At 37.8% G+C, this 72089-nt stretch overlaps 2 protein-coding genes and 1 pseudogene across 2 annotated transcripts; 1 reads left to right on the top strand and 2 right to left on the bottom strand.

Moving 5' to 3' along the window:
• Nucleotides 1-14082: 14082 nt before the first annotated feature.
• Nucleotides 14083-15475, top strand: LOC149847261 (putative pentatricopeptide repeat-containing protein At3g13770, mitochondrial). The gene is made up of 5 exons (XM_089993815.1): nucleotides 14083-14101; nucleotides 14235-14290; nucleotides 14630-14824; nucleotides 14912-15092; nucleotides 15246-15475. The coding sequence occupies exons 1-5, from the start codon at nucleotides 14083-14085 to the stop codon at nucleotides 15473-15475; spliced, it is 681 nt and encodes a 226-aa protein (XP_089849941.1).
• A 14342-nt stretch (nucleotides 15476-29817) lies between these two features.
• LOC149847260 (subtilisin-like protease SBT3) lies at nucleotides 29818-31974 on the bottom strand. The gene has a single exon (XM_089993803.1). It carries the CDS (start codon nucleotides 31972-31974, stop codon nucleotides 29818-29820), a length of 2157 nt encoding a protein of 718 aa, XP_089849929.1.
• A 21140-nt stretch (nucleotides 31975-53114) lies between these two features.
• Nucleotides 53115-55379, bottom strand: LOC149847259 (subtilisin-like protease SBT3 pseudogene; annotated as a pseudogene).
• Nucleotides 55380-72089: the final 16710 nt, after the last annotated feature.

Here is a 72089-nt window from a genome sequence, read left to right as displayed (position 1 = left end):
CACCCTGTGGTGGTCCTCATCGGAATGCTCTCTCCCTTTTCGTTCTCCACAACAGTGAGTCCAGATTTCTTCGACACGACCTGAATTGAACTGATCCACTGACTATCAGAAATGGGGTATATGATCCCAGAATCTAACCACTTGGCCACTTCAGTTTTCACCACTCCCTTCATATTGGAGTTTGATCTCCTCTGCATGTCTCGTACAAGTTTGGATTCGTCATTACAATGAATCCGGTGCATGCAGAATGAAGGGTCAATCCCTTTCAAATCTGCGACCTCCCAACCGATCGGTGTCTTGTGCTCTCGCAAGATGTCTATTAGTCTCTGCTCCTACTCCTCTATGAGCAGTGACGAGATGATCACAGACAAAGTCTCACCAACTCTGAGGTATGCATACTTGAGTGAATCTAGTAAGGGTTTCAACTTAAATTGCGAGGGAGACTCTATCGACAATTGGGCTGGGATCTCAACAAGTGGTGGGAGAGGCTCAATGCTCCTTCTCCAATGATGGGATCCTGACGATACTAATGACACATCTACACTATCTCTACAACTATCATCTACTGTATAATACATATCAAGGGACTCCTCTATCATGTACAACTCTGGATGTGCCTCAACTAAATCCTGAACGATGTCTACCTGGAAGCACTCCATATCTCCCACTGGACCCATTGCGGCATTGAAGATGTTCAGCCTGACCTTTCGGTTGCCAAACGACAAGTCCATGGCTCTGGTTCTATAATTGATGCAGGCATTGGCAGTCGCCAAAAATGGTCTGCCCAGAATGATCGGAGTCTGGTACTGGCTATCAATTCCCTCCATGTTAAGGATAATGAAATTGACTGAAAAGTAGAACTCATCCACTTTCACTAGCACATCTTCCAAGATACCTCTTGGCACTTTGACGAAGCGATCTGCTAACTTGAGTGTAATCGAGGTCGTTCTCATTTCTCTTAGCCCAAATGAATAATAGAAATATCCAGGCAGAATATTCATGCTTGCTCCAAGGTCGAGCAAAGCAGACTTGTTGGGCATTTGATATAATTGACCATTACTAGAAAGTATATTTTATTCCCTATTCATGTACTTAGTCAGTTAATGCAAAATCCTACTAAATCTCATATGGAGCATTGAGAGTACTTAGATATCTTAAGAAAAATCCTGGCTAGGGATTGTTCTTCTTATTTTCATCCTCTCTACAACTTAAAGTTTTTTGTGATGTAGACTGGGCTGCATGTCCTGATACAAGAAGATCTGTAGCATGATATTGTGTTTTCTTGAGAGGAAATCCTATTTCATGGAAAACAAAGAAACATAACACAGTGTCTAGATCTTCAATTGAAGTTGAATATCGATCAATGGCCAATGACGTATGTGAAGTAACCTGCATATAACTTTTACTTCATGATCTTCAAGTAATTCATCACCAACCGGCAGATTTGTTGTGTGATAACCAAGCCACTATTCGCATAGCATCCAATCCTATGTTTCATGAGCAAAAAAACATATAGATATTGATTGTCATATGGTTCGAGAAAAAATAAAGGAGGGTGTAATTCAAACTTCATATGTTCACACCAAAAACCAAATTGCTGATTTGTTTACCAAAGCCTTGGGAGAGAACAATTTACTTATCTCCTAAACAAGCTGGGTGTTTTAGATTTGCACGCTCTTGCATGAGGGGGAGTGTTGAAATCTATTCTTATCTGTAACCAGCATGGATAGGCTTATCTTCATACTCGGCATGGATAAGCTTATCTTCATACTCAGCATGAATATGCATGATATTCAGTTTTAAGTGCGTAGCTAGGATTCATGTGAGGGGGGGGGGGGCAAACAGGGGTGTAGCAAAAAAAGTTTTATTTGTGTGATAGTTGGGGGTTCGGGGGCAGCGCCCCCGGAAAAAAAAAATTTGAGATAAAATAAAAAATGGCTACAATTATTAATAAAAATCTATTTCATATGGACAAATCAAACTATTTGCTGCAGTCAGGGCTGGGCTGGGCTACAAAAATGGATAAAAATCTATTTCATATGGAATCAGGGCTGGGCTAGGACTGGGCTTTTAAATTTTATTTTTTTTTAACTGTTTCGGGAGGCAGGACTGGGCTACAGCCCAGTCCTACCCCCCCCTAGCTACGCCTTTGGTTTTAACGCAGATTGTGATCTTATCTATTATAAGTTCTAAATTAAAAAAATCCAAATCGAAAGTTATAAATTTTTATCTGTTTTCAATCTTGGCTTACATGAATTTTGGTAACAACATTTCCTCAAGATATGAGGCTGTAACTGTCAATAGTGGGATGTATCCTATTTATTTGTATTTTTTTCTATGAAATGAATGAATAACTTTTCCTCCTCAATTCAAATTTAACAACTCTAGTCAATTCAAAATTATACTATGCACAATAAGGAATCATATTCTATATATTGACTAAAGAAGGAAGTTTGGTCAGCATGTGTTGAGAATTTTTGAAAGATTAAGTGGCCATCAGCTCAAAGGTCAGTACTGAAATTATGGTCGTAAGCTGGTATTATGCCTGCTCAATGACCTCTACCGGATTGCAGAGCCTTTGCTTTTCAAGTGGCTTCTTTGAGACAGGGTGCTTGTACCAAGATTGCTTTTAGTTTGAGACCAAAGCAGGGTGTATTTTTTAAAGCAGGGGGTTTCTTGTCCTTAGAAACTCTTGCTTTGGAACGAACTTTGAGTTATTGTAGTGTAAATAGAGATCAAATTTTAATTGTGGCTTCCAAACAAGGTAAAACGAAAATGAAAAAAATCACTTAGGAGCATGATAATGTAAAGGGCACACAATTTAACATGTTTCGATTCCAGTAGGAATCTACGTTCACAATAATAGGGGATCCTCACTCACGTCTTGTGAGTCTCCTCCTCTCTCTCTTATTATCCTTTAAATGAACATCTTATCTCCTGCCACAAATGGCTACATTTGTTACCATCCAAAGCCTGAATTTTGTGACAATCTTATCCTCTTGATTAGAAAAGGTAACTAGATTTTTCCTTCCTTTTACACTCACTTTTATAGCTACCATAATCCTGAATTTTAGGATTGGTTTCATTTTCATCATTATCCTTAATTTGCCCCCTCAAGTTCAAGGTTCTATCACGAAGCTTGAGCTTATCTTGAAGAAGAAGAAATCGTGTCATCCCAAGAGCTTTAGTCATGATGTCAGTGACTTGATCCTGAGTGTTGATATAGCAAACTTGAAGTAGGTTCTTGCTGACACGATCTCTAACGAAATGAAGATCAATCTTAATTAGGGGTGGCAAAACCTGACACCACCCACCAACCCGCCTCTTAGGCAGGTTTGGGTTTGGCAAAAACAAACCCGTTTAATAAACGGGTCGACCCGCCTAACCCATTTATTAAACGGGTCAGGTTCGTATTAGGGGTATGCCAACCCACTGTGATCATTGCAAAATTTTTCCTCTTTCGTTGTTTCTCTCTCTTCCTTCTCTTTTCCTTTTCTAACCTCCATTCTCCTCCTTTTTGAAGGGAAAAGAACAAAAGAAAGAAAAGAAAGAGAGAAGAGAAGAGAAAAAGAAAGAAAGAAAGAGAGAAGAGGAAATGTTTTGCGCGGTCTCACTTGACCTTAATTTGAAAACATTTAGAAATTTAACTCGCCTCCGTTTTGAAAATTATTGCGGGAAAAAAATGGAGAGACAGGATTCGCTCGTCGGTACGAGGTTCGACCGTTCTTGGCGCCTTTACCAGGGGTAATCGAACCAAGGATCAAATCTATGCCTTTTGCTTTGCCTAAATATAATCTAAGAATTTATTCTAACTCTAAATGCACAAAGAATCATGCTTGTGCAATGCAAGAATGTATGCTCTTTTGAAAAGAATGTTTTGAAAAATTTCCAAGTTATTCTGAGATGAATTTGATAAGGAAGTGAAGAAAATGATTTGAATCTAACTTTAGAACTTGAGATAGATAAAAGAAATCCTAATTCTTTGAAGTAGATCAGAGTTGGAAGAATAAATCTTGATTTTGAGAAAGAATGATTTTGAAGCTTTGAAAGGAAATGAAGTTTCAAAGTCAGAAATGGACTTTGAATTTTGAATTTGAATTTAGGAAAGGAAATGAACACTTGAGATGGAATTTGAATTTGGATTTTTAATTTTGGAATGGATCTGAGATAATCAAATGGTATTTTAAGAATAGAAATGGATTTAGGGAGTTTTGGATGAGATCCGAAAATGGAGTTGGATTTGAAATATAGAATTGGGAATGGAATTGGATCTAGAGATGGATTTAAAATCTGAAATTTGAGATCCGATAAAAATTGGGTTCTGAATCCTAAGATGGATTTGGATCTGAAGTCTGAGATCCAATGTAGAGTTGGATTCTGGATCCTAAGATGGATTTGGGTCTGAAGTCTAGAATCCCATATGTGAGATGGATCTGGAGTCTAAGATGGATTTTGGATATGAAGTTTGAGATCCAAAAGTGGAACTGGATTCTGGATCCTAAGATGGATTTTGGATCTGAAATCTGAGATCCGATAAGAATGTTGAATCCAGGATCCTAAAATGGATTTGGAATTGTTGAATTTCCAAGTTTTGAATCAAACTTGGAAAATGAAATTTAAAATTTGAATCTTGAATATACGAATGAATTTCAAAGTCAAATTAGACCTTGAATTTTTGAAGTTTTGAATTTGAAATTTAGAAGATGAAGGGAATCTCAAAGTTAAATTGAACTTTGGATTTGATTTGGAGTATTTGAATTTGGAATTTAGAAGATGAATCAAGAGTCTCAAGGTTAAAATTGAACTTTGATTTTGATTGGAGTATTTGAATATAAATGAATTTTGGAATTTCAAAGTCAAATTGAACTTCGAAATCTGATTTGAATTTGAATATAAAATGAATTTGAAATCTCAAAGTTAAATTAAACTTTGAGATTGAAAATGAAATTGAATTTAAAAATGATAAGAATTGAAGATAGATTGAGGAAGATATTTACATCACTTGGAATTTTTGAAAAATGAATTTTGAAAATATGATGCAGTTCTATCCTAAATGATGAATGAATTTAAATTTTTGAAATTGGATTTTGAAAAGCTATTCTATTCTTTAAATGAATTAAAATAAGATTGAAGATATAATACATCCTTGACTATGGTCATTGAATGTATTATATAGTAATCTATATTTAAATTCAGGTGAAGAATAAAACACATTTGGTGCTTTTATAGGATTTAAAATGAAATGAACTCTCAATATACCCTGACTATGGCCATTGGTATATATTTTGAGTTAATTTTAAGTTAAATTCTGATAAAAGGAGAAAATATTTAAGAAAAATATGATGGATTTTGGAAACGGATCCAGTGTGGATCCAATGTTATTTTGTAAAAGATAAAAATACTAAGTTTTGTCCACACCCTGACTATGGCCATTGATGTGGATCATCAACTTAGGATTAATTTACCTCTTACGAAATGGTGCACGTGCCATTCGTGTTTCACCAATGTGAGATTTTGAGAAATAAAGGCAAAAAACATGAAAACAAGTAATTCATGGTATTTTATAATGCTCATTCATTCTAATCTAGAATAAGAAATGTAAATTCTCATTTTAAGATCTAACTATTACAATACATGAAATGAAATTTACAACTCCAAATAATGACCCTTTCCACATATTCCCTGCAAAACAACTGGGTTAATATGAAAAATGGAAGAAAAAGTGCACATATTATATAGATGTCAAGGGCAAAAATGCTCACATGTCAAGGTATTTAAGGTTCAAATTTGTGGGAGAGATGAAATTGATATATATATATATATATATATACATGCATATAAGTATATATATATACATAGGTGAAATGGTGAATGTGAGGGGACTATGTAGGTAAATAGTGGCAAATAGCTGGGAGTTGCGTGTGTGCTGGGAAGGTGATGACAGGTTACAATGATAAGTTTCTGCAAAATAGTGGCAGTGATCCTGCTGAAAAGAATGGAGATGGTGCTTTCAATGCTCAACAATAGTAATCCGACCTGCTGTCAATCAAATGTGTAAGTTAGCAGTTTATCCTCAATGGTAGCAAATGACTTTGCTGTAAATCACTCAATGAGTTTTGAACATGGGAATGCTAGCAATGTTAATTGATTTTCATGACAACATACACCAATGATTCCAGCACAACATTTATCAAGGTGGTCATTAAACAATATGACTATATTCAGATACTTTTCAAATTACATCCTTCATTAAAAAAAATATACCAAGTTCTCAGTAGCATTATAAAGATTAAGCTAGAATTTCTAATCAGATGGTGCATCTATTACAGTGGTGAAGGCAAACGGAAGAAGACAACAAATGGAACGTGAAAGATGCGGGAAAAGGGGCATACCTCTACTGGATTTGCAGCAAGTGCAATGGTGGGACAGCTGATGTGAAATTGCAGCACATAAGCATGTGACTGCAATAATATAACAGTGGATGTTAGGCCAGGAATGAGGTTGAATGCTGCAAGAGGCAATATTGCCAACAAGTTGCTGGCTTCCGTGTAAACAATGCAATGGGTGCTGCTGTAGTGTGAAGTTGCAGTGCATAAGCATGTGACTGCAATAATATAACAGTGAGGTGACTGTAAAGGGTAGAAATTGTGTGGTGGTGCTGTGAAGGAGGGTAAACAAATTGGGCAATGAATATGTGCTGCAGTAACTAAATAGTGAGGTGGATTGGTGTGTATATTGAAGTATCAATGAAGATTTAGCTATGAGGATGCTCTTGTGGTGGAGATGGCAACTGGTATTGCTGTTGTTGTTTGGCAGTAGGCATGTGTCTGGTAGTGAATCGCAACAGATGACATTCCTTGAAGTATCTCGACTGTCCTGTTGTGAACTAAAAAAAAAGCTCCAACAACATTATCACAAAGTATTGATATCTTGCTTAATATCAACTGTTAACTCCTGTATTTCCAGAGATGGGCCATTGTAATAGGATGTCTCCTTTGCCAACTGCATAGGCTTCTGAAAGTGTTTACGATACTTGATGAATTCAAAACCTGATTCTGGAAATTCCATTGTTGAACTATCTTCGAACATGAAGGGCAAGTCATGGCCCCTCTGGCTTTTAAATGCATCAAAACAGACATTGCCGTGTTAATCAGGGGAAGAAATTCTGATAGAGACCTTCAAAATATGCACGACTACTACTAAATTTTATGCAGTGGTAGCAGGTGCGACACAACTATATTCAAGACAGAAATATGATGGATTTAAAGCCATAGCCATGGCTAGCAGACGTATCCCGAGACATTGATATCATACAGAATAAAAAAAAAATAACACTTGAACTTACTGATTTTAATTTAATGAAATAGCTATTTGTAATCACTGGAATTTAAACAATCTAACCAGCAATGCAAGTCCCAGTCTAAAAACTAAAAAAAAAACTTATACAATTCCAGCAAGAACATCAATCCTATTTTTTTTTAGACAGATATCTTAAGGCACTTCAAACAAATGCACACCATCTTCTTCGCTATTTAGCTACTGCAGTTATTGTCAATAAAAGGAGAAGGAATATGCTTAAGGATTTGATCAGAGTTATCCAACAAGAACATCAACTCTTTTTTTTTTTTTTAACGCAGGAGCAATGCACAGAAAACCAGAGATCAAAAATTTATGTAAATCTAATTTTCCTGTCATAGATTAGCATTTTCGGGTTCTGGCATATCCCTGCGTATGACCCTTTGTTCCAAAAAAAAGAAAACTGATAAAACCTCATCTAAGAAAAGTTCTAGAATCTCTGATCGTGGTAGATAGCTCTTAAAACAGATAATGCCTATTTTCTCATGATTCGATTGGTTTACAGACCATACTCTTAAAGCAATCAGTCATACTGATAAGATTTTGTTTTTTTTTTACAGTCGAGTCATTTAGCACCACCTATTCATTCTTATTGTGAATATGAGACCCCTTTTTTTTTTTACAATACTTGACCATAGAATGATGTCGTGGCCTTACAATAGAACCCCAGATGGATATGGTGGAATTCAAATCAATCGACTGCATCACTACAATTGACATCTTGAGATGAAGCTGAGGTTTGTGTGTCGTTTCTCAATAGACGCCAGACACAGGCATTCCCAGGCATGATTGTAGCTATGGTCACTAGCGTAATCTTGATGGTGGGATGTAAGATTACAAGAGATTTATATAAGCAATGATCTTAAGGGAAGAATAACAGGGTTTTAGAGCGATGATGAAAGGGGTGCAGAGTATAATATATATTGAGAAAATTCAATATACAAACTTAGCAAACAAGATGACCATGATCAAAATAATAATAATAATAAAAATAAGTAGAAATTTTCCGCAAAAATGAATCTGATCTGATACCGGATCAGATCGGATATCATCATGGAAACCATCCCCCCCCAAAAAAAGTGATACCAAATTGAAATGGGTAGATAGAACTACGTGGATGAAGGGAGGGAAATGACAGCATATTGAAACGCATAGCATGAAAATACAGAAACATTGTAACAAATTACTAGGGATATTGGATTCAAACATCGTGAACAGAGGCTAGCATTTTACATAAGCAGAAGAAATTTGATAGAAATAAATGGATAAACTGCAGGCAAATGTAGGAATCGCTCATCCCGTTACTGTTGCACAGGGATGCGTTGAAATTTGCCATAAGCAATTCAACGCTACCTATGGTGCGTAGATGTGGCAAAAAAAAAAAACGAAAAAGAAAAGAAAGAAACAAAACAAAGGAAAATTAGATGAAGTAAATGGGAGAGGGGAGTTACTTACCTCGTCCGCCCAAGGAGAAGCTTCCGGGAGGGAGAAGGAGAAGTGAAGGAACGTAGAGAAGATCACATGGAAGGGTGAAGCGTCGATGGCGGGTGACCTTTAGGGTTTCTTGAAGGTGGTTTATGTAGAGGGTGGAGGATCCTTCTGGAAAAGGGGGAGCCTGCGGCTGATGGAGGCATGAAGGAGAATCGGTGGTTGAAGATGAGGGGTTGAGGGAAGAAGGAGTTGTTGAAGATGGGGGGTAGGCAAGAGAGAGGGAAAGTGCGCGGGAAGAAGCTGTTGGAAATTTTCTAAAATTCCCAGGGGGGCTCCTTTTCAGACCTTTTCTTGAAAAATGGTTAAGAAGGAGGTTTTTGGCAAAAATTCCACTTTCAAGTTTTAAAAACTATTTGTTTTTCCTCAATTTTTTATTTTCATATTGCTTTTTCATTTTTTTGTATTTTTGTAGTAGAAAACTAAGGTTTTAAAAGAAAACAAAGTTTTAAACACTAAATTTTTTTTATTTTTCTGAGGAATATTTACAAAAGTATTTTTCTGATAATTTTAGACCATTTCGGGGAAATTTCTTCAGAAGAATGGGTTTTGACCCAGGTTTTGAGAAAATGTTCGTGTTTTGACACTCGAATCGAGAAATTCAATGTGATGGATCCAAACGGATGTCGGATGGACTGTCCGAGCTACTTGAAAACTATTTTTGGTATTTTCTTAAAAATTGGACAATGAGACTCAATTTTGGATCTGGATCCAAAATTAATTTAAACATATAAAATGAATTTAATTTCAGTAAAGCTTGAGAAAAGAACTGAAATTTAGATTTTAAAATGACTCTTTTGCTGAAAAATGAATTTAGGGGCAAGAAAGAAATATTTAAAAGATTTTGAAAAAATTGGGGTGTTCACACCCACCAACCTGGCTGACCCATTTAATAAATGGGTTAGGCGGGCGGGTCAACCCGTTTACCTGAACCTGACCACCCGCAACCCGTATATGTTTCATTATCTAACTGACTAACCCTAATTTCCTAAAATGTCATCCGAAAGTTCCTACCCAGCCAGCCGCAACCGAGAGCCGAAGAGTCGGAGACCTCTCCTCTAAGTCCTCTCTACCTCATTGCCATCACGATTCATCGCACAGGCGCACACCACCACCCTCTTCTCTCCTCCCTCTTGTTCCTCCTCTTGGTTTGGCAATGACACCCAAGCAAAGCAAGTTCAATCCAACGTTTCATCTCTCCCGCTGAAGGCAGCTCATTTTTATCTTGAAGAAGGGGCTGGAATAAGTATGTGGTTTGTTATTCACTTTTTTAAAGGTCTTCCCATTCCCATCGTTTGGCAGCATTGTCACACCGGTATATTACTGCTCTCTCTCTCTAGTGTTGGTTGAAACCTTGTGACGGTAATGCTTGGGTCTTTTTATTTTTCTTCATAATAGGCCACCAGGAATCCAGGATCACCAAGGGTTTGATCTGAGGCACGACTGGTGGCAGCATGCATTCCCTCTCTGCCTACATTTTGGCTTTTTCATGGGTGCCTTGCATTCCTCAAAGCTTATGAAAAGCTCTCATTGTCCCCCCAAACGACTGTCAAATTTCAAAAGAAACTTCACAGACACCCAATTTTTTCCTGTTTTTATTTCTCTTTTGTTTTTTATGCCAAAGAGAGGAATTAGGCCTCTTAAAATTTGATAAACATAGGCTGTTTTTGTTTCTCGATTTCTAGTGAAGGTGCATTGTGTATTTTGTTTCTTGATAAGTAGTGATAAGCAAAAATTGGAATATTTATATTTGACACTATAGGCGGGAAATGTTAGAAGGCAAGCACATATTGGAAACTAAAGGTGCTACGATGAGGTTCTGGTTGCTAAGACTTATCAATTTCTGTTGCATATAGGAGCCATTTTTTTAGCGATTTTAATCGCGTGCTCTGCATACTATGATTCTTGTGCACGCTGTGTTGCCAATAAATTTACATTATGAGCTAAATAGATTCCAAAACATTATAAAAAGCTGCTAATGGTTTGATTTTTCTCATCTTTTTTTATGCAATGTTTTGTCATCTTGTATATGTCCATCTTCATTTCCTAAAAATTATTGCCTGGCCACTTGAATTAATTCAACTGTATTTTCATTGATAATTCAAAAAACATATCCTAGTATGGCATATGGTCAGGTTGATAGACGAGAATATACACATCTGCTGATTTTTTGGTATCACTTCATGCTTTTTAGGTGGAGTTGCCATAAAAAATTGGTGTTCAAGTTATAAGTTGGCACAAACATAAGCACACATTAGCATTTACATCTGGTTCTAATCAAATATTTGTGCACGATTTTGAAGAATTAGGTCAGTGGCATATGAAAAGTATCTTCTATGTGCTTCTCTTTTTTTCTACAATATGTTTTTCTCATTTCAGGGGTGGAATATGTTATATGCATTTGGTCTACTTCTTATCCAGGGAATACAACTTCTCTAAGATCTGGGTTAGCCTCTTAAGATATATGTATCATACCTCTGACTCAACTATTGATTTTTCCCTATGTTTTTTTACTCTATTTAGGCAGTATTAAATATTACTTTCAATTAGTAATGGACAACGTTGTGGATACATCTGCTGAAGGTCTAGAAGAAATTAATTTTGAGAATGTTCGTGTTACGCCATCTACAGTATTAGGTGGAGAGAGTTCTAGTACTAGACGAAAAAGAAAACTAACCTCTAATGTTTGGGAAGCATTTAAGCAACTTCCAATTGGAGAAGATGGGATAAAGAGAGTTGTATGTAAATTATGTAACAAACCCTACCAAGCAGATAGCAAGAATGGGACTGGAAATTTAAAGCATCATATGCTTGCATGTCCGAAATTGAAAACTAAAGACATAGGTCAATTATTCTTTGCAAAATCAGAGGGAACTATGTCTTTACAAGTTTCTAAGTTTGATCAACAAAAGTATCGAGAATTGGTAACAACGATGATTCTTAAGCATGAATTGCCTTTCCAATTTATTGATTATGATGGATTTCGTTCATTGATTACCTATGTATGTGATGAGGCCAAACACATTAGCAGAAACACAACTAAGGCAGATGTTTTAAAGATATATAAAAAAAAAGAAAGACAAACTCAAAGATTTGTTGCAATCTATTCCAGGAAGGATATGTTTAATATTCGATTTGTGGACATCTATAACTATTGATGGGTATATATGTCTCACTGCACACTTTGTTGATGAAAATTCAATATTGCAAAAGAAAATTCTAATTTTTTCTGCAATGCCAACTCCACACACTGGAATAGCTATATCTGAGAAAATTTATACATTGTTGACTGAATGGGGTATAGAGAAAAAAATATTTTCAATTACACTAGACAATGCTTCTGCAAATGATGTATCTGTTGAGTTGTTGAAGAGTCAACTTACATTGAAGGATGTATTATTATGTGATGGTGAATTCTTCCATATTCGTTGTTGTGCTCATATCCTGAATTTGATAGTTCAAGAAGGACTGAAAGAGATGGGTGACTCTGTTAAAAAAGTCTGAGAGAGCATAAAATATGTGAAAGGGTCACAAGGTAGAAAACAAAAGTTTTTGGAGTGTGTTAATCTAGTTTCTTTGAATAATAGTAAAGGATTGAGACAAGATGTCCCTACAAGATGGAATTCAACTTATTTAATGCTTGAAGGTGCTATTATATATCAACGTGCATTTCTTTATTTACAATTGAGTGATTCAAATTACAAGCATTGTCCGTCTATAGGAGAATGGGACAAAGTTGAAAAGATTTGTGACTTCTTGAAGTTGTTTTATCGTGTGACATGCTTATTTTTTGGATCTACATATTCTATAGCAAATTTATATTTTCAAGAAGTGTTTTTAATCCACTTAAGCATAGTCAAGGGTACGCGAAGCTCAGATAGTTTTATTAAATGCATGGCAACACAAATGAATCTCAAATTTGAGAAGTATTGGAAACATCACAATCTGATCTTAGCTATGGCTACTGTTTTGGATCCACAATACAAGCTACAATTTGTGGAGTTCTTATATAATAAAGCAAGAGGCTCTTGTAAGGCAATACAAGTTTATGAGAAGATATTTGTTCTTTTTAATATTTATATGAAGAACAATCCTAAAGCTTCAAATGTCGAATCTTCAATTCCTCTGAATAATGGTTTAGAACGTGGTTCAAATGATAACTCACTTTTTATGGTAATTACTTCTAGTACATATATTTTCATTACTATATTTGTCAATATTTTTTTTAATAAAATTTATTTTTTTGTGTAAGAGTTTACTTTATTTGAGAACTCTGGGAGTGCGAATAAAGCACAAAAGTCACAATTAGAATTATATCTAGAAGAGCCTCGAATTGATTGGAATTCACAATTGAATGTTCTTGATTATTGGAGAACAAATAAATTTTGATATCCAAATCTTGCTTTCATGGCGTGTGATGTATTGAGTATTTCTATCTCCACAGTTGCTTCAGAATCTGCTTTTAGCATTGGTGGTAGAGTACTTGATCAATATAGAAGCTCTTTGAACCCTGATACAGTTGAAGCGTTATGCTAATGGTAATCCATAATCTTATGTTTTTTTCCTTATACAAAGTATCAAATAATTTGTGGAGTTTGATTAGTGAGTTCTATGTTACTAACTATTTTATGATATGTTACTAACTATTTTATGGTATAACAGAAAATTTAGTATTATTGGAGGAGCTGACAGAGGATATTATTGATTTGAACCCAACTGTGACCGCGAGTGAAGTTGTAGAATTTGTTGAATGCTCAAATTAAAAACCAATATTTTGTAAGGTACTTGTAAAAATCTTGATACTTATGTTTTTTTTTTTGCTTCATATGTTGTATCTTAATAGTTTAACTTACTCTTTTAATTTTTTTGTGTAGGGTCATGATCTTTGGAGGATTGAAACAATTGATAAATTGATCTTAATGTTGATTGTTGACACAATGTATCTGATAATTAATGTTTAATTGTTATTGTGATGTGGAAGTTAAATTATTTATGTTTATCTTGATGACTGTAAGACAACTTGGTGGATATGTTTGTAGTATGGTTGTAACTTCTAAGACATTGTGTTTTTGTTGAGTAAAGATGTGCCTTGCTTGGACCAGTGGCATCAATTAATTCACATGGATGATTGATTTTTAGTACTGTATTTTATCCCTCCGTTGGTAGCTTGGTATTCTTATACCAACTTGACTGTTCCAGGTGTTGCTTAGCCTTGCACCAAATCAGTGAGCCATAGTAATGGAATATGCTTCTGGCGGTGAGCTAATGTTGAGAGAATATGCAATGCTGGGAGATTTACTGAGCTTTTTGAGAGAATATTCCCTTAGTCTTTTCTGTTTTCTTATTTTTATTTGTTTCGTTAATTGGTTTGGAGACTGCATTTTGGTTAGGCTTGAGGAAGCTGAAGAAAGTGAAGAGTATTGGACAAACACTTGCAGTTAATGAGGTGTGTGTTTTTTCTTTTTTCTAATTCTCAGTTATCAAACTTTTTGCTATTTAAAATGCATTTTTGTGCATGTATCGAGTTATTGTATATGATGAACACACAATTAAAAGATATAGTTCTGACTAATAGTGAGTGTTTTTTTTTCTTTTCAATAGTGTAAGTACAAATCATTTTGATCAATTGCATTTTTTGCCTCCATGCATCTGGAATAAGTTTGTTGTTTATTGGTGCCTTAGGTTTTTTAACCTCTGTTGCTGATTAGTTGTGTTTTCAGCTAATGTTGTTTTGCAATTTTTAATGATTTTTGAGCCATTATATTTATGCACAATTACTGATTAGTTGCCAAATTCCTTTACGTTTTCAAGTGCCTTAACAGCTTGTGCTGGATTGGAAGAATTGGACTTGGGTCAGGGAATTCATGGTTGGGTAATCAAATGCAATCTGGAAGATGATGTCTTCATTGTTAGGCAGGAGGATGTTGTTTCTGCTTTTGAGTTCTTCCGAAGCATGAGAACTTCTGGAGTTGATGCAAACGTATACATTGTCACAAGTATACTTAGTGCCTATGCTAAAATGGCCAAACTAGAACAAGTCTTGCCGTTCCACTGTTGGATTTTGAAGGGAGGGTTTCTTTCAGGTGCTGTGGTTTCTGAAGCCCTCATCAATGCATATATGATATGCCAAAATATTGAGTTGTCTGAGAGAGTGTTTCATGAAGAAAGGGATAGTGGTCACAAGATTGCTGTCTCCACATGGTCAACCATGGTTGCTGGTTATGCTCAAAATCAGAATACAGGAAGATGTATTGAGTTGTTCCAGCAAATATCTTGAGAAGGAATGAAACCAAAAAAATATGCAACTTTAAGTGTTCTAAGTGTCATAGACTGTGAAGAACTGGGAAAACAAATACATTTTGTTTCTGTTAAGGCTAGATTAACTCTTGATGTTTCTGTAGCTAGTTCAATTTTCATAATGTACTCTAAACGTGGAAGCCTCAATGAAGCTTTCCAATTGTTTGAACGAATGGTTGAAAGAGATGTTGTTTCCTGGACTTCCATGATTGCTGGATTTGCAGAACATGGCCAGTCAGAGAAAGCATTTGAATTGTTCAGAAAGATGCAGCTTGAAGAGCTGAACCCTGATGCACTCTATCATCTCTTTTTATTCTGCTTCATCAAGTGGTAGTTTTAGACTTTAGTTTAACTCATCAGTCTGAACTGTTCAACAACTATACGTGGTATTAAAAAGTATCATACTGGCCCGTACTTAATATACCATGTATTGTTGAACTCTCAAATTTCCAAAGTCTCAAATTTCCAAGTATTACAAACATATTACTCTGGTATTATTAGACAGGTTATTTGGGTTACTCGGGTCGCTTATCTTGTCTATGTTATCGGGTTGACCCGTTTAATAAACGGGTCCCCGTGTCCTGTAAATGGGTCATGTTGACCCGACCCGTTTATTAAACGGGTTAACCGGGTCGTGTTGGGTTACCCGTTTAATAAATGGGTCGGGTTTGTGTTTGCCACAGATGACCCGTTTAATAAACGGGTCGGGTTCGTGTTGAGGTATGCTGACCCACCAACCCGCCAACCCAACCCGATTGCTACCCCTAATCTTAATATTTTACTTCCCTTGTGAACAATTGGATTCACTGTCATATAAGTGGCTCCAATATTGTCGCTCCAGTATTGTCACACCATAGTATTGGTGGATGAGTAGAATGAATCCCAAGTTCAGTTAAAAGATTTTGAAGCCAGGTAGTCTCAGTAGCTGCATTGGCAAGTGCTCGGTATTCTGCTTCAGTGCTTGCATGGGACACAATATGTTGTTTATGAGCACTTCACGAAACCAAGTTGGATCCAATAAATATTGTATAACCCCTAATAGATTTATGATCATTAGCACACCCCGGCCCAATCTGAGTCACAGATCCTTTGATTTGGATATGTGAAGACCAAGATCCAAACTGCCTTTGAGATAATGAAGGATCCATTTAGCAGCCTCTCAGTGAATGGTGATCTGACAGTGCATATATTGGCACACTTTGTTGACAATGAAGGCCAATTCAGGTCTGGTGAGTAACATACTGCAGTAAACACACAAGCTGACGATACTTTGTTGGATCCGGTAACAGATCTCCATCCAAGATACATGGTCATTTAGATGGAGAAATGGGAGAAGTCAGTGGTTTGGCACCATCCATGCCAAATTTCTGTTGGGACGTTGCAAGTTCAAATCCCAATGGTATCGTTGCATGACTGGTAGGGAGTATGCCAACCTCAGCTTGCCTTTTAAAAAAATAAAAGGGAAAGGGACCCTCTCCCCTAGCATATTCATCCAAAAAAAAAAAGTAGTGAAAAATCAATGCAACTTAAAGAAAATCTTCAATAAAGTTTTTCGAGAAACACATCATTTTTGCTGCACAGTACCATCATTTTTCATAAAATATTAGTTTTGAGCCAACTTGAACACAATAAAATAATAAATAAATCATGCCAACTATAATTCAAAGGTTCTATTTTGCTCTTGGAGATTGGATGTGTAAACCAAGAGCGTATCACCACAAGTTAACCACAATAAACATGCTATTATTGTGTACCACGTTTGCTAACGTGAAGAGATTTTCAAGTTGAACGGAAAACACACAAACGTCACTCTAACAACAATCTGCTACAAAATACTCCAGCTTTTTTTTTCAACAACTTTTTTGACAACTTTCTTCAAGAATAATCAAATGGTCCCCTAACAAAGGAAAAAAGAAAGATTCCAAGGTCATGTAACCGAGTTTCAAGCGCTTTTTCTTTGTCATGGTTGCAAAATGTCGTGCGAAAGTGAAATCCCATGAATGAAACACATGATAAGAATCCAAAAAAGGTTTCATAATCGTTAATAATTGGCCTATGCGGGTCACTTTTGTGTCACAAGTCCAGCCATAATATAGGGTCTGACCCAACTTTAGCTAACTAGGCCAAGCCTGTCAAGACAAAATCAGTTTTTGGTGGGGCCCAAGGACAAAAGTTCAGCCTAATTCTCAAAAGGGTCGACCCAGTGTTGAGAAGATAATATCGAAGATTGCTGTGTTGAGAAGATAATATCGAAGATTATATCCTCTCATATTTCTATCTCACAATCTATCTTACCTTTTAAGGTCATTCGTTATCCCTTAGATCTTGGAATTGGTCCACTATTAATGGCAAGGGGTTACCTGCCTTGATATTTTGGCCTTATCGTATGTTTTCCCCTGGCTTTATATAAGCTGTTTATGATGAATGGAATAATAAGCTTGTGTGCTGGTTCTCTCGTGGATGTAGGCTATTAGCCGAACCACGTAAATCTGTTGTTACTTCTTTTCTTTCTGTCAATATGGTATCAGAGCATTAAGCTCTACCGCACCTTCTCTGTTGGCGTTGTTCGTGTTTCTCATCCTCCATGACGAGCAACAGCTCCACCAGCGGTGATTCATCCTCACAGACCTGCAACAATGATCAGCAGCGTATTCTCATCCATGAACAGGCAAGTCCAAACCAAAAAATTACTTCAATTCTGTTAAATGGCCAGAACTACTTGTCATGGTTGAAATCTGCCAGCTTATTTCTAAGTGGCAAAGGCAAAACTGGATTTATTACTGGAAAATTGCCCCGTCCTGATTGTTCAGACGCCAAATTTGATGAATGGCAGTCTGGAAACGATCTTGTTATGTCATGGCTGTTAACCTCCATGGAACCGAAAATTGCTGAATGTTTCTTGTTTCTAAATACTGCTGAAGAAATCTGGAGAACAGCCAAAGAACTCTACGGACAACAATACAACATTGCTCGAATGTTTCAATTATCCCAAGATATCGGCAATCTCAAAAAACAGAATCAAACCGTGAGCGAATATCTTGGTAAAATTCGAGGGATGTGGGATGAACTCGATTCATACAAACCGATTGTTGCTGACCCTATTACTCTGCAAAAACTTTGAGAACAGAAAAAGATTTTTCAGTTTCTTGCAGGCCTAGGGACTGGTTTTGAAAACCTTCGAAGCCAAATTCTTATGACTCAAGATCTTCCCTCTCTCAATGTTGTTTGTTCTACAATACTGAGAGAGGAAGCCAGGAGAAAAGTGATGAATCAGACGGACACGATCACTGAAAATCCAGATCGTGTGGCTCTTTAAATTAACTCTAATAGAGGTACTAATGTTGTCATGGGAAGATCAAAAGGGAAGAGGCCTTATTGCACCTATTGCCGGAAAGAAGGACACATTCGGGAAAGATGTTGGACTCTTCATGGAAAGCCGAATATAAATAAAACTGAAAATTTCAAGAACAAGGATTTGGCAAATGCCACCAGTGATTCAGCCAATGTCGTCCACCAACATGATCAGAATGGTCCTACAGGCACTCCAATTACTATGGAAAAACTGACTGAACTTTTCAACTCTTATAGCAAAGCTGGATTTTCTTTTGTCCCTAGTGCTCACACAGTGTCTAATTCCATTGATTCAGGTAATTATTTTCCTTCATCTGATTCCATTTGGATTGTCGACAGTGGGGCGTCAGATCATATGACGCAGTCCCGTGACTTATTAAATAATCTAAGTCAAGTTCATAACAAAGGGCCAGTTACTATTGCTGATGGAAATCTTATTCATGTCCATGGTATTGGAGATTTTTCTTTTAAGCAACATATCTCAAAGGCTTTATATATACCTGGCCTTGCCTCTAATCTTTTATCTGTGGGACAACTCACAGAAAGCATTGACTGCAATGTTATTTTTTCCCCAACTAATGTCATTTTTCAGGACCGAAAGACGGGAAAGACGATTGGTGAAGGACAAAAGTCAGGGGGACTCTACAAAATTAATCTCAACAGTTATGCATCAATGGCAAAAAGAAAGGATCTCAGTAAATCATGGCACTGCAGATTAGGACATCCCTCAAACTATGCTCTTAGAACTTTATTTCCAGATACTCAATTTGATTGTAGCAGTTGTGATACTTGCAAATTTGCTAAATTAGCTCGTTGTTCTTTTTCTCAAACTGAGAGTGCATCAACTCAGATGTTTGAGTTAATTCATTCTGATGTGTGGAGACCTGCTCCTGTGGAGGCATATTCAGATTATAGATATTATGTTTCCTTTATAGATGATTACTCAAAATATTATTGGTTATATCTTCTTAAGTCTAAAGATGAAGTTCCTAAAGTCTTTACAGAATTTTATGCATTTATAGAAACTCAATATGATTAAAAAATAAAGGCTATTAGAACCGACAATGGATCAGAATTCAAAAATAAAATCTTCGAAGATTTTGAAAAAAGAACTGGTCTAGATCATCAATTCACTTGTGTCGGCACACCTCAACAAAATGGTGTGGCGGAACGAAAAAACAGACATCTTTTGGAGATGACCAGAGCTCTTTTGTTTCAGATGAATGTGCCTAAGAAATTTTGGAGTGATGCTGTTCTCACCGCATGTTATCTTATAAATAGACTTCCTAGCAAAGGTCTGAAAAATAAGTCTCCGTTGGAAATTTTAAAAGGTCGTAAAATTGAGTTATCTCACTTGCGGACATTTGGGTGCACCGTGTTTATTTCAGTTAGGAGTGATAAGCTCAGTCCACGTGCCATTAAATGTCTATTTCTTGGATATTCCAGTTCAAAGAAAGGATACAAGTGCTATGATGTTCAGAACAAACGTCTTTATATCTCTCGTGATATTATGTTTAATGAGAATGTTCCTTATTTTTCTAATACTACTGAGATACTCAATGATGACTTTCAGGGGGAGAATCAAACTGTCCTTCCCAGCGTGGACTGGACAAAAGACTTGGTTCTATCTAAGCAATGTCAAAATCATAATGCAGAAAGCATTGCTGAGGATTCTTCACATCAAAATGAAGAAGATAGAAGTTCATCCCATCATGATGCTATTCCTATAAGACGCTCTGAAAGAGTGACTAGACCTCCTAGCCATCTTAAGCACTTTGTTACATTCAGTTCTACTAATCATCCTATAGAAAAGCACATCGGATATGATCATCTATCAAAAGCATTTCTGACGTGCCTCAATGCCATCGACAAACACAGAGAACCTACAAATTATTACGAGGCCAAGGATCAAGCTACTTGGGTTCAAGCCATGGGAGAAGAACTTGATGCGCTACACAAAAACAAAACTTGGGAAATTTGCCAACTTCCAAAAGGAAAAAAGGCTGTGGGATGTCGCTGGATCTACAAAATAAAATACAAAAGTGATGGGACAATTGAACATTTCAAAGCACGCCTTGTTGCTAAGGGATTTACTCAGACCTATGGAATAGATTACGAAGAGACCTTCGCACCTGTCGCAAAAATGAACACTGTAAGAATCCTTCTCTCTCTAGCCAGCAATTTTAATTGGGAGTTATTTCAACTGGATGTAAAAAATGCATTTCTCCAAGGAGACCTTAAAGAAGAAGTCTACATGCATTTACCGCCTGGTCATCCCCAAGAAGGTAACCCTGACTTGGTTTGCAGGCTTAGAAAATCTCTCTATGGTTTAAAACAATCACCCAGAGCATGGTACTTGAAACTAAGTCAAGTGCTAGAAGAGAGAGGCTTTCAAAGATGCATTGCTGATAATTCACTGTTTGTATTACATTCCTGTGGCAAAACTACCATTGTATTAATCTATGTAGATGACATAATTATCACAGGAGATGATATTTTTGAAATATCAAAAGTCAAAAATCATCTACATAAAAGATTTGATATCAAAGATCTTGGTCAACTTTGATACTTCTTGGGAATAGAAGTTGCTCATTCAAAAAAGGGAATTTTCCTAAGCCAAAGAAAATATGCCCTTGACCTCCTTAAGGATTCAGGCAAACTTGGAGTCAAACCTGCTGACACTCCCATAGAAGCCTATACCAAATTTGATCTTAATGAATAAGTTATTCCACAAAGAGATATTGAACAATATCAGAGATTAGTTGGTCGACTCATATATCTCACTGTTACTAGACCAGACATCTTTTATGCAGTCATCTCTATAAGTCAATACATGCACTCTCCAAGACCTTGCCATGTAAAAGTTGCTGAACGCATCTTGAGGTATATAAAGAAAAGTCCAGGACAAGGACTGGTTTACACAAGAAATGGGCACAATATGGTTGAAGGATATTCAGATGCAGATTGGGCTGGAAGTGAAGACAGAAAATCAACTACAGGCTTCTGCATATTTGTTGGAGGCAATTTAGTCTCATGGAAAAGTAAGAAGCAAAACACTGTTTCAAGGTCTAGTGCTGAAGCAGAGTACAGGGCAATGGCTGCCACCACTTGTGAAATGATCTGGACGAAGTCTATTCTCAATGAGATAGGAATAGTTATAACTAGTCCTATGAAAATGAATTGTGACAACAAATCTGCCATTCATATAGCCTCAAATTTTGTTTTTCACGAGAGGACTAAACATATAGAAATCGACTGTCATTATATCAGAGAAAAAGTTTAAAAAGGAGAAATCATCTTGCCTTATACAAGAAGCATTGATCAGTTGGCTGATGCTCTTACCAAAGGAATGAGTCGATTACAATTACAAAATACACTCAACAAGTGGGGTTGCTTCAATATTCACACCCCACTTGAGGGGGAGTGTTGAGAAGATAATATCGAAGATTGCTGTGTTGAGAAGATAATATCGAAGATTATATCCTCTCATATCTTTCAGTTACTGTTTCTATCTCACAATCTATCTTACCTTTTAAGGTCGTTCGTTATCCCTTAGATCTTGGAATTGGTCCACTATTAATGGCAAGTGGTTACCTGCCTTGATATTTTGGCCTTATCGTATGTTTTCCCCTGGCTTTATATAAGCTGTTTATGATGAATGGAATAATAAGCTTGTGTGTTGGTTCTCTCGTGGATGTAGGCTATTAGCCGAACCACGTAAATCTGTTGTTACTTCTTTTCTTTCTGTCAACACCCAGTCTAGTGACAAGTTGTGCCTTAACCAAGCCCTATTGGGCTCCAGTGGAGCCTACCTTGCCTTATCCAGTGTCCACAAGTACATAATTGGGTTTCAAGTGTTCCACTGTTAGTCCGTTACCATGCGTTGGTCTCTTCATCTCATTAGGGGAAAGGCCATCTTAATTAACCTGATTGTTTCTTTTGTCCTAGTCTTATTGCTTTCAGTCAATATCTTCAGGGGTGTTTGAATCGCCGTCCCTAGGATTCACTGAGTGCGGACCCTACTGCATCTGTGTGTCCACGCAAACGCAGGATGCATGGACACTGATTTAGTGCATCCCGCAGAAGCTAAAACAGCATCTTCTGTTGTTCTGTGCCCCCATCCCATGGTACAATGACAGACTGACAATAAAAAAAAAATTAAAAAAAGTTTTTTTAATGGTGCATGGACAGCACATCCTGGAACGTTCACGGACAGTACAAGACAAGACGCGCTGTCTGCGATTCAAAAGCACCCTTAAGTAGTATTCTAACGTACTTAAAGAGTCTTACCTATTCAAAACGTATTCAACTTTGTGACACTGTATTTTGGAAAAATGTTTGTTACAAACACTTGTAATTGCAAACAATTCAGGATTTTCATGGTGCTGGTTGTTTTGATCCAATCAGACCTCATAGATGGCCTCAACATGTCTAAAATAGTGAGAATTGGCTTTTGAATCATGTGTTTTTTGACAAAAAAAAAGTGCTTTTATGACCCCAAAGCCATCGATTTTTTATCACCACAGTTTCTACTTTCTAGCCATGCTGCTAGGAGTGTCAACGGGTTGGATCTGGTTCAGACCCAAGTGGATCCAAACCCCAGTCTGAATTTGAAGTGCTGGTACTGGGTCCAGGTCCACCACAAGAAAAACCATACAGGGATCCTATAATGATTGTACATGAACCAGACCTAGTCCATTCCAGTAAAATAATATTTTTTTTTATCTTTTTTATGTTGACAAACTCCGCCTGTGTATAATTGTTTAGTTATACACTGCCGGTCCCAAGCCCGGATAAAGGAGGAGGGTTGCAGTAGGCCAGTGACAGACAGCATAAAAACTTAGTCACACCCTATGAATATGAACCAGTATGAGAATTTCGTTGGAGCGTTCTCTATTGAGCGACACACTGTACTCTATAGGCCCGGAGGCAGTGATAAATGGGCAAGGGTTGCTAGGTCGTTGCCCAGAAGCGACGCGTCACACCGGCGCCCGGGTGTGGTGTCAAATAGGCAAGGGTTTCCTCACTTTGTTGGACGGGTGAAGGTAAAGAAGATAGTTCAAGATCATAAAATTAGGTTAGTCACTTGGAACATAGGGTCTTTAACTAGTAAGTTGGTAGAGTTAGTAGATGTTATGTATAGGAGAAAGATGAATATTTTATGTCTACAAGAGACCAAATGGGTAGGTGAGAAAGCAAAAGTGATAGAACCTTGAGGATATAAGATTTGGTATACAGGAATAAATAGGAATAGGAATGGAGTAGGGATTGTTATTAGTCGTGAGTTTATAGATAATGTAGTTAAGGTTCGTAGGAAGGGTGATAGGATTTTATTTATTAAATTAGTATTAGGTACGGATATTATTAATATTATTAGTGTTTATGCACCTCAAGTAGACTTAGATGATTTCATTAAGAGTCAATTTTGGGAAGATTTAGATGAAGTAGTATAAGGGATATCTCATGGAGAAAAGCTTTTCATCGATGGTGACCTTAATGGACATGTAGGCATTAGTAGGGATGAATTTGAGAGTATCCATGGAGGCTATGTTATAGGAGAAAAAAATGAAAGTGGAGAAAGGATTTTAGATTTTGGTTTGTCCTATGAAATGATCTTAGCAAACACATGATTTTGGAAGAGAGAGTCTCACCTAGTAACATTTAAAAGTGGGGTTAATACGAGTCAGATAGATTTTTTCCTACTTAGAAAGAGAGATAGGGGTTGTTGCATCAATTGTAAGGTTATACTAGGAGAAAGTGTAGCTACACAATATAGAGTCTTAATTTTAGATCTTAAAATTAGAAAATACCGCAAAAGGGATAGACATAGGATATATCCTAGAATTAAGTAGTGGGTACTGAAAGGAGCTAAACAAGGAATGTTTGTAGAGCAGGTAATTAAGGAAGCTGATTGGTGTCTCGAAGATGATTCAAAATCAATGTGAAATAAGATAGCGGGTGGCATGAGAAAGGTGGCTAAGGAGGTATTGTGTGAGTCTAAAGGCGGTGCACCGCTAGGTAAGGATACATCGTGGTGGAACGAGGATGTCAAATTAGCTATTAAGGTTAATAGAGAGTGTTATTGAAATCTAAGTAAGAGTCGTGATAATGAAAATTTATAGAAGTATATGATAGCAAAGAAGGAAGCTAAAAAAATAGTTCAAAATGCGAGGGATAAGGTATATAAGGAGGTTTATGACAAGTTGGATACCAAAGAGGGCGAGAAGGATATTTATAAACTTGCAAAGATGAGAGATAGGAAATCGAGAGATCTGGGTATGGTTAGATGTATCAAAGATGAAATGCAAAGGGTTTTAGTCAAAGATGAGGAGATTAAGGAGAGATAAAAAATTTATTTTGATAAGCTATTTAATGTAAATCATGCTTAGGATCTTGGAGACTTCTTCATTTCTTTTCATGAGATGAATCGTGATTTCATGCGCAAGATTCAAAAGAAAGAAATTGTAAAGGTTTTGAAGAAAATAAAATCAAGAAGGGCAGTTGGCCCAGATGGTATACCTATCGAGGCTTGGAAATGCTTGGGTGATAAAGGTTTAGAATGATTGACAAATCTTTTTAACAAGATTTGGCGGACAAATAAGATGCCTAATGAGTAGAGGAAGAGTACTTTGATACCTCTATATAAGAATAAGGGTGATATACAAGATTGCATAAACTATCATGGTATAAAACTCATGAGTCATACTATAAAACTTTAAGAGAGGGTGATTGAGTATAGGTTAAGGAAGATTGTCATAATATCAGAGAATCAATTTGGTTTTATGCCTGGAAGATCAACTATGGAAGCTATACATCTTCTTAGACAACTTATTGAGTGATATAGAGAGAGGAACAAAGATTTGCATATGGTTTTTATTGATTTGGAGAAGGCATACGATAGAGTACCTAGGGATGTTCTCTGGTGGACAATGATGAAGAAAGGTGTTTCTCTCAAGTACATTAGTATAATTAAAGATATGTATGAAGGAGTAGTAACCAATGTCCGCACTTGTGGAGGGGTGACAACCAATTTTCCTATAATGGTTGGGTTACATCAAGGATCTGCATTAAGCCTTTTCCTATTTGCTATAGTGATGGATGAGCTTACGAGATCAAATCAAGAAAATATGTCGTGATGTATGTTGTTTGCTGATGATATTGTTTTGATTGATGAGTCTAGAGCTGAGGTTAATGCTAAGTTAGAATTATGGAGACAGACATTAGAAGCAATAGGTTTTAAGTTGAGTAAGAGTAAGACAGAATATATGGAATGTCGGTTTAGTAAGCAACGAAGTAGTGATGGGAGTGTAGTGAAGCTTGGTGAGCAAGAAATACCGGTGGCTGACTGTTTCAAATATTTGGGATCTATCATTCAAAAGTATGGAGAGATTGATGGAGATATAAATCACAAAATAAAGGTTGGGTGGATGAAATGGAAAAGTGCAACTGGAGTGTTGTGCGATCATAGAATGCCATTGCGGTTGAAGGAAAAGTTTTATAGAACGACAATTAGGCCTGCCAAGAGACATCATATTCAAAAAATGAGTGTAGTTGAGATGTGTATGCTTAGATGGAAGTGTGAAAAATACAATAAAAGATAAGATTCAAAACGGGGAGATACATAAGAAGGTAGGCGTTGCATCCATTGAAAATAAGATGAGAGAGAATCGTTTACGGTGGTTTGGACATATTCGGCGAAGGCCTAATGATGCTCCAGTTAGAAGGATGGAAAATGGGAAAATATATTAGTTAAAAGAGGTCGGGGTAGGCCTAAGAAGACTTTGATGGAGATGATAGGAACGGATATGAATGCTTTGAACCTCACCGAGAACATGGCATTGGATAGAAATGATTGAAGGAGAAGGATTCATGTGGAAGACCCAGAATGATTTTCTTTTTTGGTTCATATCGCCGACCCTAATTGTTTTGGGATGGAGTAGTTGTTGTTTTTTATGTTGACAAATAATATCATAGGTCCTAATCGAAACTCGAGTTGGACCTGGGTTTGGTACAAAATTTCACAAACTATACCTGGCTCCATATGCTAATCAGACCTTTTGGGTCCGATCCAATAGAAGCACCTCCTTTATCACCAAAGCATGACCCTACCAGGCAGAACCGAGTCAAACCTGACTCATTTGACACCCCTATGTTGCTGCTAGCTCCATGGGTTTGTTCAGGAAAGCCAGATCTTCAGGGGGTGTTTGATTCATGGACATGCCTGGAAAATACTGTCTTGTCCTGTCCTGTCTTGTCTGTGGAGAGCCCTGGACAAGAATAGTGGATGCCACTTTTTTTTTCAAAAAGTGTTCAGGGTGTTCTATCCTCCGCTGTTTCAAGGAGAAGGGTTTTTTAATAGTGTTCTGTGTGGCCCATGTTTGCGTGGGTGCATGCGCCCATGCACTGCATGGATGGCGAACACCATGGTCCGCACAATCAAACGCCCCCTCAGGGAACAGGAGGTGGTCCTTACCCCCATGGGCTTGTCCACGTGTATGGTTTTGCCCATATGAGTGTGTGATTCGTGTGGCACCAAACACTATTCTGTTATTGTCTCTTTGCATCACATACAAACAGAAATCCACTCAATCATGACAAGGCACCGAAAACAATGTGGTGTCCTTTTGATAACGATGTGTGTGCCAATTTGGTGTCACTTGCTGCAATCACGGGCAGATCTATTATGACTCCAACCAATTGCAACTCTACTAATTTTCAGTAAATGCCTAGTTTTCAACTGCATAGTTGTTTGCATTGTTTTCTGTTGTAGATCTCAAGCAGTTATTTGGTGACTCTGTGTAGTGCCCATAAGTCCCGCAATCTCAACTACAAAGTGAAAAAATATTGGAATTGCTTTTCCACAAATTTTCATGTGGAAGTTGGGAAGTGGGAAAGTGCACTTTCCCTCCATGTTTCTAGCTATACCAATCATTTCTTGGCTAAGTCAATGAAAAACCCCTCGTTACCGACTGTGCATTGGTAGGCCTCTGGTTGTAAAACTTTTTACTTCCCTCGTGTTTGAAACCATAGTCGCCTCATGTTAAGTGACAAACTAGGCTGCCTCTAACAAAAAAGGCAGAGCCTTCTGGGCTGCACCAATCATTTTTGCTTCAAATTTCAAATGAAATATTTAACTTTTCTGAAATATCCAAAACAAAAACATTCTTTCAGAAATTGTCTAAAAAGAATATTGCATAATGTTAAGTACTTTTGTTATGTTTGGCTAGGTCAAGGAAAACCCCTTTTCCCCACCAACCCCCACACCATTACTGCCAGCAAATTGGTATGCCTCATGTTGGTAAAATCCTTGAGGTCCCTCCTGCCCATGGAGGAGTTCACCCGTATTTACATATACATGTTTAATATATATATACCATTAAACTCGTTATAGGTTTAACATTAGAGGAATTCAACCTTATGAAAATAACTAAAATACGCTAAAAAAAATAATATTTTTGAAAATAAAAGATTAATTATTTGAAAGCTTCCTCAAATTGTTTTTTGATCTTCCCAAGTTCAAAAGACTTATAATGCTAAAAAAAATATTTTAAAAAATATCATTATTTTAAAGGTATTTTAATCATTTTTTAATACATCCAATGTTAAACCTAATTGGTTAAACGGTAGATTAACCCTATATATATATATATATATATATAGATGCTTTTGTCTTTTATTTGGTAAAATAAATTATCTTATGATTTTTTTCGATAAAGAAATCAACGAGGGATCTTAATTACTTTTTTTGACAAAGCCACTTGTCAACTGATTAATGATTTTAGGATAAAGCTAGCATTTGAAACATAAATGAAAAAAGGGGCTGCAATAACCTACAAGTTTGTCAGCTTCTAGTAATTAGCTGATAAGTTGGGATGCATATTTATGATTTACTCTATTGCAAATCCACATGCTGCATGTATTCAAATGTCACATCAGTGATGTTTGGTGATGTGACATCATCTCTGTCCATATATTCAGTGATGATATAAATGAACCTTTAGAATGGGACCCTTTTAAGGCTACAATGGACAGTGATAACAATGGTGACGAATTTTGACAGCGCCACATAGCCAAGAATTGGTGAATTGACATATCGACCGATCCAAGCCGTCCATGTGTCACCATCCAGTTCGGTGACCTGCAATGGACTCTACCTATAGAACCACCTAACTACTTTCACATATCATTCTCTATGGTCAAGTTAGGAGGGTTGGTCTCAACCCTGCACAACCTTTTATCTTCATAATATGCCTATCTCCATATCAAGAACTTTTCATTAGAAATAAACAAGTAAATGGTGATGGACTTGGGCCCAGAGGGGCTCCACCTTGGCTAAGGGCAACCGTGGTTCGTTACCAATATAGGATGACAATAATTCATTCTGTTGAGCTAGGGTTGGACGGACAAAGGGCGTCTGTCTTCGGGGGCCAAAGAAGCAAGCAGGGATCCAGAGCAACTAATTGCCATGGCTATGTGACACAGCCAATCACATGACAGCATTTCATGTGGGAACTGCACTCTGCAACTGCGGGCCCCATGCAATGCTGTTATGTGATTGGCTAGTGTCACGTAACCATGGCACTTAGTGGCTCCTTTGATCTCAACTCCAAAGGACTGTTACTCTTGAGGTTTTATCCTTAGCAGAATCGCTTAAGTTTCTCAATGAGTTTGATTTGAAGCAGGGTAATAATCGATAAGAAAGATGACGTTTTCACAGTTGGTGGAAGTCTAGTTATGTTAACTCGTATACTCTCTCTCTCTCTCTCTTTTTGTTTTGGGCAAACTAGGAAGGCAGCATTGCTCAGGATGGTGCAATGGACAAAGTCCAATTGTCCAAACCATGAAATCAAAACTTGCATGTATTATGTCTGCGTGAATCCAGGATGCTTGAATTATATCATTTGGTCCATGTATCAAAACTGCTAATGCTCGGGATTATGTACGATTATATACCTTTTTGGAAAGAAATGTAGGATTATATAAGAAAGATCCATTTTTGCCAAATGCCCAAGATACCGGATGATTCGTCTTATTTATACATGACATAATCGGAAGACACAATCTAGTACGCGACACGTTATGAGTAGTGCGAATAGTACGGTGAAACAGTACCTTATTTATCTGAAGATTCATTCAATAGTATTATTTAAACATTTTCTTAGTTACAGGAGAGAGAGAGAGAGAGAGAGAGAGAGAGAGAGAGAGTTGCTTCTGCATTTCTCTGTTCTTCTCCAGTGAACTGTACATATTCTTTTAACTTGCTTATTGCATCTGCAAGTTAACCCAGGCCTTAATCCCCCAATGACATCCACAATGCAAACAATTTTATGATAATGGTGTAACATGTAATTTTGTAGCCACTATAGGGCTCCTAACTACATGGCTTCCTTGGCTTTGCACCCAACTCAGTGAACCACTGACAGCATCATGTTCGATAGGACTCGTCATTTTCAATGTAAGGGTAAAAGATCCCTTGTCATTCTTCTCCCTGAACACAAGTGTCTCTGGGGTCACAGTCACTGTAAACCCCTCCATTGGTGTTACCTCTGCTCTGTAAGTAGCACCACCATCACCAACATTGGTCACTACTCTCTTGAATGTTTTCACATTGGAAGGCTGATTGCCAACAAAGAAAGCAATGAAAGATGGATAATTCAAGTCCATGTTCACATCCAAGCAATCCGACGACGATCGAGTTATGGTCTGAATCTGCTCTTTTGTGTAATTCAGGCCACAGATCAGTTTCACGTAGTCATCGCGGCCGGCATCGTAAACCAAACCCGGATCCATGGCCTTGTTGGGATTTATATGGCCTGCTCCCATGGCTAGAGGAGATGCTGGTTTGCTTATATCTTGAATTGGACTGTTTGTGTTGTCTAAAATGCTAGCAGTGGTCATCATGGCCGAACGAATTGCAGCAGGGCTCCAATCAGGGTGTACTGTCTTCAAAAGAGCAGCCACACCTGTGGCATGTGGGCAGGCCATTGATGTTCCAGAAATCAGATTGAAATCTGTGAACAGACTTCGGTGGCCGATTGTCGCTACAGATGAAGACCGTGTCCATGATGCCAGCACAAGTGTTCCCGGAGCAATCAAGTCCGGTTTCAACACCATTGGAGTACTTTGTGATGGCCCCCTGGAAGCATAGTCTGCAACAAAGGGTGCTGGCTTTGAGCCGGTAAACGTGTTAGCGAATTTGATACTAACCTTCGGATTCCTACTGCTTCCTAGGTAGTGGAAGATGGCCTTTGAATCTGCTGGAGACAGTATTGCACCGGGAAAATTGAATTGAGGTTCTGTTAGTTCGTCAGAGTTATTTGATATGAAAAGCCCACCGGCGACCTTCGAAGACGACACCACTGAAATTTGGGCTTCGATATCGTCACTGTATGCACACAAGATGATCATGTGGACAACACCCTTAAGTAGTTGAGTAGAATTGCAGAATTTGGTAGCCTCACTGTAAAACAGAGGCACCCTTGTTAGTGTTTTTTCTTGTGGATACAGCGACGCACCGACAAGTGTGACCTCGTTTCCAAGAGTGATAACAGCACCGAATTTCCGATCGATGGTGCCGGCTCCAACAGTTAGTAACCAAGGAGTCCCATTGTGCAGTGTGGTGAGTGATGGGCCTTCATTCCCAGCAGAGGAAGAAACAAATATACCCCTCTCCATTGCTGAGAAGCCGGCTATGGCTACTGGGTCCTTGTACAGAGGGACTCCATCAATGCCCAAGGATATGGAAATGACATCAACACCATCAGAGATTGCTTGGTCAAATGCAGCAAGGATATCAGCAGAGGTGCTGCCTTCTTCCCACAATGCCTTGTACATGGCGAGCCGAGCTTGGGGGGCGACACCTCTTGCGGTGCCTGCAGCATACCCAAAGTAAGAGGCACCACCCACATAGTTGCCAGCAGCAGTTGATGAGGTATGTGTGCCATGACCCTCAACATCTCTTGCTGAGTTCATAGAAATGGTGAGGTTCGGGTCTTTGGCTAGAAGGCCCTTGTTGAAGTATCGAGCTCCAATCAGCTTCTTATTGCACATTGAAGAGTTGAAGGACATGCCAGTTTGACATGTACCCTTCCATCTCTTTGGAATTTCAGTCATACCAGCATCCGAATAGCTCTTGCTCTCTGGCCAAACACCAGTGTCTATCACTCCAATTATCACATCCTGGCCGAATTTTGATGCCGGCCATATGCCGGTGAGCGGGTTCAGATTCAGGAACTCGAACGTGTGAGTTGTGTCCCTGCTGACCTCCATGTCCGGGTATGCAGCGATGAAACCCGGCAATTTCTTGAGTAATTCAAGCTGAAAGGGTGAGAGAACCGCACTAAACCCATTGATGACATTGCTGTAGGCATAAACAAGTTCCAAGGGCATAGTGTCCATGGTAGCATCAGCCGCAGCTGCAAGGCTATCTGATACCAGGATAGAATTGTACCAATTCTCATGGCTAGTGAATGCTTTGGGCATTTTTGACACATCCATGTGTATGATATATGTACCTCTCTCTTGAAAAGATAGTGCCCAAGTACTGTGGTATACAAAAAGCATGAGACATGCCTTGAGCAAAACAGCAGCAGTAGCCATTGGCATTGGATGCTCAACATTGCCAAACTATACTCTTATATATACGCATGTAATACATGAAGAGAGAGAGAGAGAGAGAGCAATAAGTGGTGTATCATAGATGTGATTTGAATTTGTCGATTCCTTTGGTCACGTAGGAGATGATGCAGGAAAGTGGCCAATCGTTCAGAATAGCTCGGACCACAATAAGGCAGACTATTTTATGGTCCCTTTTGTAGAGGTCGGACAAAGTGATATGCCAAAACATAAATTTTTTGTATTTTTAAATCGTGACCGTCCGTGGCCTTCATCTTTGAGTAATTATGATATAAGTTCTTTTTGTGGGCCCCACTGTTTCCATACGGATGACAAGGGTCAAGAACATGATAATGGTGATCTCAAAACAAAAAAAATTGCGTTTGACATATCACCTGATCCGACCTTCATTGTATGGATGTGAATAGATCAGATTCAGGTCATCTGACTGAATCCAAATCTATCATAACCGATAACCATACTCAGACCTGATTAGGACTCTATCGAGTTTTGCATCTGAATCTATCTTTCTGAATTCAAAGGTGGGCCACGTAAGGCAGGGTGGTGGTGGGGCTCCACTAGGTTTTTCCTTCCTTCGGCAAGGGTTCCTTGTCATAATAAAAAGCTATCATTCTAAATCTAACTAAAATCTGAATCTGAATACCATGTAAATGTCAGATTTTAAGATAGTCAAATCTGGATTTGGTTTTAGGTAATCCCCATCCGACTCTAAATCCAAAACCCAATCCCATTTTGCTAGACCCGATTAGGCCAGACTTAATCGGTAATAGCTAGATCTTAATTGGATCTGACCCGTTTAAGTCCCTAACAATTTGTAAACGTGATGAACAAATTTTGTAAGAAAGAACCATCCCTCTTGGCTTAGTGTACCCGGGCACATGTGCTGTCCGCTTTTTCAAATTGAACATTTTCATTGGTTACAATTCTTACTTTCTATTCCTTGTTTCATTCGGAAAGAAGGGGGAGGAACCAAAAGAACCAAACTTTCTTTGTTGTCATTAATGACCCACATGATTGATATGGATTCTTCCTTTTTACCCAAATGAAAATGAAATGTAGAAAAGTATCCCCTCAATGATTTTGTTAAAAACTGATCATATTTCAAGTATATGGGAGCAACTAATGGCTTGATTCATTTTGTACAGTTGGTTGGTTTGTTGGTGAATATTTTCATTTGCATTCTATTATTTTGCTGCTGCTGGTCCCCAAGGAAGATTCCTGTCAGTTTCCTTTTAAAAAGCATGCGAGACATTCAATATGACGTTGACAAATTTCTAATACAGAAGGTTCACATAATTGAAGTTCTTTTTTTTTTGATAGGCAAGCTCAGGGTTAGGCAGACCCCTACCAGTTATACAACGATACCATTGGGATTCGAACTTGCAACATCCCCCACACAAGGTGACCTGCACTAGCTGCTCTTACCAGACAAGCGGAGCCTCCTTTGGTACATAATTGAAGTTCGTATGGAAAAGGCCTCACATAATTATCAAGTATCTGTATGGACACTCTTCCACAAAGTGAAGCAGGAGGTTCCCTGGGGGTTGATGGGGGCATCCCGGAGATTTATGCTGTCAGAACGGCGACCCTAGGTAGGACAGGCTGAGACTAGCGTGACCAGGTCTTCGATCTATGGTGAAGTTTCTTTATATAACAAACGGAAAAAAAGAAAAAGAAAATAGAACAATTGTCCTTGATACTGTGATAGTGATCTTATTGATTTCAAATTAGAGCAAGTCGCTGCTACATCATTACAGTTTGGTGCCTGATTATGACTTGGTTGTAATCTCAAATCGAGTCCATAGAGTGCAGATGAGAAGAACAATAGATTGCGTGAAACAGACTTGTAAGATAGTTAAGTCAGAAATTTACTACTGCATCATTAAGCATGTTAATTTTTATTAGTAGTAAGGGCTGGTATAGAGGTATGGTTGAATCAGATCATTTTAGACCACACTTTGTATCTTGTCTAATTAAGGTTAATGAAAACATAGTTACAAATATGCGGAATATTTTGAAAATATCTTGGAATTTTTATTGTGATATTGTCAAAGGATGGTATTATACTGAAGAAGGTGACATTTTTTAGATATCATATATTTCAAAAATATCATGATATTAACACAATAAAAGACACTTTTGGTGGAGTTTTATATATTATTCACATGTTCTATATTACATGTTTATATTTTTACCAATATTTTCTTTATAGTTCTCAAGAATATCTAGATTTTTAAAAAATATATATCACAAAATTTTTCCTTGCCGATAGTTTCTTCAGAACAAGATTTGCGACTGTGTTCAGAAATTTCCTTTCTCATGGTCTTATCATCTCCAGAGATTTCAGAAGCCCAGCAGTATGCTACCACCTGTAAGGTTACCATCTTTTTCTCTCCAAGCCTCAACTTTTCCATTAACTCCAAAATAACCACTAAGTTTTTCTAAATTGGCTTCATCCATTGTGGCAATATTTAAGTCAATGTAGGTTAGTTGTATCCTTTTTGCGTGTTTTATAATTTCTGAATTGTATCCTTTATATATGTATATTTTAATCTTTATGAATGAACTTTCATTTTTAAGACATTATTGTATCCAAAAAATTTAATAAGAAAATTTTCAAGTTATGCCAGTGATCTTTTTGTAGACTAAATAAAATAAAAACGATGGAGAAGTTACTGTTAAAATTGTGTCTCAAAAATTATGCATTTACCTAGCTTATATCATATTTGACTTGACTATGGTTATGCTTAATTTGGCTTTGACTTTCTAAATGATAGAAGTATTGATTAACAATTGTGAGACTCTTAAATGAGATAGCTTTCACCTGGCTATTGGCACTTAATTGAGATAACCGTTAGCCACTAGTCATTAGGATATGACTGTTATATATTTAATTATGATTGTTTAAGTTTTTATTCATAATCGTTAAACATTTATTCACCTAAGCTAATATATATATATATATATATATATATATATATATATATATATATACCTCAAATCCTTTGTGATTTGGTTTAATTTTTAATTATCTTATATCTCATCCCTCACATTTCTTATGTAAAGCTACTCAAGGGTGATCATGTCGTGATAAGTGGCCTTCATAGTACCAAGTTAAAGTCATGTTTAACGCAGGAAGGTGTGACTGCATTGTACCTGAAAGCAAAAATGCAAACAACCCTATTGCACCAAAGAGGGGCAAGTTGCTTTAAAGAGAACATTCATGTGCGTGCCTCCAAGCAAAATTCCTTATAAGATTGACTATATATTTTAGTGATTTTTTCAACAGTTTCATCGGTACCCAACTTCCAATTTGGAGGTCAACTAAGTCTCACTGTGTTTTCCAACTTTGGTTTAAAGTGTTAAAAAAAAAAGATCGAGATATTATGGAATGAATTAAAGCACCTTCTCAACATGTTGCCAAAAATTGTGGGGGCATTTGTCACAAAATTGGCTGCATGGTAGCACTGTTTTACTTCTAAATTAATACATGAAAACATTGGCTTTCTTGATTTTAACACCCATTGACAAAGGTTCTTTTTGCAGTACATTCACTGTGTTTGCCAAACAGAGGTGCTTTGTAGGGATGGCAGTGGGGCCGGGGCCGGGGACAAGGTCTCCAACCTCGCCCCGCCTCAAGATTAGAACCTCCATCCCCCGCGGGGATGGATTTTAACCTCCACCCCCGTTTCATGTCCTCCATCCCTGGTTCAAACGGGGATGAGGCGGGGATCGGGGCGGGGCGGGGAAAAGGGTACGTCCATCCCCGCCTCCATCCCCAAACGGGGATGGATTTTAACCTTCGCCCCCGCCTCCATCCCCATTTCATACCCTTCATCCCCGGTCCAAACGGGGCGAGGCGGGGCAGGGCCCTGCTTTCCCCCGGTCCACTGCCATCCCTAGTGCTTTGAGAGAGAGAGAGATGCAGAATTCAACCAAATATGGGATTTTGGGCAATCAGATTTGGAGTCAAATTTGGATTCTAGTGGAATATATCCATATTAAGACATCCTTCCATTCAGATGTAAAGTTTCAAATCAAATCTAAATATAATTGTTAATCTGATTCGATTATACTGACCTCCAGTGCATAGGCATCCAGCACATCCCTTCCAAGTCAAGAACAACGACCCCTTCTTAATAGCCCTGACGTGGCTTACTCTTTTTTTTTTTTATCCTTGACTGATGTTTCTGGCAGCCGCAGACCAAGCTCTTAGATGTATCCATTAAAGCAACACTGGTGAGATGCAATTCCATTATGTAAGGAACGAAGGGCCTTTCTCTAAATGCTCCCAAACAGCTCTAGGGCTTCGCTTCCTCTTACATAATCCGACTAATAGGAGTTGAATTTGGTCGGGAACAAATTCAAATCCAATCTAAATGGCATCCGTCAATGGCTTGAGTTTGGACGTACCAAACCCTATAGGGCTAGGGTTTGGTAATAAATGAGGAGGTCTGACTAGAATCTGAGGTCCGATTAGTATACGAAGTCAGGTATGGTTTGTGAAATTTCATGCCATACTTGGGCCTGACCCGAGTTCCAACTAAGATCCACAAATTTTCAGTGTAGAAACATAAAAAAACATTATTTTACCAGGTATGATTTGGGTCCGGTTCTTGTACTCCTTATAGGACCCGGGTATGTTTTCTTTATGGTAGGTCCGATTGTACCCAAATCTAGACTCTGTACCATCCTGTCTACTCAAATTTGTCATGTTGACACCCCTATTTCCATTCTTAATGGGACAAACAACCTTCGTAAAGATTGACCTAAATATGCAAGTCGTAGACACCAACGTGCCTATTTTTTTTATAAAAAATGATCGTACTGTATGATAAAAATGGCGTATTTCTATAAAACCTCACTATTTATCAAAAATTTGCTCGATGGCCAAAGTGCAAATATTGGGCATCAAAATGATTATTTTAACCTTCGCGTGTGTGGACCTCCTGAGGATATGCAAATTTCCTCTGTGACAAACTTTTTTGTTGATTTTTGATCGAGAAATTGAAGAATTTTGAAGAAATACATAAAAAACAAAAAAACTAAACAAAAATACTTTTTCAACGTATCTGAATCGCTAAAAAATGACGGACGAGTGGTGAGATACATCTTCGACAATGTTTCAAAAAAAGAAAATGAACAGGTGCAATTACACCAAACTCGGTTATTCTATGTTATTTTTTAGTCACCTGTACCACAAATCCAGGAAAACAATGAAAAAATCAGACACATTGATGCATTAGCTTTCTAACGCCACCAAGATCACCTTAATTTGATGAGCAGTTTGAGAGAAACGTTCTTTAAAAGATAAAATTTTTTACTGTATCACAACCTCTGACTAAAAGGTAGATTCATATAAATTTTTTGTAGACATTACAAAGTTTGCATAAAATATAAGCAAAAAATAATCAATATTAGTTAATTAGGATGAGGAGGTCCACATATATTTTATGCGTGAACGAGGAGGTGCGCATATATTTTATACGTGGATGAGGAGGTTCGCATATATTTTATGATGTAGACTATATGAAGTTCACATAAAATATATGCAAACTTCCTCATATTCGCATAAAATATGTGATCTTCCTCATCCTCGTATAAAATATATGTGAACTTCCTCATATTTGCATAAAATATATGTGAACTTTTTTATCCTTGCAAATATTGCTTATTTCTTTTTATATTTTATGTGTACTTTGTGAAGTTTGCAAAAAACATTATGAATCTATCTTTTAGTCAGAAGGTGTGATATAGTCAAAAAGTCTATCTTTTAAAGGAAGTTTCTCTCAAATCTCTCATCAGATTAAGGCGATCTTTGTGGCATTGGAAAGGTAACGCATCAATCTATCTATCTTTTTTATTATTTTTTTGGATTTTTGTTATAGCTGGCCAAAAAATAACATAAAATAACTAGGCTTGGCATAACCATGCTTATTCATCTTCTTTTTTTGGAATGTTATCGAGAATTTATCTTAATACTTGTTTGGCTTTTTTAGCGATTTAGATGTCGTTAAAAATATATTTCTGTCTAGTTTCTTTGTTTTCTTTTATGTTTTTTGAAATTCTTCATATTTTGGGTTGAAACGTCTAATGAAAGATAGACTGCTAGATTGTTTCAGTATATAGAGGATACTTCTATTATAGTTTTGGAACTCAGAAATGAGAACCTTAAAAAGATTTTTTATTCTAACTCAAAACAGAAAAATTACATACTGTGTCTCAACTTTTCAACAACTATAAAAACTCTCAATGTCGTATTAAAGAAATACAAATTTAGGAGTAGAGACTATTATAAAGAAAACGGCCACGTATATTTAAGGAGTCTACGTGTGAGAAAGGTAAAACAGACTTTTGAAAACCAGATATTTATAATTTTGAACATGAAAAAATTAATAAAAATTATAGGTCTTTTTTAGAAAATACGTCATTTTTGTCATACAAGATGATCACTTTCCCTTTTTTTGTAATCCCAAGTGTAACGCCCTAAAATCTTAACCCAAATTTTGAGGATTTTTTTTTTAAACAGTGGAAACAAGTAATACTATAAGGTTAAGTATTCTGAAACATTACAGTGGAGAGCAAGACCAAAACATTTATTTCATTTCATTATCAATGAATAATAACATTAGAGTTTCTCAAACGAACCCTAGAACAGTAAATCCAAAATCTCGATCCAATGCCGCATCCCGCAGCCGCTCATAAGCTCTACTCTTCACCTGAAAAATTATATATTTATAGGAATTAGATTACAACTATCTAAGTAGAAATTACTGTAACTTTTAATGCAGGTATATCATGAATCTAGTATGTGATGTGGGTGTCAAGTATGATTTTCAGCATATACAAGAATAAGTAAAGATTTACGCTACGACAGTCAACAATTTATCAGAAGCTAATTGACAGGTAACATCAATAGCAACATTTAATTATCTCTTAACCACAGATATGAATTCATGCAACAATTCAGAGAAATGCAATTATGATAATTACATAATTCAGATAAGCATTCATGCAACATTGAACAATTATTAAGCATGCAGAACATACATTAATAACAAAAATCATAATGTAAGTAAGCAATATATTTAACATGCATTAGAACTTAAACAACATGCATTCACCACCATGTAGCAATTAAAGGAATAGATAAAAGATGTGTGTCCTAATGCATAGCAAAAATATGCATGACTTATGTGCAATGCATGAACACTTTATTATCTTTCCTTAAGGTTTTCCTTTTTCATATGCATGCTCTATTAAATGCATACAATTTAAGTTTCTCTTTTTAATTATCATTGTCCGCGGATACACCAAACGGGTAAACTCTCTGAGGTCAAGTTAGGTTCTCAGGGTAGCTTAACACATAATTTGTATTTTATTACTGGGTTTCAAACTTAGCCCTCGACCGATATCAGGAAACAGTACCATTCATCAGAACATTAGACCTCCACATCTAATGTCGGAGACACCCCACGCCTATAAGTGTCACTTTCTTGGTACCAAAATAATAATTGTGTCAAACACGCCACCCCCAGGTAAAGTGACATACTCTCCCTAAAATCGTGGCTAGGAAAAGGAACTTCAATATCGGGTTCAAGAGACAAAATAAAGCACACTGAGTTTTTGTATCCTCACAGTCTCCCCAAGACCGGATATCTAAGATTCTCATACTCCAGATGAGATATCCCAGAACGTATATTACACTGTTCTTATTCATTATCTTTTTATTAAGAGTCAATTATTGAGTTTTGCAATTCAACATGCAAAAACAAGGCAAAAGTTTACATCTACCTCTGCGAGAACCATCACGGGACTCCCATCGTGGAACCACATAGAATAATGCAATATAGAGCAATAAAATTATATTTGCAAATCAACATGCAAAATTAATAACATAGGCTTGCAAATCAACATGCAACCATAGGCTCGCAAATCAGCATACACAACTCTTCACGGTCTACCACCTGTGACAATAATAGAACAACACAATTAAAACCATGGTATTTCTATTTACAAGGAAATAACATAACATGTATTTTAACTAGATGGGTTTAATGAAATGTACAGGTTACCTGGTCCAATCTAGCATCTCAATAATAGACTGGTTTAGACATCCAAACCCAACAAGCATATCAAAGTATTTGATAAGAGTGAGCATTAGCATGCCAAATAGGTTTTCAGTTTGCAGGCATACTAATCATAACTTCTAAGTTATTAAAATTTCATCTCTCCACCGACAACAAAACACAGAAATACAGCCTACTCGAAACAACAGAATATGCAAGACCATAAAACTAAAAATCAAGAGATCCATATTATGCATACAAGGCCAGCTAACTCGGATCATTACAGTATATGAATAGCTATGCAGGATGATAAAAATAACACACCCCTTTTTAGTATAAATAACACAGAACTACTAATCCCCATTTCAGATCTACACGAATTGGTCTATTAAAAAATAAATGAATGGAGCCAAACACCATAAAAGATCTAGACCACTCTTGATTTCAGCAAGCACGTGTCTGATCACATATCACGCAAGGTCCAGCACAGACAAAGGATTTAAAAGAATAGGGATTTCAAAAAAAAAAATCAGTATATGTGAAATCCCTTTTGCATCAATCGAAAACCCTTTTTTTTGCATAAACCGAAATCCCTCGTTATCATTCGAACCCCCCCCCCCCCTTAGCGTAAATCGAAATCAAAAGGTACGAAAAACCCTAATTACAAAAATTGAAAAGAACCACTCAACCATTATAAATCCCCTTATAATATGTATATCTGAAACCAGTTCTTTCTCCTTTGCAGCAGAAAACGAAATCAAAAGCACGAAAAAACCTAATTACAGAAAATGAAAAGAATCACACAACCATTATAAACCCCTTTATATATATATATATATCTGAAACCCCCAAATCCTCATGGGGGTTTTCGGATTAGGGTTGACAGGAACCTTAAGCTCGGATGTCGTAGCTACCAGAACCCCCAACTCACAAACTTGGGTTTTCCGTCAGACAAGAATCCAGAGAGACACTCGGTGCCTGTGCAAAACAAAGTCCCCCCCCCCGACCAACCCCACCACACCCAGATACAATCAATACCCAACAAGAAAATTCACAGAGATCCTACCTTTTTCCGACGATTAGAGGTTGCTGCAGCGAGAGGGTGTCAGTTCCTTGCTTGCTCTGAGGAGGTCACTAGCTCTGGTGAGGGTGACTGGCGATAGCAATAGCTAGGTTGGGAAGCACTCAGACGTCGATGATTCTGTGGGTGTGCATGAGACCGAAAGAGGGAGAGATGAGATATGAGAGGCGATCAGTAGAGGAAAAAAGAGAGGTACAGTGGGAGGAAGAGAGACAGAGAGAGTTGCAGAGGGCGTCGGTTGCCCCTGCTGGCGTGCGCAAAAATGAGAGGAAGAGAGAGTGGGAGGCAGAGAGTGGAAGAGAAGGGGTTTGGGACCCCTATTTGAGGATGGTGGTCCCCAAAAAGGCAGGAGCACACCGTCCTCCTGGCGGCTGCACTCCACTTCCCCTCCTCCCATGCAATATTAGTTAGGGTTCACACTGAACCCTAACTTTTCTTTTTCTGTTTTATCGGGCAACCCATATTGGGTTGCCTTTTTTACCTTTTTTTTCATTTTGCAAGGTGTGGGCCGGGTCTGGGTCCGAGACCCGGGTCCGACCATAGTTTCGGACCCGCACCACTCACGTGATATGGATTCACGGGTTGGATCCGAATAAATCCAATCGTGAGTCCTTTGATATATCTACGTGTGTGTGTATATATATATATATATTTTTGTCTTAAGCATACATTTATATAAGGTATTATACCTATTTTATAGAAGTCATATCGGGATCCTGGATTCGAAACGTGGATCCCAGTCCCAAATCAACCAATTTAAGCATAAAAAATCCAAATAAATAAAAGAAAAGTGTCGTTATTACATCAAGTGTCCTGGTGGGCTCCACCGTTTTCCTTTGGGGCCTTTCATTTTCAAACCACGCGCCCTTTCCCACGAAAGGGCCAATCATGCGGGGGTCGTTTAACCAAATGTGCTCTAAGATGAAATTGAAGGCGTACTTCTTCTTTACCATGCTAATATGTCAAATCAATAGTGAGAGAGGGTTGGGTCCCACATGGCAACATGCGATAAGAGACGTAACCAGGGATCACTCCGTGGCCGTCTTGAGAACATATCCCATCAATGGCAACAAGACACGCTGCTCGTAAGCTCAGCTCATATCAAGCCCGGGCTTGACTGAGCTTGTGAGCTTGCATGATCAGGGGTTCACCCTTAAAGAACCGAGCATGGGAACCCCAATATCAGACTCGTTCAGCTAGTTTACCAGCCCTACGTGAAGGTAGGCCAAGCCGGATCAGTCTTAGGCCGGTACAGGTTTGATTTCGCATAGGTAGGAAGGGCCTTAATTACTAGGCTCGCTGACATTGATGGCCAATAGGGTGGGTTCATTGGCCATCACTGTCCTAGATATGGTCACCTCTAAGAAAAGCCCCATACTACCGAGCTTAGACCAATATGCTCCCTAAGCCTTATTTCCTAGGCTCGGTAGGAGATGATCAAAACAATATTCCCAGTAACAATAAATGACAAGGATGTAGGCAATTAGCCAACTCTCACACAAAAGGGGTAGGTATGAACGTGAGATATCAAGATGGGAAAAACTAGAACAAGCTAAGTTTTAATTGCAAACAAGGATGGGCCACCCACCCTCCTGCACTTGATTGAAACAACCATTTGAATATCTCAGAGTACACATGTTGTAACCTTGGCCAAATTGACCCTTACTATTGGAGGGTACCAAATCAAAGAAAGAAGGGGATGTACTCTATCACTATAAAAAAAATAAGTTTTACTATTCCTCAATTGGGGTTTTGTTTAGGCAACATTAAGTAGACCTATTTAGTTACTCCTTTTAAGATTATCCCAAAAAGTCGGTTTTTTAAATATTTCATCAAAAGGTATTTTTTATTTATAGAAGAAGTTGGAAACATAAATGAGAGAGAGAGAGAGAGAGAGAGAGAGAGTATACATTGGCAGGCATAAACATGGCCTAGACCAATTAGTAGTCAAAATTTCATTAATACAACATTCATGAAAGTTGCTTATTGGCCATTGCACTCAGCTTACCTTGATTACTTGTATATTGGTAAGTTCATCTCAAAGGGATTTTTTTTCTGTTTTGGCTAATGAAAACCTTCCTATCACTGACTGCATAGTTGTCCTCGGCTTACCAGGGAGTACAGCAAACTTTAACCTTATGGCAAGGGATGCCTTCCATGAGCTTTGAACCACTGTCTTCTTATGTCGTCTTGAACCAAGAAGGTGGAGCCATTGTGGGAATCTCAAGGGATGAATCTAGTTTTGAAGATTGGATATTTTTGGAAAATAGTGCATATGGTTAATGAAATGAAACAAGGTGGCATTCAACTACTAAAACCCTTGAGATCCCCTCGCCCACCAGGGAGTTCACCCAGCTTTGACCTTGCGGCAATCGATGCTACCTTTGGGTTTCAAACTTGTGACATCCCATCAACTTGGTGAAATTCACAAATCATCAGTACCAGATGAATGGAGCCCTTGTGGACCCAATCAAGTAGTTCAAGAAGTTTGTAGGCGAGTCATCTCAATGAAATGGTGATGAACTAATTGGACCTGGACACAATCGAGTAGTTCAAGAAGTTTTCCATATATAATTAGATAATTTTTATCTCTAATATCATGCATATCATTTTTTTTGCTTTTTATATACTCTAAACAAAGAAACATGTAAATGAATTGGTTTTTTTATATATTTACAAGGAGAAACCACCCCTAGCCGCACTGGCTCTGTGTGCCATACTTATGGTCGCTGTCCTGGCAGCATAAAACTCTGTGCGCTTACCCTTTGGCTCCGAGAGCATTTAGTTAAAAGCGGTTAACACAATTTAGGAACATTCACAAAAATGATATGTGAAGGTCATATCGAGAGCATTTAGTTAAAGGAGGTTTGCACATTTTGGCAATATTCACACAAAATGATTTGTGAAGGTCATACCATATTTGCGACTTAGTTGAAGGAGGTTCGTGCATTTTGGCGACATTCTCAAAAATGATATGCAAAGGTCATACTATTTGTGGAAGGACAAAAATATCTTAAAAGAATATTTTTCAGCCCATGGCAAAAAATATTTCAAGCCATTACATAGATGACCCTCACTTTATTGAAAATACTGTTACTAATCACGTTAGAAAATATGACAAACATGATAAATTTAATGTTTATTTGACATTTTTGTCCTTTGTTGTTTGAAAATTTAGGTGTATGATTTTTAAGAGAACTTATATGGCACCAGATTTTTTCAGGCGACAACTTAACACTTATATGACACCTAATTTTTTCAGGAGACAACTTAGACAAGTGATTCAACTAAGGGCCATGTCTGACATATTTTGATGAATTAGTCATGTTTGATATGTTTCTCTAGTCTCGGCCAAAACAAGGAATGGTGTCAAAAGTGAGTACCATCTACATCATTGTCAAAAAATATTAAATTGAAAAAGCAAATGTGGCAGAATTACATAACATAAAATTATAATATCATGAAAGTATGGATGAAAAAGGATGAGCGATCTATCTTGGGTTTGACTTGGATCTTACCACAATTGAATCTGAAAACATCGTTTCTTTATATGTAAAGGAATATGTTTAATCAAATTTCAGCATATGACGTGCAACTGAAGCTTAGGTCCTACACAAACTCATAACTTCCTATGATATATGAGTTCGATCTGGATTCAAATTCAAACCCATTTTCATGAATATGAACACAACATTGAGTCAAGCCCAACCCAAGCCAATACAGTGATATACATCCATTTTTTTCCTTATGTAAAAGGTAGCTTTGAACATATTTAATATTTTCAGTTATAAGGGAAACACAGTGCTTCTATTCATGCTTGTAGAAAAATTTGGCATGCATTTGTTGTAAGGGTAAAATAGTAATTTTGAACCATGAATTTGTGCATCAGATAAAAATCAAACCAACTTTGAACAAGGCAACTAAAGGCTCTTAGGTGAAATTCAATTGTTCAAAGGTAAAATAGTAACTTTTGAATTTGAGTTAGGGATAATTAATGACACTTTATAAATGGGGGTATTTGTTTAACAGTGACAAATCTTTGGGAAAAATTAAAAACCTCCAAAAGTTTGGTATACACATGAATTAAAAGAAAAAGTTTGGTGGGTATTTGAAAATTACCCAAATTCTAAACTGGCACCGAGTACAGTTGTTTGAGGTAGGTTCGATGCCACCGAATCAAAATTTCAATCTAATTAAGATTAGACTCCTTTTACATTCTATTTGGAAACCAATTTAGGAGAAAAATCAAAATATATTAATAGGTAAAAAATATAATTATCTCCAAATAGTACATAATCTAACATTTTACCAAATTAGAAGGCGTTTAACAATGTGGGAATGTGGGCAAATTAACAACTAATCTCTATGTGGTGTTGCAGCCTTGTCCTAGGCTCTTAGCTTACCATGTTCTCCAATTTGGATAGGTCTATCCGAATAACGTTTGGATTTATATGTATGGTTGGGTCCTATGATCTGGATCTGGAATAGGATGGCTATTGTTCAACTGGATCCAGCTTTAGATATGTGTCAAAAAGATGGTGTTTTGCCTTTTCCCATCTACAAAACCACAGAAAACAATAGATATGAGTCAAGCTTAACATGTCCTAGCTACCGGACCCAGAATTACAAACGTAGGCTCAGACCTGAATGTAGGCCTTCACTATGAACCCTAAGTTGGAACTGGATTTGAATTCGTACCTATTTTGCAGAAGATGGATGGTTTAGCTCGACCATGATGCAACCGGAACGGATCAGGAAATATGGGCACATGATGAGCCCCTATCATATGCCAATCCTGACTCATCATCCTAATGCCCAGATCGTGCCACCTGCCCCCACCCCATTCCCTACCAAGGCGATCTGTTGAAAATTTTTAGGTGGTGGGGGTATACGTGTTTCAATCTGAGCCTCAGTATCCGCAGTCAGATTTTAGCATATGATAAGGCCCATCATATGAACATATGACATGATCCTGTTCTTGCGCCATATGTCAATCCTAGCGTCCAACTGATGCATCTGAACCGCTACGATTAGTCCACATTTTGGGTGAGAAAAAGGGCTAATCCTAGCTACCAGTTGGACAGCTAGGATCTAATATGATGCAGCATGGAACGTATGATGGGATCCATGGGATTCGTTCTCCATGAAATCCTCTCTCTCTCTCTCTCTCTCTCTCTCTCTCTCTCTCTCTCTCTCTCTCTATCTATCTATATATATATATATATATATATATATATATATATATATATATATATATATGGGTGAGACCGGAAGATGGTTTCTTTGATGGGTATTTGTAGGTATGGCAGCAGGGCCGAGTTGAAACAGGGAGGCCATAGTCCTCGACATCTAGAAGAAGTTCACCGCCAAGCTCCAAGTGTCTCGAATGAAAGGGGTTTTGGCCTCCGACGTCTAGGATTCCGACCACCACCGCCAATCTACCTTGTTTTGCAGGAAGACATCTACCTAAATCAGTGATTCAGGGGATGAGTTTGTGGCAAGGTTCGGCTCCAACGTTGCCTCCACAGACCTTTCTTCAATGCTGATCTGAGCTCTAGCTGAACAATCACCTTCGCCTCTCTCTCTCTCTCTCTCTCTCTCACCCATGCCTCCCTCTTTCCCCTTCTTTTGTGGCTTATGCCCATCACACCCCCTACGTGTCAACCAGCCTGCACTTTCTTCGATCCAGAAGGCTTTGAACGACTGGGGGCTCGCTTTCGCTCTTCGTCGACAGGGCGCATCTATTGCCCTCCCGTTCCGCTTATCCTTCTGGGTGTTTTTCTCCCTCTCAGAGGCCTTCACGTCCTGTATGTCCTCCGGATCGCTGCTCTCAAGCGACGTCGGGCGATTCTTGCAGGCCGTTAGGGTTGAATCCTTTCAGGCGTGCTCTGTCAATGCTATGCTTCGGGCTCCTTTTTTCCACCGCATCTCTTCGAGTTTGGTCGTCGGCCGGGGTTGGCAGGAGGTGATCGCATCCTAGTAGCGCTCTTTCTCCAAAAAACTCTCTAGGTTGCATATTCACCGGGCTTTGCAGGGTGACTGGTGGTGTGCAGACTATCTGTCTCTCAACTTTCGTAGGCATCGTGCTTGCTTCTATATTGCTCTGCATCGTTCAGGTCTAGGAGGCGCCCGATATCCAGGCGCTCTGCGATGGCTTCCTCTCCTTCTTTCTGCGACCGAGCCTCATCGCGAATTTTGCAACTCCCTTACAAAACCTCGTTCTCCACTTGGGTCCAGATAGGCAATTTGCAAGATCCTTCATCGTCGTTTTTGGGTATCAAGATTGGCTCCTTTTGGGTGAAGACGCTTCTGTCACCGGCCGCGCCGATGTCGTTCTTAGGGAAGCATTTTGGTCTTAACCTTCACAGTCGCGACCATTCCGGTGGTTCACTCGACCTTTTAAGTTGGGTTGGGTCCTGCTCCACTTTGTCGGTTTCCCCCCATCTTTGTGTTGCCGTTGTATCTAAGGGTGTGTCTTTCGGTGATTATGGTAGGTCAGGGTTGCATGCTGCGTGCTCTGGGGTGGCTACAATAGAGTCACCTTTCTTTATTTGGCAGAGGTACTTTTTTTGTTCTTTCTCATTCTTCATTTTCCGAGGTGGTGTTAAGGATATAGGTAAGGCAGAAGGTCTCACCACGTTGCCTAGGCTGAGTCATCGACTCTCTTTGCTTTGGTGGATGCGCTGGCCCCTTAGTATCCGTGCTCATCAACCTCTTGTCGTCAGGGTGGGGCCCTTGTCTGATGTCGCAGGTCCATGTGGGTGTGCGGGGGTTTTCAACGTCCTTTGTTGACCTTTTTCTCTCCTTTGGAGGTGGTGGCATACAGGCATGCTCAACAACTTGGCGGTCGCTGTGTCATTGAGTCTGCGTGCGGTGATTTTCTGTCTTGGGGTGAGAGCTTGTCGTCGTCATCACCCGATGTCGTCTCCTCCTTTCAAGGCTCGCCGGTAGAAGGTTCTCTTCTTTCTGAGGGAAAGCCTTTTTCCTTTTTGGTGATCAGGATCGATGCACGTGGAAGCTTTGGCAGCACGTTTCTCGGTAAGCTCTTCCTCCATTTCTCTCGTACCCAAGAAGTCAGGATGGCTATCCAGTGGTCTGGCGGGTGTGACGAGGCATCCTTGACTCTGTCACATAGTTGCTTGCCATAGTGGGCATCTAGGTGGTTTGAAAACCAGTCTTCGTTGTTGCGACTCCTTTTGGTTGTTCCCTACTCAGTGCTTGTTGGGCTTCGGGAGCTGTCAGGGGTCTCCATGGCGCCTCAGGTTTCTCTATGCCTATCTATAGATGTCGCATCTTTAAATTCGAATGTGATGTCTTATGGGGGGTCTGAGTTTGGGCCTTTCACACGGCAGAGGTTATATCTAGCGGAGGCTTTGTTTGTTGCATGGACCAATATGTTGCCTTTTCTGGAGTCTCGGTCCAGAATCATTTGTTCTGCAGGCTTGTGGATGGCCTTTCAGCCTTGATTTCGTCAATCTCTGTCAAAGGCGTCGTCTGTCTGCTTCGCCTGGTCTCCTTCAGTATTGTCAATCCTCCTCCATTATTCATGATTTGTAGGGCTCCGACTACTGTGGACTATTCTTCTTCCTTTGAAGAGTGCCCCATCGATAGTCAAGGGAGCGACCACTCCTCGGTCTCTCCTTCTCTTGCGGCTACGGCAGAACCGAGCAGTCCCATCTCTTTCTATACGGGTTTGTTTGTGGGCGAAACTGCTCAGCGTCTAGACTTATCGCTTCCTCAACCACAACTACTAAGCATCGAATCCGTTATACGTGAAACCTTCGTCGCTATCGTAGATGTCTTACCATCCTTAGTCGTGATTGAGTGGCGTAGCCCTGACGTTAGCCAAGCTCCTAATTTGGTCGGGGGGGCACTCTCCTTCTAGGCAGGGTGGTCTCCCAATCAGGAGACTTCGTCGCTATCGTAGATGTCTTACCATCCTTAGTCGTGATTGAGTGGCGTAGCCCTGACGTTAGCCAAGCTCCTAATTTGGTCGGGGGGTGCTCTCCTTCTAGGCAGGGTGGTCTCCCAATCAGGAGACCTCGTCGGCCTCTACATTCTCCGAGGCGGTCTGGGAGGATTCGCACTTCGATGGAATTTCCGGATTATTAGTTATGAAGATCTTGTGTTGGAATATTTGGGGCATGAATTGCCCCTCTAAGCGTCTTTTCCTGGCAAGTTGGATCCGTTAAGAATAGCCTAATCTCATTGACCTTTGTGAAACAAAGATGAAGCTTATCTCATGCTCTATCATCTCTAAAATCTGGCGTGGTGCAGATTTTTTCTTCAATACTGCGATTAACTATGTGGGAGGTCTACTCATCCTTGGGAAGCACTCTCTAGACTTACACTAAGTTGACATAGGAACTTTTTCCATATCCATTGCTCTTTCCCTCCCGTCAAAGCCGGCGTCAGCTGTGGTCACAATGGTTTACGGTCCCCACCGCAATTCTTGACGGGAGAAGTTTTGGTCAGACCTGAACAATGTAATTGCTTCTTTCGGAGACCAGCATATTGTCATGGGTGATTACAATTTCCTTTTGTCGCCAATCGACTCAAGCTTTCTGGTTTCTTTCTCGGCTTCTATGAGGGGCTTCCAAAATTTTATTCAGATGAACCGACTATACCCAGTCCCCCATGTAGGTGAAACGTTCTCTTTGACCAATCGACGATCTCGACCATGATTCTGTCTGCTAGATTGGGTGCTCGTATCGTTGGATCTTCTGAACTCTATTAATGACATTTCTTGTTGTCTACTTTCACCTTTTGTCTTGAACCATAGTCAGATTGTTATCTGATGGGGTCAAGACTTCTCCGGCAACAGAACCTTCAGATTTGAGCAATGGTGGCTTAAGGAGGCAGGTTTTGAGTTGTTAGTCTAACAATCTTGGAGTAGACCTTGCTATGCGGATCGGGCGGCTTCACGGTGCATGGTTAAACTGTTTCAGTTATCGTGCGACATCAAATCTTGGCTGGTCTTCAATAACATAATCAAATTCCAAAATATGGGGGAGTGGTAGCGCGAGTTGTCTAACATCAACCAGTCGCTCTTGGTTATGTCCTCAATGTATGCATTCGATATTGAAAGACTCAATGTTAGATCGGCCAAGTTGTCTCTGTTATTGCAATTTTGGCATCTAAAAGATGAGATACGCTGGAAGTAGCGATCAAGGGTGATTTGGCTTAAAGCAGGTGACGGGAACACAAGGTTCTTTCATTCTTTCACCTCTCATAGGCATAAAAGATATGTGATTCATTTTATGTCTATCGACGGTGTCTCCTACTCGGGCGATCAGGTACTCACTGCTGTCACCAACTATTTCACTAACCTGTATTCCTGCAGTCGAGCGGCAGGTGGTGCTATGGGTATTGCATTATTCTTGACCATGGATCAGGCTCTCTCCAAATCGATTCAGGTGTCGTTCACCAAAGATGAAATCTTCTCGGTTGTGCGAAATTTGTCTGGGTGAAAAGCTTCGGGCTTTGATGGGTATCCGGTGGATTTCTTTCGCATTTTCTGGCAATGCGTTAAGAGTGACATCCTTAGTATCTTCGTTGAGTTTCATAGCAACGGCCGACTGTCGATTTATTCCCACCTAGCTATTGTGTCTCTTATTCCTAAGGAAGTTGTCGCATCGAACATCTCGCGGTTCTGGCCTATTTCTGTGTTAGAAAGTTTATACCGCATTATCACAAAGTTTTTGGCAAATAGGATGTGGTCAGTCGCTCCTAGAATTTTATCAGAGGCTCAGTTTGCCTTCATCCCTAATAGAAGGCTTCAACATTCTTTCATTTTGGCCACAAAAGTGTTGCATTCTCTCAAGATCAGTGGGGAGGGGCTTTCTTTACTCTTAAGCTTAACTTTCATAAAGCCTACGACTCGGTTCATTGGCCGTTCTTTTTCAACATGTTTGCAAATTTGGGCTTCGGCAGGCGTTTCTCTAGATGGGTTCATGAGCTGGTTACCAATTTACAATCACAAATTCAGATCAATGGGGTAAGGGGAAAACAGTTCAAACTTGGTCGTGGTCTTCGGCAAGGTTGTTCTCTGACTCCTTTACTCTTCAACATCGTCTCTGAGGACCTTGTGGTTTTGGTCAAGAGGGCAGTGGAGTGTGGTCTAGTTGAGTCACTTGGTATATTGGAGTTCCCGTGTCATATCTTGACCTACGCTGACGATATGATTATCTTTGGAAGGGCTTCAATCGAACAAATGTTAAGATTCAAGCTTGTCCTACTTTTTTTCCTATCGATGTCAGGTTTATCTATGAACTACGATAAATGTTACATGTCCTTGGTTAATGCGCCTTCGTCGATGTTGGTCATGGGTCAGTGGATATTCGGATACACGGTAACGAAAAACTCATTTTCTTATCTGGGTCTGCTGCTTCAGATCGGCAGGGTCACAACGGCAGCTTAGAGCTCGACTCTACAAAAGGTTCAGAATAAAATTTTGGCCTGGCAAGCTTCCTACCTTTCCATCGCGGGTCGACAGACTCTCATCAAGCATGTCCTAAATGCTATGTCAGAATTTGTTATGTCAATGTTCTTGATGCCTGTGGGGGTTAGTAAGAAGCTATCTCGAGTTTTGGCAAATTTTCTGTGGTCTGAATGTGGTTCCAACAACAAGCGCCACCTGATAGGGTGGGATACCCTAAGGCTTCCTCTTTATAGGGGGGTTTGGGAATCAAGGACCCCAGATTAAGGAGTATGATTCTCGTCGTGAAGCAGAGCTGGCTTGCGCACCAATACGAGTCCTCGTGTGCCAGCGTTCTTCTTGCTAAATACGAAGGTGTGGAATCGTTGGTTGGGGCCACTCGCATGAGTCAACAAGCAATGTCAAAGCTTCGTCGATCATGGATCCAAGCTTGGTCTGCGATTCTTTTTATTAATGGCCTTGTTGACTCGCAGTCCCAATTCTTAGGATGCGCCTTTGCTCCGAACGACTCTTTTTATGCTAAAGGATGTTACCTCTCTCTCCTTCCTTCGGGGGTGGACTGATTCCCGGCAAGCCTTATCTGGGGCAAGGGACCAACTCCTCAATCTTGTTTCCTGGCATGGCTCATCCTACACGATCGGGTGCGGACTGGCAGCTTCCTCAAATCCATCGGATTCCATCTTCCGAGTAAATATATGTTGTACGAGGCGGCCGAAGAATCTGCATTTCACCTATTTTGGGAGTGCATTGTATTTCAAAACATCTTTAAGGTCATCTGGAATAAGCTCGTGGTCAGCGTACACCAAGAATCGTTCGCAAATGACTTGTTGTGGGGTCCTCAACTTATACGTCAGTGCAACATATGACAGATTATTTGGCGAATTTGGCTTCTCTCGTCCTGGTGGGCTGTTTGGATGACCCGCAACAACGCCATCTTCCGGCATATTCTGGTGGTTTTCAATAAAATAGTGAACCTTATCTTGGCAGACGTGTACGCCATTCTGCGCATCAACCTTCCTAAGCTTCAGCGCAATCAGCCTCTATCGCCACCTCCTGAACCAGGGTGACGATTGTCGATCAACTGTATTTGTATCTTGCTTTCTTTTTTGGGCTTCTTGGCTTGTATTTTTTGGCAGGTTCAATGTTGGTTGAACCTGTTTTCGCAACGTTGATGGCTATAGTTCATCTCTCTCTCTCTCTCTCTCTCTCTCTCTCTCTCTCTCTCTCTCTATATATATATATATATATATATATATATATATATATATATATATTAAACTTCATTTTTTTTGTATTTTGAATGAGTATACATTCATTTTTTCATTAAATCAAAGTGTACAAGATTTACTCATGCAATGATATCCATTGTCTTATTTTTGTTGGCTGGCCAACAGGAACTTTATGCAATGGTCTTGGTCACCACAATAGGATTCCGTACCACATGGTTTGATCCATCTTCTATCCAAGTGAGATATCCATATGCGACTTCATCCTCCATTTTCTTGATCCTCCCAACATATAATGTGAAGCTAAGCTTCGCAAATGTCTCCTTAAATTGAAGTTTGGTAGGATGAACCATCACTCTTATACCTTTAGGGCTGTCGACATGAGCACGGTAAGTAGCAGGACCTTCACCAACATTTGTTACTGTCCTCCTGAACACTCTTGCATGTCCATATGAAGGCTCAGAACTGTTGAAGAAAGTGATGAATGAAGGATAGTTGAGATCTTGAGATGAACTTGAGCAATCGAAACTCGAGGACCGAACTATTGTCTCCATCTGCTCTCTTGTGTAGTTCAAGCTGCAGAGGAAGCTCACGTAGTCACTTGCAGCAGCAGCATAAACCAAGCCTGGGTCCATAGCCTTGTTTGGATTGATATGACCTGATCCAATGGCCAGAGGAGTTGCTGGTTTGCCTTGGTTGCCATTGTCCTTGATAGCTTTATGAGTTTGATCAAGGATATCAGCAGTGGTCATCATGGCCGAGCGTATGGCTGCTGGGCTCCAGTCAGGATGCACCCCTCTCAGCAGGGCTGCCACCCCTGCTGCATGTGGGCATGCCATGGAAGTGCCTGATAACACATTGAAATCACTTAACAGCTGCCTATCTCCTATACGTCCAGCAGGAACATTAGAGGGCCATGAAGCCAATATCATAGTCCCTGGTGCAACTATGTCTGGCTTCAGTATTACTGGATTGATCCTTGATGGCCCCCTTGATGAGTAAGAATCAACAGCAGGACAAGCCTTGTTGCTCTTAAGAGTCTGCTGAAAGCTCAATGAAACATTTGGTTTAGCACTCTCCAACTTATGATCTGAAAGCTTCCTAGCATCATCTGGAGTTATCACAATGACTGGAGCTTTGTAATCTATGAGTATAGGCAATTCGGAGTCGTCCGATATGAGTAATGCTCCGGTGACATCCGAGTTCACGATCGCATCCAGTTGCAACTGATAAATATCCTGGTTTGTCTCGCAAACTACAACCATATTAGTGAATTGAGCCAACTTTGTTGAATTATAGCAAAAATCGGCTGAATCATTGTAAACTAAAGGTGCACCAGACACCGATAGATCTTCGGGGTACATTGTGGTACCAATGATTGTTTCTCCATTGCCAAGAGCCACTGTGCCGGCGAATTGCCGATTGATAGTGCTTGCACCAACAGCCAACATCCAGGGGGCTGCATTATCAACCGTTGCTGCAAATGGACCTGAATTTCCAGCAGCACATGACACAAATATGCCTTTCTCCATCGCCGAAAAGGCAGCAATGGCTATTGGATCTTCGTAGAGGAATCTGGGCCGACCGCCGAGAGAGATAGAGATAATGTCTACTCCATCTACAATGGCTTGGTCCATGCCAGCAAGAATATCTGAAGCATAAGCCCGACCAAGCCAGGCAACCTTATACACAGCCAGGCGTGCATGGGGTGCAATGCCTCTAGCAGTACCAGAGCCATAGTTGAAGCTCGAGGCATCTTTCACAAAGAGGCCTGCAGCAGTAGAGGCAGTGTGTGTCCCATGGCCTTCCGTGTCTCTACTAGAATTCATAGTGATAGTGATGTAGGGCTCTACTGCATTGAAGCCCTTGTAGTAGTAGCGAGCACCAATAAGCTTTTTGTTGCACATGGAAGAGTTGAATTCCTGTCCTGATTCACACTCTCCCTTCCATGTTGGTGGGATCTCTGTCATGCCATCATCACTGAAACTCTTGCTCTCTGGCCAGACGCCGGAGTCGATCATCCCAATAATGATGTCTTTGCCGTAATTGGATGCCGGCCAAACACCAAAGTCATTGTTGAGCTTTAAGAACTTAAATGTATGTGTAGTGTGAAGTTTGTAGATCATGTCTGGATAGGCCGAGAGGAATCCTGGTGACTTCTTAAGTGAGTCAAGATGAGAGGACGAAAGGTGTGTAGCAGCAAAGCCATGAATGGTGTTGTCATAAGAGTAGAGGAGAGTAGGGGTGGAGATGGAGCTTGTGTTGGTGCTCAAGGATGAAAGGATGGCAGAATGCCACTCACGAGGGTTGAAAAAATCATGGGGCATGGCTGATTTCTGCATGTGAATGATATACGTTGATGGATTCTGTAAAGCTATCACAAACTGAAATGTATGCAGGAGTAGCCATGCGAGAGGGAAGCAATTGAGGTTGGCCATTGAATTCAAAGAGGTTTTTCTTTTTCCTTTTTTTTTTTGAACGGCTTGGCATTGATTACTTGGTATTTATAGAATTCATTTTGCTCTTGGAGAGGGGTTAAGCATTGGTGGTAGCGAAACAATCAGAAGGTTACATGTCAATTTGTTGGCAGCCCACCTTGGTGTTTTTAGTTTCAGGTCCTTTCAGAACTCAACTTATGCAACTAGGGATTCACACGGAACTGAGCTGGCTTGGGCTCGGCTAGGTTAAAGCTCAGCTCGGGCTCCTCCGCTTTGTAAATGAGGTGAGATTGAAACAGTGTATGAAGCTTGGATGAGCTATCCAGCCGAGCTTGAGAAGTGTCGAGCTTTAGACTTGGTTCATTGTAAACCTCTCTCTCTCTCTCTCTCTCTCTCTCTCTCTCTCTCTATATATATATATATATATATATATATATATATATAACATCTTTGCAAAAAAAAATCAGAACTGCATTGTTACTGTAATGTGTAGGGCGTTAGTCTTTATTAAAAACGGGTTCGACCTGGCTTAATGGTAGGTCTCTTGGTTAATGTTAAGGAGGTCGGGGGATCAAGTCCCTCCGTAAACATCTCTTTTAATAAATCTTGTTTATGCTCAGCTTGGAACCGAGCCGATTTCGGATGCCTTACCAGCTTGGCTATGAGCTCGAGCTGAGCTTGGACAAAGTGATTTTGAACCGAGTCGAGTTCGAACAGCCCGCGCTAGGCTCGTATGCATCCCTATATGCAACACATGGATTTTGTCTGAAGCAAGCAGTTCTTTGAAACCAATTTAAGCTAAAAATCGGAGAAACAATCTCTCTCTATGGTTGGTTTCATTGCAAGTATTAGGAGTACTTGTTCTGAATTGGAAGATTCCTCGTGACTCATGAAGCAGTTTCAGGAATTGAGTTGTGTACAGGAAGTCAAAAGGGAGCCCATGAGACACACGACACATCAAGTGGTTGAACATGGTGGGAGTTAAAGGAACCACTTGAACAAACGTTAGCATAAGAGTGCATATACGTGTGTGTGTTTTAAAACGGGAGATAATGAAAGAAAATTTTGTTATTTATTATGTTTATTCTTCTCTCTTATGCTAGCAGAGTACAAAATGAGCTTTGAGAAGAAACAGAATGACCAGAATTTTCTGAAATCGATAATTCAAAGCTATGTTGTTTTGGAGTAAATATTTGTTACAAGTTAAATCAACAAAACAACTTTAGTCCATTACAACGACCACTTTACAGAGTGAAGATCAGGTCACATTGGATACAACCAATCATCATTCAATTATGTTCAATCTCAACCGCACATCTAGGTCAAGTGAAATGTGCGGTTTGGATATGACTTGATCGGCCTTTCCCTTATACGAGCAAGAATAGCTTGGTCAAGTACTTGGGTGATCAGTCAAATAAATTTAAAAGTCGATTTTGGATTAAGTCTATCTTCCTTGGGTCAGATGAATGACACTAATTTTGTTGGATACCCGAACCAATGTTATCAGAATCGGTTCTGAACAGAAACGATTTAAAAATAAAAGCCTGAAGCAGTCCGAATTGAATCAAATCCAATCGGTCTTTCAAAAACAACGCTAAAAATATTAAAAATGTGATGGCACCAAATTTTATGGTAATATTGAGCTGAAAATCATACGTTTTTTTTTTGTAAATTAAATATTATGGATGTGGTCTACAATGTTTGTTTTAGGAAAACAAGTTTGGAATCAATAAGATTGTGATACATGCAGGTTTTTTAAGGGCTTAGAAAAAATGAACGGTCAACAATGCAGTAAAATTTCACAGACTCAAAAGACAATTTTGAATCAAAATAATATGATCCAAGGTTTGATCCTTAGCAAACAAACCTTTGAGTTGATAAAGCTTGCACTTATGATTTTCAGCTCAATAGTTCCATATAATTTGGAGCCCTCAATGGCACCAAATATTAACCCTATATATATATATATATATATATATATATATATATATATATATATATACATATATATATATATATATATATATATATATATATATATAGAGAGAGAGAGAGAGAGAAAAATGAAAACCTACAAAATAGGCACCCTGATAAATGAAACATGCTAATAGATTTTTAGCATTTTTTTTGGATTTTTGACCCTATAAATGTGTTCAGTATGACTGATTTACTAGAAATTCATACTTAGATGAAAAAATGGTATTTGGAGCCTTGAAAATTTATGAAAATTGTAGGCCATTGATTTTTGAAACCTTATAAAAACATATCCATGCATCAGAATCAAATTAATTCTCCAAGAAGTGATTCCTGTAAAAAGAAGCATATAAATATCAACATATGTACTGCGAGAATTCCAAAAAAAAATACTGAAAATCCAATAGGAGCATCGTTCCCATTTTGTAGGTTTTCTCGTGCACACACACACACACACACACACACACACACACATATATATATATATATATATAGAGAGAGAGAGAGAGAGAGAGCGAGAGAGAGAGAGAACTGAACATATTATGCCCACTTTTCTCGTTTTGCCCCATAGTTTGAAGTGTTTTATGATATATCTGAACAATTAGATGTGTTTAGCATGCTCGATTTAGTGGGAATTGACTCTTGTATTATATTTTTTTAATGAAAAAATGTATTTTTATGAGTTGAAAAAAATTAATGTCTTCATATACATTAATTTTGGATCACTAGAAAAACCTGTATACAAGTTAGATTCCAATGATCTAAAACTCGGTTCCCACTAAACAAAACCTATAGATCACATGGTGTTAGATGTAAGAAAAAATACCAAAAAACTACAATTTTGAGGCGGGCAGAACGAGGTAGAATGAGAAAGTAGGCTGAACCAGTGCATTACTCTCTCTCTCTCTCTCTCTCTCTCTCTCTCTCTCTCTCTCTCTCTCTCTCTCTCTCTCTCTCTCTCTCTCTCTCACACACACACACACACACACACACACATATATATATATATATATAAACATGCGCGCTAGAGATGCTAGTCCAAGTGCAAGATCTTTTTTTCCATCACCATGGCATTTGGTTAAGATCATCATTGCTTTGTATTACTTTTGACCTATGTTATGGGTGCGGGTGCGGGGGTGTGACACTTTCAAAAAACTTGGGTGTGATGGTACAGAAAAAATATAAAAAATTAACTTGGGTGCAATGGTACGAAATAAAAAATAATGATCATAATATCATCAAATCAATTCATCATCATGCATGCAATAAATCAAATTAACAATCTACAATTCTATTCTACATCATAAAAACTAACACTACAATTAAATCAACCTAAATATATTATAGAAACAATCAAATAAGTAAAGCAGAAAAAAAGTAAATTATATAATATACTAACAAAAGAAGCAAAAAATGCATAATTATATACCAAAAGTATATCCTACACAATGTATATGACGATGAGGTAATAGATCTTAATAATTTTATGCTTCATCATCAAATGCATCATAAGAAGGAAGACTTGGCTCAGATAAATCTATGTTTGTAATGTTGAAATCATGCTCTCCCTCTAAGTCAAACTCTTCTGGGTTTACATCCCAAAATTTGGATGATCTTTATCTGCATTATTAAAAATTTTAAACAATTTGAAAATGTTAAATACAAGTATATTTAAATAAAAAAATAATAAATAATCAAATAACTAAGAGAGCAAATTAGTACCTATATTCATTATTGGTTCGCGAAAGTAGTCGAAGATTTGAATGAACATATACTAAATCCTTTGTACGCTTGCTGGTGAGTTTGTTTCTCTTCATGCTATAGATTTGAGAATATGTGCTCCAATTTCTTTCACAATAGAATGAACTAGCAGGTTGGGATAGCAATCTCAATGGAAGACGTTGGAGAAGAGGTATTTTTTATCCAAATGTTGACCACCATGTGATAGGATTTATATTATCCACCTCTCTTGCGAGTAATGCATGTCCAGATAATCTCGAAGATGCAAATTTTTCAAACTCTTGTGTGACTTGATTTAGAATATGTGATTCTCAATAAAGTCTTGTCATACACATATTTTTATGCCTTGATAGCTCTGAGTCTAAATTTCGAGGGACACGACCAATACCACCTTCCTGCCACTTTTTTGCATTATAATATTTTGGATTTAGAGAATGTGTCATGCAATGCAAAGGAGTGTTGCTCTTATCCCATCTTCTGATTAAAACTGAATGAATATGGTTACAAAATTCTGAATCATCAAATGCAGGATTTTTTCTTTCATGCTTGAAAACTACAGCTTGTATTTTTTCAATCATATTATCCTACATTTCATAAACTTTGTGAAGCATGGGTTCATCCTTATCAACTTCTCTGAACATTTCTCAAATAGGTTGCGTAAATTGAAGAAAATATATGACTCTATCCCAAAACTCATAATCAACAATGAATTTCTTATTTTTTTGAGCCTTGACATCATCATTAGCATAATAGAATATCCAATTTTCATCAGTCACCATGCTAACCAAAACATTCTTCACTTCCTTAATCCTCTTCACCATCACAATGATGAACACAAAACGTATTTCAGTGATCTTCAACAATTTTAGGTCAGAATGCCTATTAAATATAGCATTAGCATGATGATGGTTGACAACAAAATTCTTAATGCTTTTGATATTTTTTTCTAATTCCTCAATCTATGAACATAGAGCATATGCTGGTGAATTTTCTTTTTCTTTGGGGTTGCAAATGCTCTTGAGGGTCAAATTCAAGCTATGTGCTACACAGAGAGTTCAAAAAATATGAGGATACTTACTCTCCAAACTCAAAGATGCACTTTTATAAAGTGAAGCATTGTCTGTGATGATTTGTACTACTTTCTGATCACCCACTTCTTTTATTACTTCTATAAACAACCCCTTCAAATACTCAACATTTTTATATTCACCAGATGCATTAACTGCTTTCAAGAATACTGGTTTACTAAGCAAAGAAGTAATGAAATTGATTAGTTGATGCCTTTGAATATTTGTCTACCCATCAAAAATAATGAAAACTCCATTTTGTCTCATGAATATTTTTTAATCTCTAGCAATCTCTCAATATTTTTCCTTTCTTCTGCAAGAAGTGTGGTTCGTAGCTTTTTTGAGCTTAGAAGTACATAGTCACTCAAATTATAATTTGCCAAAAAAGTAACTAAATCCTTCCAATAAGGATTTCTAGCTGCATTAAATGGTAGTGAACTAGAATAAAAATATCTCTCTACTTTTCTATTCATCTCCTCCCTTCCATATATATTGAATTATGCTTGTATCGTTCTTCTTCCTCTGCCTCCTATATCCACTTTTTTTTTAGCATCTTCTTGGTGGCTTAAAAATGACACACTAATTGCACAAGAAACACTCATTGTCTTTCCCTTCTCATATTCTTCTTGTATTTTCTTGTATTATTTTCACATTGCCTTGTCAACTCTTCTATATCCTGAAATGCCATGTCTTGGTATCTTCAACAAATGAGCCTTAACTCTTGTGTAAGACCCAACAAAATCTCTTTTATAGAGCTTGCATCGAAATCTTTTGTTTCCACCACCTCCTCCAGTTTTTGCAAGCTTATATGCATGTGCCCATAGTGGCCTTTCATCATCACATGTTGTAGCTAAAGAACTTGAATCAATACTCTCACTACAACTACCAACAGAACTCACATGTGGGGATGAGGATGACGCAAGTCCTTTCCCTTTATCCGACATTTTTGTTCTGAAAACAAAAAAAAATGTTATATTAAAATCAATTATGCACACGATCAAGATTAAAAATATTGAGTGCAAGGTTAATAACATATACAATAAGTTCTAAAAAATATAGTAGTAGTACGTATAAGTAAATACTGAAAGGGTTCTTAAATAAAAATTACATGTACATAGCATTAAAAATTGCATGTACAAGTGTTACCAAACTGTATGTACATAGGTACTAAAAACTGCATGTACATAGCATCATCCAAAACACATATACATGTGCACAACAAAAAGAAAATGCACCTACCTCTTCATTAAAATGCATACATCATAAAAATCATATGTAAATATGCAACAACAATGATGCAAGTACATAGGTTTTTTAGAGGAAACGCATATACCTCTACACATACAGGTTTGCATAACAGCAGATATACATAGCTAACATAAAAAAAACAAGCAAATAGCCTACTGATATGCATGAAAATTCCAACATACAGTATATCCAGATTTGCAGGAGCAATGCATACGTGCGCAATACAAAGAAAAAATTAAATTGCACCTGTGCACAGTAAAATAACGAACAACATATAGGTAAATAGGGAATATAGAATTTTTGCATGAATCCTAAAACCCATTCCAATCCCTATCAAACAAAGTTTTTTTTTTAATTTAAACCCTAACGTGATCATGTGTCAAACAAACTTTTTTTTCCATAAAATCCAATGTGAACCTCTATAAAAAAAAATCTAATTCTCGTTGCTTTAAAACCCAATGTGAACATCTATAAATAAAACCAAATTTTTCAACACCTAAAATTATAGATTTTTCATCAATCTAAAATACAAGTTTTGCATCAATTAAAAATACAGATTTTGCATCATCTAAAATACAGATTTTGCATCATCTAAATGAGAGAGATTGAAGGAGAAAATGAGAGAGAGTGAATGTATATCGGACGATGTCACTCAAGGTCATCATCAGTGTTAGGGTAGGGAGACTGGTGGTCATCGGCGTCAGGGTAGGGAGCACGGCGTCAGGCTCAGGTTGTTGCCGACATTGGGGTCGGGTCGTTGCACAATCGAGGTTGGGAGGATTATGGCAAAAAAAATTTGTCCTAATCCTCCTCTTAGCCCATTTTGTCGGGCTTCTTTTTTTTTAAGTCTGAATGTTGGACATTTATGACCCTAGATGCATTGACCGCACCCATGGTCAGGTTGACCGCACCAGGTGCCACACCCGCACGTGCACCCGGGTCGTGTCGCGTTGACACGAGTGCGGCACCTGGTTGGTTGAATTCCTGTGACTTGGCTTTTGACTGTAAGATTATTCATCTTGTTAACAAGCAAGTCTAGCTCAGTTGGTGGAGCGCAAGTCACTTAATCTGGTGGGTGTTTATAATTTTTTTCAAACAAAAAAACAAATAATATCATTCTCTTATTTGGTAAATGTCTAACACCCACTTGTGACCAATGCTAAATTCAAAGTTTGTACCCCATTGTTTCTAATGTAATTATCTACCAGGTTAGGCCTAAGCTTGAAATTTATATATAGAGAGTAATACATCAATGTTAAATATGGCACATTGCTAATTTTATTCGATTTTTAGTGTTTTTTCAAAATTTTGACCATACAGATGTGTTCAGCATGATTGATTTACTAGAAATTGATACTTGGATCTTGCATTTTGGATAAAAACTGGTATTTAGAGCCTCCAAAATTTATAAAATTGTAGGCCATTGATTTTTGAAACCTTATAAAAACCTATCCACACATCGAAATCACATGCTTAAAGAATTGATTCATATAAAAACAAGCATATAGATTACATCTGAAAGATTAAAATTTAGAAAAAAACTTAAAAATCCAATATCATGTTTCATTTAACACCATGTCATATTTAGCATGGATATATGTATGTAGGGAAACTAGAATGGGTTTACTAACCAAATATGTTTGCTAGTATGAATCAAGTTTTTCATAGGCTTTTTCACAAATCTAACCCTGCAGATGCATTCAATGTGGTTCATTTGCTAGGAATCGACTGTTGGATCATCGTAACCAGATCAAGAAATGTGTTTTTTTATGCTTGAATATTTATGAAAATTCTAAGCCATTGATTTTCAGCCCTTAAAAGATCCTTATACATCTTAATTGGAAGATCCAAGAGTCGGTATCTATAAAATCAAGTGTCTAGATCACATCAAGCGAAATTTTCAAAGAAGAGTAAAAAAATCTATGAAAATATTGGTTCATACCAATAAATATATTTGGTTGGTAAATATATTTTAGTTACCATATATATATAGGTTGATTCAGGACTGATCCAGACCGAATCAGCTCAATGGATAAATAAGACCTAAATCAATCAGTTCTATATATAGAGGCCCTGAATCAACCCTTTACTAAATTGAGATTTGATTCAAAATGGCCGATTTGATTAGATTTTGACAACACATATATGAGAACTTTTTTGGGGATTCAAGCACATAATCCTAAAGTTGTAATTGACGTAAAAAAAATAGACATTTTGTTGGTTCACATTTCATGAAATAACATTCTAGTGTGTTTTATCCAACTTGGATATGGATATAGTGACGAAGTCTAATAAGAAAGAGGGGGATTGTAACTCCTCAATTTTTGAAACAAAAAATTTAAAGATTTTTTTTTCTTTAATGTAATAATGCAACGGACTTGTACCAAGTACTAGATTGCCCGCCTGAGCACAAGCGCGAGCATGTCTTAGCCTCCTAATACCAGATCCAGTATGGAACCACCGTGAAAGAATCCAATTGAACCATTGCATATAAGAAATTCTTTAAAGCCAATATTTCATCATTGGCCTTGCCTTAACCGAATTTAGCTTTAGGAAATCAGCCTGCGCATGCACCAACATTTATTAGCTCCGTAGAATCAAGTTTAAAATTAACGCATCCAAATGACAAAATCCTTAAATTATTACTTTTTTAAGAAACACAGAGGAAACTCTTTTTAAATACGATTTAAGCCTTGGGCAGGTTACAAACACCAAACACCCGTACGAAACTAGAATAATTAAATCAAACCATATATTTAATAAATCAAATACTAGTCTCACACTTTATCAGAGTTAACAGGATTTAATCAAGTAAATAAATGTCAAAACATTAAGTCCCCTCGAAGGCGTAAAAAAATTGTGACCCTCTTGGTGCCTCCCCGAACGCATGGTCATCACCCATCAACCTATTTATTACCTGAAATATTAAAAATAGAGACATAAGTCCACAACCTCAATAGGTAATCACCAAACATGTGAACACAAATATTTCAATCACATAAATAGGCATTAGCATATTTTCAGATATCATCTAAAACTTTTTCTTTTTTTTTCTAAATATCGTAATCATTTATGCTTTATTCTCAAAAAAATAAATATATACATGTCATTATTTACTTATCCTCACTCATATGTTTTCTGCACAGGTTTCTCAAAAATTATTCCTAAGTAGTGAACTTTATCTTTATGCTTTTGATTTTCTTTCTTTCTACTTTTTTAGATTTTTTATTTTTCCACACTTTTTCTTTCTTTTTGTTGAGCACTATATCAAATTTTCAGTTTTCATCACCCATGTTATAAGCTTTGGGTCAGTGACTCTGAGACCAGACAACCTTAGGGCACCAAGTACAAAGTATCCTTTGGACTTAATTGCTCGAGTCACTAGACCTTCCATTTTAATAGTTTTACGTATTGCTTGATTCTTGTTATGTGCAATGTTAACATCTATTAGGCTCTCTATAAAGTCCATGTAATGGGCTTTCAAGTCGGTGGCTTCCAAACCAGATGGCTTTAAGGCACCAGGTATAAACACCCCTCAGGCTCTACATGCTCGAACAAAATAGGCCACAGATATTAACTTAGACAAAGAAGTGATTTCCTTCGTTATCTTTTTTGAAAAGGAACTCAAACACTTCAACTTGTGTCTGAGCCCAGCTACTGGAGAAAACAAAGAGATCAACCAACTAAACGTATCTCTTTTTCACTTTTTGAGCTCTTATTTTCAATGTTGTTCATTTGCTTAGTTTTCAAAAATACACCATGCATATTCACACTTGTGATTTAAAATAAAACTCTAGCATGCATCTATTGCCATTTCTTTAAAATTCACATAAATAACCATGTTTTTCTTTATCAGTGTCAGAAAAAAAATTTTGTGAGGCTTAAAAATTCTCTAAAACATTAGATTATGTAAAGCATTTATATAAGATCAAACACATTCCTTAAAAACCTAATTTTTATGAGTTTTGAACAATGTGCAAAGACAAAAAAACTTTGGGTGTGCAAACTACACCCGCCCCCATGCTTGAATGACATTGTCCTCAGTGGCACTCCCCCATTCTTGTATGAAACTATATGAATGCACATGAGAAACATAAGAAATAGGAAGAAAGTAGCAGAAGTCACCTAATTTGCATTATGGAATCATACCTTATGTTGCCCTATACTGGCTCTGCAGAGATTCCACTTGTCTCAAAATTTACAACTCATAAAAATGCACAAAATGCAATGCATACATGATCTAACATTCATGCTCAGGAACAAAGAAAATGATAGAAAAACAACAAAACTACTAATATCACAACACTAATATAGATTGCCTCTTATAGAGCGCTAAGTTTTACATTCTCAGCCAGACGGATCTTTGGTTGCCCTTCATCGTCCATGAGATCAATGGACGCGAAGTCATGCTCAATCGGAGGGTCTGAGAAAAATAGTTTCATCTATGACTCTGCCCATAACATTTCCTCCAACTCTACCCCTCTAGGCCCTGCAATGGCTCTCTAGTCTGCTAAAAATGAGCTTAGTCTCTACGTGAAGACTATTCTCACATGATGGTGAGCCATAAACTGAATTTCTATTCAAGCAAACATCGAACAATGGATCGGATTGCTTCCATTTAACATCCGTCACTTGAAAGCATTCGTCATTTCCTTTCGCTCTCATGGCAACATCAAAAATGTTTATCCGCAGTCGCTTGTTGACAAAAGAAACATCTATCAGTAGGGCAATCAATACGAGTGTTGGTAGTGGCCAAGAATGGTATGCTAATAATGATGGGGGTCTGGTGAGCGACATCAGTGCCCTCCATGTCTAGAATGAGAAAATCAACGGGGAAATAAAAGTCCTTGACCTTGACTAACACATCTTCCAAGATTTCTCAGGGGAGCTTGGTAGACCTATTAGCCAACTGTAAGATGATTGTTGTGGGCTTTAAATCCCCAATCCCAAAAATATCATAAAGGGAACCTGGCAGTATATTCACACTTTCCCCAATATTGAGCAATACACGCTCGATGGTCATGTTCTCTATAACACAAGAGATGATTGGTGCCCCAGGATCCTTCAGTTTAGGTGGGGCTTGGTGTCGAAATACAGAGCTCACATGATTAGTCAGAAAGATCTTCTTAGCCAGCTATCTTGACTTTCTTTTCTACGTGTAAAGTTTCTTATGAAACTTTGCATAGGCGGGCACTTGTTGGATAGCATCTAGAAGGGGGAAGTTTATGTGAACATGCTTGAATATGTCAAGCATTTCATGCATTCTAGCCCTCTGCTTGCCAAAATCATTCAGTTTTTTCAAAGCCTGAGGAAAAAAGGTTTTAGGAATATACGAAGGAGAAGGCATAGGCTGTGGTCCCTGCCCACTTTCCTTGGGCCTGGTAGGGGAGATCGACTAGTCAATAGGTTTGTCACTGGACTCTCCAGTATTCTCCTTAGTAGAGTAGAGTTTCTTCTCACTCCGAAGGGTTATAACAGTGTTGGTCTGCTCTTGATGAGACTCTATGAGATGCAGGCCGTGGTGCATAGGTCCTTTACCCCTCGGGTTGACAACAGACTGACTTAGGAGGCTTTCCTCGCTTTGCCTACTCAAGGCCTCAGCCAACTGTCCCATCTGGGTTTTTAGCTTCACTATTGACTACGTATGGGAACTGAGGTTGGCCTTGATGTCAGAGAAGGCCTCGAGAAGCTTCTCCTGAAAAGATTGACTTGATGTGGGCTTCTAGGGAGAAGGTTGTAAATACCCCAAATTTTTCTCATTCATTTTCATACACCCCCCTTTTCACAGATGCCAACCCCTATGGGTCAGTGTAGGAGTGCAGCCCTAGGTCCAGTCTAGTTTAGGTGTCATTTCGCTGATTTTGTCAGAAAATTTATCATTTTACCTTTAGGTAACCTTAGATCCCTGTCAATCAGACCCAACCAATCTCATTTTAAGCTTAGAACAGTTAGAATGTCAGTTATTTTTAGCTCACTTGAGCTCACGATGAGCAAATCCTATTCATTTCTAACCATTTCAGCTAAAATTGGTTTATTTTCTGAGAAATGAGCTCATTTTTAGCTAAAATTCCAACCAATTGTTCTTGAGTCTATCAATTCCAATCGACCATATTCTCTCGAGTCTAACCTGAGCTCACCAGGAGTTCAAGTGACTTGGTTCCAGTTCAAATCTATTTTCCATAGTGTCAGAGTCTGTTTTAGCCCATTTCAGCTGAAATTAAACTAAATTCAGTCTGATGAGCTGGTGTTTGAGCTTCAAATTTAGTTCATCTTAGTATCGCTGATCTTTATTTCAGCTCAAACCCAGTGCTGTTTCTTTACCCATTTCACTCTAGTGTGCATTTCTCACCATTTCTCTGAGAATTATACCATTTCTTGACCATCCAGCACATGAGTTTTGATGAGTCAGTGTCATTTTAGTTCACCTGAGTTTAGAAACCCTAGGATTTAGGGTAAACCAGTCAAGACCAGTTCAAATCTCGTCTCCAGTGTCACTTCCTGCCTTGCAGGGGTAAAATCATCTCTCGGTCATTTTGTCTGAAACATCATTTTTTATCATTTGTCAAGCTAGTATAATCAATAATCGGAGCTCGGATCAGTTCCTTTCCTAAAAAATTTAGTCATATCAGATATCCAATTTAGATTTAGATCGGATCCAATATCGGATCTAATGTTCAATCATCAACTTTTGCCTTCGGACATGAATTTCCAATTCTTTGTCTCTGCCAGGGGTCTGGGACTTCAAATCCCTCATTCACGGTTTATCATCTTTTGTCATTTTGTAATCATTTCCAATCATTTCGTATCATTTCATGTCATTTTATCGCATTGCATGTCATCTTCAAGGTCCAACACTTTGGTTTTTCAAAATCTTCAAATCCAGATTCGATTTTAAAACTTTTCTTTCGAAATCAATTTCAAAAACCTGGGTTTTAGAACGATATTTGTCATTTATCAATCCCCAGGATTGTATATTCCTTTGTTTCAAAATATTTTTCTTAGAAAGCGATCTGGATTCATTTTAAACTCAATTTTTAACTGATCTAAATTCTCAGATGGGACCCATCTAGGTGGTGTCACTTTTGGATCACTTCTTTCATTCAGATTTCTCAAATTTTAGTTATTTCAGAGTTTTAGTGGATTCAGGACTCTGTCTTTTTACCTTTTAAACCTTTTTAATCTTTCATTTTATTGGTTTTACATCAGAGGTGGCCTTACCCCGCACCCATTTCTTTCATTTGACCTTTTTTTAGAGTTTTAGTTAAGTTGGGACTCTATCACATAGTTTCAGTCGGTTTAGGACTCTATCTTCTATTTCTATTTTTACCCATTTTCAAGAAAACCTTTTAAAATCTTTCAAAAGAAACCAAAATTTTAGAGTTTTAGTCAGATTAGGACTCTACTCCAGAGTTTCAGTTAGTTTATGACTCTAACCCTGACTTCATTTTTTAGAAAAATTTTCAAAAACTTCTTCATTTATCTTTCAAAAAACCAAATTTTAAAGTTTAGGACTTTATCCCAGAGTTTTAGTCGGCTTAGGACTCTAATCTAGAGTTTTAGTTAGTTTAGGACTCTATTTAGACTTTCCATTTTTATCTGGTGATTTTAACCTTGTTTTAAAAACCCTTTTTAATCTTTATTTTAATATTTTTAAAATCCAAATGTGGAGCCCACACAACTGGCACCACATTTGAGAGATTTTCAACTCATTTAGGACTCTAGCTGGTTTAAAAACTTTTATTTTCAAAATCTAGCTTTTATTTCAACTTCTTTCAAAATATTTATTATCAAGTTTTTAAAATCGTTTTTTGAAAAATCAAATGGGGCCCACAGTAGGTGGCGCCACATGTGAGGATGTTTAAGTTAGTTTAGGGTTCAGTAGTGTTCAAGTTAGATTAGAAGTTTGGAAAAGCCAAAATTGATTATAAAATTTAACCTTTATTTTGACCTTTTAAAACTTTATTTTTAAAATTTGTAATTAGAGGTTTTAAAAACCAAATGTGGGCCCACATAGGTGGCACCACATTTGGGGTTTTTCAAAGTTAATTAGGAGTCTTAATTAGGTTAATTAGAGTCAATTAGGGTTAGTAGTTAGTATTTTGGTTAGGTTAGGTTAGGAATCTCTAAGAAAATCGCCCCCCTTAATTAGATTAATTAAGGAGAGTTTTGAAAAAACTAAACTCTCTAATTAAGAGTTGGAAAAAAAAGTATAAATAGGGGCTATAGGGGGGTCGAGCAATCATGCTCTCTCATCCTCTCTCTCAAATTCATAGCACTCTCTCTCCTCTCTCCCAGCCTTCCTCCTCCTCCATTGGTGCAAGCAAGGTAAGCTCTTTTTCTCTTTTCTTTATTTTGTTCTAATTTTTTTTATGATTTTCACCATTGCCGCCCCCTATGTGTTTCCTCTTTTTTTTTATTTTTTTCGTTCAAGCCCCATGCTCCACGATCCAAGATGATGATTCACTGATCATCCATGATTATTTTCATGTTTTTGATCCGTTGAAATCATTGGAAAATAATTTATTATTCTAAATGCCCGAAAAAGATTGAGATTCGACCTTTTTATAGGTTGAATCCCTCTTTTAATGACTAAATCAAATTTTTAACCGTGCTTTCATGATTTTTTTGTTTATTTTAGTTGTTCAAGCATCCAATCATGATTCATTGCATTATTTGCATGTTTTTTTTATATTTTTAGCATGAATAATCCATGTTATTTCATTCTAGGGGTTTAGATTCATTATTTGTGATTTTGGCCATCTCTTAATGTATTTATTTTGCCAGTTTATATTTGTTAAAAAAATCTAAATTTTTTATGATGAAATCAGGCATGTGTCTATGGTTTTTAATAAAAAATCAGGATTTTTAGAGTCTGTAACCCTGTGTTCAAAAATCAAAGTCAGAATATGTTTTCTGAGTTGGGAAAAATGCTATAGAATGTCAAGAGTACTTTTCTGAGGTCATATCTCCCTCGTCCAAGATTCGATCGATGATCCGTAAAAAAGATTGTTTTTGTATGAATCTCTAGTTTATTCTATGAAATTTTTACAAATTTTTATGGTGAATTGTTATTTTATTTCAGTTAAGAATCAGATCTGTATTTCTGTAATTGTCAATCGTTATTTAGAATTAAATCCAACTTGCCAGAACTATTTCTCCCTAATCGAAGATCTTATCGATAATCCATAAAAAAGTGTTGTTTCCATCAGAATCTCTAGTATGTCTCTATAAAAGTTTATAAATTTTGAAGACTGTTTGCTATATTTCTCTGCACCCAAAACCGGATATGTTTGTCTCACATCATTACGTATAGGCCAGAATTAGGTACATATTGTCGGAATCATATCTCCCTAACCGGAGATGTTTTTTCTTATCTGTAAATAGGGTTATTTTTGTGCATCTGTCTATTTTCTTCTTGTATAAATTCATAAAATTTCAGTACTATTTGATATCTGATTTGAGTATGACATTGCAACAGATATGTGACCACGGGCAAATCGCATATTTTCATGTTTTTATTTAATTTTTATATCAAAATAATCTCAAAAATTATATTTTTTATTGCATTTTAATTTTTGGGTTATTATAAGTATCCATGTCAATTTGTATGAATTTTGTAATTCATTTGATGCATTATTTTGTTAAATCATAAAAACAGAATGCTCGCGGAGTCCTGATTCAACTAAAACATAGGCAAAATTTGATATTTTTCTAATATTTTAATTTTTTCATGAAAAGTTTTATATTTTTAGGGTTTGATCATGTTCATAATCATATTAGGGTGCCCTCCACCCGATTGTGCATTATTTTGAATCTGTTTGATCACCGGATTAAACAAATTACCAAAATCTTTTTTGAAAAATACTGTTTTAACCCTATTTTGCAATAAAGGTTAATTTTCAATGGTATTTTGGACATTTTTCTCAAAATTTTAAATTTTAAAGTTGTTTATTTTTATTATTTATTTAATTTTGCACCATCCATTATGTTATTTATTGAGTTTTATTTCAGAAAAACATAGAAAAAGGCTAATATCCAGATAAATCCCTCAATTTAAGATCTTATTGGATAAATCCTAAAAAGCTGACATTTTTGCCCCTAACAAGTTTGTTAATTTTGCAGGGACACTCAAGATTGTATTTTTTTTATTTTTCTTTTTCTTTTTGATGTAAATTATAAAATTTGGAATAAGAATTTAATTTTCTGCTTAGATTAGGGTTGCATTGTATATAGTTTATTTTAATAATATTATTCATGTGATAGATGATGATTCATGCATATTTAAATTCACAATGGTCTACATGAATGACACGTGCACCCACTTCTAAGAAGTTAATAAACTCGATTGAGTTTGAATTTGTGGTCATAGTCAGAATACGAACAATATCCAGATTTATTATCATCTTTTAAGCCACAAACAACCTGCACTCTTAGGCATTTTAAAAAATCATAGCATATTTTTCAAAATTTTCTAAGTATTTTTCTCTTTTAGAATCAAATTAGTTATATTCAATGCATATTCGTGGTCACAGTCAGGAATATGTGCTAAGTTTATTTTATCTAAGTTCTATAAGGCACAAAAATTCTTTTATCAAAAATTTTCCTCAAATTCTTTAAAAAATATTTTTGCATATTGTATTCATTCATTCATCTAGGTTAGATTGCATCATGAAAAGACTTT

The sequence above is a fragment of the Nuphar pumila genome, chromosome 2, assembly GCF_984573655.1.
Source record: "Nuphar pumila chromosome 2, dmNupPumi1.hap1.1, whole genome shotgun sequence".
Taxonomy (NCBI): Eukaryota; Viridiplantae; Streptophyta; class Magnoliopsida; order Nymphaeales; family Nymphaeaceae; genus Nuphar; species Nuphar pumila.
Note: the sequence above shows the minus strand (reverse complement) of the source record. Positions and strands in the feature narration are given on the sequence as shown.

Excerpts from the sequence above, each read along its gene's own strand:
- LOC149847260 (XM_089993803.1), bottom strand. The coding sequence starts at position 31,974 with ATGCCCAAAGCATTCACTAGCCATGAGAATTGGTACAATTCTATCCTG.
- LOC149847261 (XM_089993815.1), top strand. Across the intron at positions 14,291-14,629 it reads AAACACTTGCAGTTAATGAG|TTGCCAAATTCCTTTACGTT; the intron begins GTGTGTGTTTTT and ends ATTACTGATTAG. Across the intron at positions 15,093-15,245 it reads AAATCAGAATACAGGAAGAT|CTAGTTCAATTTTCATAATG; the intron begins GTATTGAGTTGT and ends ATGTTTCTGTAG.